General features: G+C 47.3%; 3 protein-coding genes across 7 annotated transcripts; 2 read left to right on the top strand and 1 right to left on the bottom strand.

Moving 5' to 3' along the window:
• Positions 1 to 15,925: 15,925 nt before the first annotated feature.
• On the top strand, positions 15,926 to 60,552 carry RASSF4 (Ras association domain family member 4). 5 transcript variants are annotated; one of them, XM_019710290.2, is made up of 12 exons: positions 15,938 to 16,066; positions 20,664 to 20,781; positions 26,385 to 26,475; positions 28,450 to 28,525; positions 41,710 to 41,852; positions 43,205 to 43,299; positions 44,013 to 44,167; positions 47,741 to 47,842; positions 48,120 to 48,171; positions 48,767 to 48,888; positions 49,735 to 49,832; positions 51,147 to 52,388. In XM_019710290.2, exons 3-12 carry the CDS (start codon positions 26,414 to 26,416, stop codon positions 51,289 to 51,291), a joined length of 1,050 nt encoding a protein of 349 aa, XP_019565849.2. In that variant the 5' UTR covers positions 15,938 to 16,066; positions 20,664 to 20,781; positions 26,385 to 26,413; the 3' UTR covers positions 51,292 to 52,388. The 5 variants fall into 5 exon arrangements, 4 of the variants coding, with proteins under 4 accessions (XP_019565851.2, XP_019565848.2, XP_019565850.2 ...); XR_012497951.1 differs by lacking the exon at positions 20,664 to 20,781 and having other exon boundaries at positions 15,926 to 16,066; positions 49,735 to 49,930; positions 51,147 to 51,279; XM_019710292.2 differs by lacking the exons at positions 20,664 to 20,781; positions 51,147 to 52,388 and adding an exon at positions 60,417 to 60,552 and having other exon boundaries at positions 15,926 to 16,066.
• DEPP1 (DEPP autophagy regulator 1) lies at positions 33,778 to 35,603 on the bottom strand. Its single transcript, XM_019710294.2, has 2 exons — positions 35,357 to 35,603; positions 33,778 to 34,779 (listed from the first exon to the last, which is right to left on the bottom strand). The coding sequence occupies exon 2, from the start codon at positions 34,759 to 34,761 to the stop codon at positions 34,135 to 34,137; it is 627 nt and encodes a 208-aa protein (XP_019565853.2). The 5' UTR covers positions 34,762 to 34,779; positions 35,357 to 35,603; the 3' UTR covers positions 33,778 to 34,134.
• Positions 60,504 to 69,141, top strand: ZNF22 (zinc finger protein 22). The gene has a single exon (XM_074337301.1). It carries the CDS (start codon positions 60,504 to 60,506, stop codon positions 61,179 to 61,181), a length of 678 nt encoding a protein of 225 aa, XP_074193402.1. The 3' UTR covers positions 61,182 to 69,141.
• Positions 69,142 to 70,539: the final 1,398 nt, after the last annotated feature.

The raw sequence follows: 70,539 nt of genomic DNA, 5'->3' as shown, positions 1-70,539 counted from the left end.
TTCAAAGAATCAACTTTTGGTTTCATTCATTATTTTTCTTCATTGTTTTAATATTCTCTATTTCATTTGTTTCTGTTCTAATCTTCAATTTTTCCTTCCTTCTACTCACTTTGCCTTTAGTTTACTCTTCTAGTTTCTTCAGGTGGAAGGTTAGGTTATTGATATGAGATATTTCTAATTTTTTTAAATATACATTTACACCTATAAATTTCTCTCTGAGCACTGCTCTAGCTGAATCTTATATGATTTGCTATGTTGAGGCTTTGTTTTCTTTTATCTGAAAAGTATTTTCTAGTTTCCTTTGTGATTTCTTCTTTGACCTACTGGCCGTTATGTGCTATTTTAATCACATATTCTAATTTAATTCCATTGTGGTTAGTGACTATATTTGGTATTTTTAATTTATTAAGCTTGTTCTATAGTCTATCTTCTACCATGGTCTATTGTGGAGAATGTTCCACATGATCTTAGGAAGAATGGGTAATTCTCCCATTACTGGGTAGAGTGCTCTATGGAAATCTGTTGGATCTAAGTGATTTGTAGTGTCATTCATGTCTTCTAAGTCCTTGTTTAATAATCTGATATTTGTTCTAACCATTATTCAAAGTGTGATTTTGAAGTCTCTAACTGTTACTGTTAAATTGTCCATTTCTCTCTTCAATTCTATCAGTTTTTGTTTCATGTGTTTGGGGCTCTGATGTTAAATACATATATGTTTATAATTGTATATCTTCTTGACACATTGACTATCATTTTGAAATGTCTCTTTTAACCTTTAGTAACATTTTTTGTTTTAAAGTAGATTTTGTCTAATATCACTGTACCACTCCAGCTCTCATATGATTGCATTTTGTCTGGTATATATTTTTCATCTTTTCTGTTAATCTATTTGTATTTTTGAAATTGTCGTGTTTTTCTTGTAGACAGGATATAGTTAAGTCTTCTTTTGTTATCCAATCTGTCCACCCCTACCTTTTGTTTATATTGTTGAATTCATTTACGTTTAATATTATTGATATGGTCAGATTTATATCTCCCATGTTGCTTTTTGTTTTCTATATGTCTCCTGCATTTTTTTGTTTCTGTACTCCTCCTTCACTGCCTTCTTTGGTATTAAGCACTTTCTAGTGCAAAAATTTAATTCCTTTAAAATTTTTTAAATTAAATTTTGAATTATTTTCTTAGTGGTTGACTTAGGGATTACAATATGCACTTTAAATATATCAAAATTTAGTTTACATTTATACTAACTTAATTCCATTGAAATAGAGAAACTTTACTTCTATATAGCTCCATTCTGTCCCCACTTTCTATGGTATTATTGAGATATATATATATATATAGATATATAGATATATATATCAATAATCTCTCTATATATAGATAGATAGAGATATATTTATATCTCTATCTATCTCTATCTATCTATATATATACATATATATATATATATATATATATATATATATAGAGAGAGAGAGAGAGAGAGAGAGAGAGAGAGAGATAAAAATATGTGTGCACATTTTAAGAAAGGAAAAATCTGTATTAATTTTAATACTCAATATATGCTGATAACAAAAGATGAATACAAGTCACGTTTGACTTCTGCAATTACAAGAGGTGCTCAAGTGGTTACCATCAGCATCCAGACACCTCTGATTATGGCGAACTACCCCCTGAGCATAGATAACATCTCTTAAAATGTGTATACATTTTTTGGCACCCCCGGTATATATATATATATATATATATATATATATATATATATATATATATATATTCTATAAATGTTACAAACCCAACAATATATTGTTGAGATTATTAATTTTTACAATCTTAATGTCTTTTAAAGCAGTTGAGAGAAGCAAAGATATCAAGTGTATATTTATCATTTGTTATATTAATCTTGTTTGCCATTTCTGGTTCTCTTCATTTCCTCCTTTAGGTTCAGGTTATCCTCTGGTATCATTTCCTTGCTTCAAAATAGCTTTGTTTCCATCTGCCTCCTTTGTGCCATTATTGTCATTGTCTGAAGTATTTCCTTTAGTATTTCTTGTTAGACAGATCTGCTGGCAACACATTCTCTCAGATTTTGTTTGTCTGGGAATATATTTCATTTAGTTTTAGAAAGATAGTTTTGCTGGATGTAATGTTCTTGGGTGACACGTTTATTTGTGTGTGTGTGTATGTCTGTGTGTGTGTGTTTTGGGTCAACTTTCAGCACTTTAAATACGTCTTCACACAGCCTTTTGGCCTCCATTGTTTCTGATGCAAAGTTAGCTGTTATTGAACTTCTTGTGTACAGGATGAGTCATTTTCTCTTAGAGCTTTCAAGATTTTCTCTGTTTTGTCTTTCAACATACTGACTATGATCTGCCTGAATGTCTCTTTGAATTACTCTACTTGGAATTTATTGAGCTTCTTGGGTGTGTACATTAATGTTTATCACCAAACTTATGAATTTTTCAGCCATTATTTCTTAGAATATTTATTCTTCCCCTTTTCTCTCTCCTCCCTTCCTGGTAGTCTCCTTATGCATATGTTGGTGTGCATATTGATGTCCCACATTAGTCTGAGGCTCTGTTCATTTTTCTTCATTCCTTTTCCTTCTCTGTTCTTCAGATTGCATTAATTTCTATTTATCTATCTTCAAATTTGCTTATTTTTTCCTCTGCTATGTCAAATCTCCTGTTGAATCTACTGAATTTTTCATTTTGCTTATTTTACTTTTCAACTCTAGAATTTCCATTTGGTTCTTTTTAAAACATTTTATCTCTCTTTGTTTTATTTATTTTATTTCTTCTTATTTTCTATATAATAAGACATCATCATGCTTTCCTTTAATTCTTATTTATTTTTACTTTTGTTAGCATTTATTTAATGCTGAATATATTCCCAGGCCATAACTTTTTGTTTCTTCAGTTTCTTCTGGGATATCTCTTTTTTCTGTGCAACCTCTTCTTCTGGTTTAGGAACAATTTGTTCTTTTTCAGTGAGGATCATCTCAATGTGAAAGGGAGAGCTCGTGTGTGGGTTAATCTGCCCGTGAGCTCTGTAAGTTCTGTGCTGCATCTTGGGAGCTTTGTTCATTGGCTGTGCTCGGTGACCAGAGAGTCCACATCTAAACCCTTAAGCTCAGCATTACTCTCTGCATTTTTAAGCACATAAAGCAAAAATTCTGCACTTTTTTTGGGCCACTGACTCTGCATCCAGCCCCACTGTTGGGCCTGGGCACACCTCCCAACTCCACCATTGTAACAATGGAGTGGCACACATTGCTTCTGTAATGTGACATCCTTCCGATACTTGGTGGCTTTTCACATATGCACACCCTCGATGGCCTGGGCAGTTTCACGAGTGTTCTTAAAGTGAACACAAAGATTTGAACTTCTTTATTTGCATGATTTTGTGGGGTCCTCTGGGTCAAGTGAATAGGGAACCATTTTCAGAGGTCACCTCAGGCCGCTTATGGGAAGAGCTTTCCTCTAATTCGTTAAACATGGTTTCCTTTAGGTTTTTGAACATACTTATAATAGCTGCCTTGACATTTTTGTGTCACTTCTTGGCCCCCTCAAACACCGTCTATTGCCTGCTTTTTTCCACTGTGTACCACATGTTCTTTTTTTGTACACGTCTAAACTGGACATTTTAGATGAAGTATAGTAGTTATTCTAGATAGTGGTTCTCCCCCATCCCTGCCTGAGTCTCTTGTTGCTTGTTTATTCATTTGTTTGTTTATTGACTTGGCTGGACTAATTATCTAAAGTCAATCAATCCCTGACCACCCCCATCCCCCGCAATATTCCACATTCAATATCCTTGCTCAGATTTTTTTCTTTGTGTTTAATTTTTAGCCTAGTTACCTAGGAGTGTCCCCTGTATTAGCATAAGCCACATATTTGTCAAAAGTTGTGATTAAGGCCTTTGACAAGTTATGTACTTACTCCTTCCCATTTGTGTGTGTGTGTGTGAGAGAGAGAGAGAGAGAGAAGACTTGGAGACATCTATCATGGTTCCAGGAATTTACATTTTTCCCCACATTCAGCCAGGGACTAGTAGCTTGGATGTTTCTTCTCTGATCACTCCTGAGAGGGCACAGCCTTAAGCACACAAAACCGTGTAACAGACTACTGTCAGGGATGTGTGTGCTTTTATTTTTAAGCCTGGCTTTCTGGGAGTTGCCATGAGCCAGTATTTGGTCAGAGTGTGCTTACGCCCTTTGTGCCAGTGATGTAGCTATCCTTTGCTAATGGATCTCTGCGTGGACTGGGGATGCCATCAAGGCCACCCACATCCTGCTGATTGCTCCTGAGTGGGTGCATGCACGCGACCTTCTGACCCCTGCCGTGGACTGTGACCCCAAGAAGATTCTTTTGGGGGGTCTCTTTACCCACTGCTCTAGTAAATTTCTGGTTATCCTGCCCTTTCGTTTGTTGCTACCAGTACCATGGAGCTACGAGCATCTTTTTAACTTCTCTCCACCAAGATCTGCATTGTTGTCAACATTTCCCTGATGTATGGAATTCTCCCCTTTCTGTTCTAAATAAAATCAGTCCCCTCAGGCAGAGCTGTGAGCTCTTTCTTCATCATCCTTACTGTCTTCTTTTTCCCCATGGAAGAACCTCTGCAGCACTGCACAGGAGCCAGAAATGGGCACAGATATCTGCTTCCCTGCAGTGACACTCCTGCTCTACGAGTGGATACTGGGATGGGAGGATAGGCCTTGTCATTCTCTGTGTGTCCCTTCCGGCATCCTAGGAGTGAGCAGGGGTGGGGCATTTGAGGCCCCAGTATTCTCAGCTTGCTGCACATGGAGCAGAGCTTCTGCTGTATGACTGAGGGCTCAGTGGGAAGGAGGGGTCTCAGACATCTTGGTTATGCCTGGAATAGAATTTCTTCAACACGGGGCCTCAAGAGATGAGAAACACTAACATCTTGCCACTCTTGGGTCAAAACTGTACCCTAAAATGGGAGCTGGAGGGAGAGGGAGCCCCTGTGTTATTGTCCATACCTGCCTAGTGCCAAGTGCCTGGCGTAATTTCCAAGAGATGGAGCTGAGAGGGAATAAGGGAATGGGTGGTGGTTCAAACGCCATAAATCTCACCTTCTTACCAAGATTTAGTAGATTTTCTTGAATGAATGTTTCTCCATTTGTTATATGCCCTTAGGACAATATCTACAGATTTTAATAATTGATATTTAAAATTTTCTTAAACAGCTGTTTTATGGGAAAGAGGGACCCCCAAGCTCCTCACACAGCCAGTCCAGAAGTCCTGCTCCTTTGTTGTCCTTCTTTTTGGTTTTCGTTTTCGTTTTTGTTTCTTGCCATGACCATGACGAAATGGAGTGCTTTAGTGAGAATTTTGACCATCGAGTGTGCAAATCCTAGGTTTGAGCCCTAGACCTGTTCTTCACCTGCTGAGTGGCCAGAGTTCCTGCAACCCCTCTGAGCCTTCACTTGCCCATTTGTAAAGAGAGACTAATCATAGCACTTACCTCAAATAATTGACCGAGGGTTAAATGTGATGGTATCAGTGAAGTAGAGCACCTGGTGCTGGCAGGGACTCAGTAAACATCAGCCCCTGGTCTTCCTGGTCCTGGAATGCTCCTCTCCTGGACATGGTGCCTACAGCCACTCAGAGATCTTTGGCTCCCTCCTTGGTCAGTTCTGCTGGGATGCAGCTTTCTCTGCAGGCTGCATATCACTCTCGCCAAGTCCATCCTGCTCCTTTTAGCTTGGCTTGGACCCAGTTCCTCGCCAACGGCGTGTTTGTCCCGGGAACAAACTTGAGTCTCTTATTCTGGGGTTCTACCCATCCCACATCTCACTGATCTCTCAAAGGAAACTGTCATTTGGTGTGTCTAAATGGGGAAACATCTTTCCCCATCCCAAGCCTGCACAGAATTTCTCTGGAAGCTGGTCAGTCATCCAGCCTGCATTTTCCCCTCAAAGTCCTGAGCTCAGCTGGAGTCAAGAGCTGCTGGCTAACTAGTGGACAGCCATCATGTGACCACCTGGAGAAGAGATGAAATATAATGCTCTTGGGAGAAAAGGAGAGACTGTCTCCATTGACTGGATACGGCTGTTCCCACAGGGTCTGCCTGGCTGGTTATCTTATCATTGTCCCAACAAGAAGGAGGAGCTGATATGTCAAGACCTTTGCACAGGACAGAAGAGGAATTCACAGAGGCCAAGTTTCACTTAAGTGTAACATTATATTCTGAGTTTCACATTATGACAAGGGTGAAAACAACATCACAGAAAGAAGCTTCCAGGCCAAGAATATGGTCTCACTTGGCTCTGCTGAGATTTGGGGGCTTGGGTCATTCTTCATATGCAGTTTGAGGGACAAGGTCACTTCTAAAGGACCTGCCAGCTCTGAGCCTCAGGGAGAGATGTCCAACTATGCACATTAACACATTAACAGGAAGCATTTGCCCAGACCTACAGAGCAGGCCCAAGAAAAATCCAATACTGAGTCTAAAGATATGCTATGTGATATATATGTGTGTGTGTGTGTGTGTGTGTGTGTGTGTGTGTGTGTGTATATATATATATAGCTTCTGAGAAATTTGCAGTATCTTAGGATACTGATCTGGGAAAGTTGGGAGCACTAGAACTGGAGAAATATACTGAGAATATACTGGGGCAGGTGCAAGAGCCCAACCAATGGAATGTTTATCATCTAATACTGAAAGCCTCTGAAAGTCTCAAATCAAATTTCCCTTCAAAGAGAAGATAACAAGTAAAGTGAATGGGCAATGCCTGTGGTGACTCATGTGCCCCTACATAGCTGCTTCTGTATGAGGCATCATGTAGCCCAGAGTGTGGGTACTTGTGCTACCAGCTTCAGTTTTGCTTCAGTTTTCAGTTTCCAGGAAACTCTGAGATGTTTACAGGCCGCAAGTCTCGGGTTCCTCTTTCCAGAGTGGAACACCTTCCTTTCTTTTAATCCAGGAGATCCAGTATAAACTTAGAGAATAGGTGGCCAGGAACAAGAGTCCATTTAGTTCAACAAATATTCATTGAGCACCTACTGGTGGTCCAAGCACCATGCAAGGTAATGGGCTGGAAAGGTGAGTCAGGCATGCTGTCAGATCCCATAGAGGGACCCTTAAGTGTGACTGACATGAGGACAGGTATAAGCATTACAATGAAATTACAAACCATGTGCCATGAGATGAATTCAGAGGGAAATCTAGAAAGGCAGATTTGTGTTGAGTTTCAAAAATCAGACTAGAATGTTATCAGGTATGTAATTGTCTACTCTGGGACAAGGGAAGCATGCCAAGTCCATCAGATCTAAAGCTGGCGTATATATTCTCCACACATAATAAAGAAGACTCTTGTGCCATAGAAAGAGCATAAGGCAAAGAGCCATATCCAAAACAATGACAACTGGCAGAACTGAGACTTGAGTGTTCCAGGAATTCAGTGCTTTGCAGGTTCCACCTCCTTTAGTCTTTACAGCCTATGAGGCAGAGTCTCTTATGATCACATTTATAAATAGGAAGGCACAGAATGGAGAATTTGGTAATGTGAACACTGGCACACAGATAAAAAGCAGTTGGGCCAGTATTCATTCCAGGCTCTAGAGACTCGTAACATCATCAGGAGATTAAAGTCTAAGACTGGTCACGGACCTCACCAGCCCTTGGCCATACCACATCCTCTGTGCCTCTCTCTCCTCATCTTTTGAATGAGAAGGGTGTTGACCAGATGACCCTAACTTACCCAAGATTCTAATGTTTCTCAAGAGTAAATGCAAAGGAGGCCAGGAACAAGAAGGGATAAAGGAAGAGAATGTGGAGAGCTAGCTTAGGTGGGACAAGGCAGACCAGCTCCCCATTTTGGTTGTGACTGTGTTTACTTCATTTTTCACTCTTGTGCTCACATGCCCGGGGGCAGTTTTTGTTCTGAGCACTGAGTACCCCCACCCCAATACATTCACCGCTGGAGCATTGTCTCCAGACTCTCCTGCCCACAGATCTCCTACCCCACATGGTGCCGCTCACAAAGCCATAGGCCTGTGCCTTTTGGGTTTCCCCTGGGTGGCTGATGGGCCTGAGCAAAGCTGGACCCAGCTGAGCCTGGAAGCTGTGCCAAGCCCTCCCACATGGCTGCCTTCAAGCCCAGGACAAACTCCAGCCTCAGCAAGCTCTGTCCTGCCCCAGTGCAGGTCGGAAGTGGTAAGCAAATGTCACACTGACACCTAGAAACGCAGCATATGTACTGGGGCCACATTCTGGTTTCATTCTGGGTCCCAGGTCTCCTGCTGCTCCTGCATGCTGTGCTCCAGTCCCTGGAGCTTATAAGGAAGGTTAGCAGAGAGAGACCAGCCAGAGCTCATGGCTAAGCCCCCCAGCAGCTGGCAGGGGATGTTTCTGGCCTCAGGCCCCCCGCAGCTGCTCTTCATTTCTCCATGGGCATTTTCAGTTCCTGTTTGCCTGGCGTGGGTGGCTGCGGTGACTCCCTATTCTCTTGTTCCCAGTTTTTCTATAGCCAGGGTACATTCCAATTGTACAGAGTCTCATACATGGTGCTCAACAGAGGAAACTGCTCTCCTGAACTTCTCTCCAGCCTGATGCCGTCCTTTCCCCTTCAGACCCTGCTGACCATCACAAGGCAGTGACTCTGCCCCTCTTGGAATGGGCCCACCTCATCTGCTTGGAGAGTAGGCGTTCATTGCTGCACTTCTTCCCAGAGGCACCCCTGCTCACTCGTAGAGCCTGACTTTTCATGGCTGATCTACCTTCCTCCCCTGGCCATCGTCTGCAGTACCCTCACCCAAGTTCTGGCCAATGAAAAGTGAGGTGAGATGGCCCGGTGCCTTCTGGCAAAGGGTTCCTTGCTAATAAAAGGAGTCACATGGGAGCACTCTCTTCCGCTTCTTCTATTGAATGTGGTCATGTCTGCCAAGAAGTATACGAACCATTTGCAGACACCTGGGTGAACTAAACCAATATGCTGAAGATGACAGAGTGCAGAGATGAAAAGAACCAGGGTCCTTGAAGATGTCTTTGAGACCGTGACTTATCCAACCCTGGAAGTACCCATTTCTGGGGCTTTTTATTGTGTGCGATAACAAAACTCCCTTTGTTTCGATGTTTTATTCCTCATAGCTGAAAGCAGCCCAACCTAGAGCATAGTTTACTTACTCCCTTTGCCAGGTTTGGCAGGGAGAAAAGGTCTGATATCATCCCAGACTCTCCCTTTACCCATGGACCCTCTGCTTGTTTTTGTAAATAAAGTTTTATTGGAACACAGCCATGCCATTCACTCACAGATTGCCTATGGCTGCTTTTGCTTCAGTAGTAGCCAGAGAGATGAAAATATTTACTGTCTGGCCAACCCCCAATTTAGACTTACTAAGCCAAGAGAAAAACAAAAGTTCCTCAAAAATTGCTACAGATTATATAGGTACATTCAAACATGAAACTCCTGACAAAAGAGGCACGGTAACATCCTTAAGAGTCCTGTAATGCCAAGTATCAGGCCATACTCTGTCACGGAGTCTCTCCTGACCGGGGCAAGAGGGGGTACAAGCTGTTGGTTAAACACTGGTTGTGATAGTTCGTTTTACGTGTTCACTTGGCTCAGCCACAGCACCCAGTTGTTTGATCAAAGACAAGTCTTGTTGTCTTTGACAAGAAAATATTGTTGTTATGAAGATATTTTTCAGATGTGATTAACTTTAAATCAGTAGACTTTGAGTAAAACGAGTTACCTCATCCAACCAGTTGGAGGTCTTAAGAGAATAGACTGAGACTTCCCAAGGAAGAAGCAATTCTGCCTCAAGATTCAACATTGACCCTGCCTGAGTTCCCAGCTTGCAGATTTCAGACTCAAATTGCAACAACTCTTACCTGAATCGCCAGCCAGAAGGTGAGCCCAAAAGATTCTGGACCTGTCAGCCCCACAACCACATAAGCCAATGCCTTAAAATCTCTCTCTCCGTCCCTCCCTCCCTCCCCTTCCCTCTCTCATTCTCACTCTTTTCATTTTATCAATCTATCTCAATAGGAAATATATCTATTGGTTCTGTTTAGCTGGAGAACCGTGACTAATGCACTGTCCCAGCTCTAAGATCGACATATAATTTGTTACACTGGGAGAGAATTTTCAAAGGGAATAGCCAAGATGATTCCCAAGTGGACACAAAATTTAAGAAGTTTAGCAATTATATGGCACTATCCTTCCTAATCACACAGGTCTTTAGTTCATAGTTAACAAAGGTTGGAAGGAAACTTGGGGGTGGCAGCCCCTCTCACACCAGGGGCTGAACAGAGGCGGCTTTGATGACAGTTTCAGAGGTGAGGTTAACTCAGCTGAAACATCTTTTTAAACACAGGGTTAACAGGTCAAGTCTGGCTAGCTCGCTGTTTCCCACTGGGGATGGCTTATGTTCCCTGGGAAGCTGCATGCTTGGAGGAAGAGGTAGAGCGTGCTGCTCTGCCATCCATGACACAGCAGCAGCCACATTGTCTAGCTGTCATGTCTCCCCAGAATGCCCTGAGGCTGACCTGTTTTGTAATACACAGGCCAGAGCTGGACAAATGGCCCTTGTTTGTGTAAATGCTCTGTGCACTCTCAAGTTTCCTTTCTTTTCCATCTGGAAGGTTCCAACTTCCTTTTGACTGTTTAACATCCTGGCTTGAGGGAAGGTCTTAATCGCTTATTAGTTCTCAGTCTTGACTCTCAGTATCTTGCTATTGATAGAAATTCAAGCAACACCAGACTCTTTGTGGAGGTAAATCCTTACTTAAGACATTGTCCTTTGAGAGGCTTTGTCCTATAAACCCTCCTGCCCTTGTACTGTTTCATGCCTATCTCCCTGTGTCCAGCGGACAGTCTTGCTATTTGTTCAATGAATCCAAATACTGAACAACATAATTTTCTATTATTAAAATTATAGTTACATTGAAAATACAGTTTTTTCAGGATTCTTGCATTGCCATCATTATTTTCATCTTATTTTTAAGATGTATTAACTCACAGCCATTACAATGTCCATCCACAATTATCGACTTTCTAGCAGGCCCTCATTGTCAGCATCCTTTGAGAGTACAGCCAAGTAGAGGGTGGAAGGATGCTATGAAGAATGGATGGGTGGGAGAGGCTTGGGAAAGCAGAGAAGCCCTAAGGAAGTGAAGACGTATCCCTCCCCTAGCCTTCTGATTTGTACTGTTGGATGAACACCAAAATTGTATATGTCCAGTGTCAGGATTATAGGGAGGAGAGGGTAAAAACAAAGACCTTTGACTCCTCAACAAACCAGGCCTGTTTCTGCTCTCTGCCTGTAGATGTTCATGCCATCTTATTTTCACTTATGTTTTTGGAGCAGACCTCAGGACTGTCATACCTTTTCCTCAATACCTGGTGGAGAAAGGACTTGAACTAAGCAGTTGTTTTTCTCCAAACGGAACTTTCAGCAGCAATTTTTAGCTACTTTTTAAAGCAACCTCTCTCCCTCCTAGGAAACCCTGTGCCTAAGTACTAACTAGTTCTACAGGGAGGGATGAAAGCTTTTCCAAAGCACAACCATCAAGGACAAATAATACAGAAAGCGTGTGTGTGTGTGTGTGTGTGTGTGTGTGTGTGTGTGTGTGTGTGTGATGGGAAGACACCTATGTGATAACATCATTGAAATTTATGTCTGTTTGGAGAATAAATTCTCCTGTGGTGTGGGTTAAAGAGGTCTGTGTATTAACCTGAAGTTATTGTTTATATGCTAACAAATAGAGGTAATGGAAATCATTTCACATTATTTAAGAACTCATCTAAAAACTGATGGTAAATCCTCCTGTATGTTAAATCATGCAATGGGATGACCTCACTACTCAAGGATTCCACCAAAACAAATTGTGCAAGAAGCATTCTGTAAGTGGCTTCTTCCTGCTGGGGGGTTCCATAAAACAGAGCCCATTAAAAACAAAGAAAAGCTGCTTGGTTTATACCAGATCTTACAGGTCTCAAGTGCAATCATCCAATTGTTTCCTAAAGAATTACATTTGAAATCATACAGACTTTTTTGAAAAATTGCTTTAAAAACTCACTTGTTCTGAATCTTATGTCAGAGACAGTGAAGGAAAAAAAATCATACAAAGTCATCCATAAAAGGCCTTAGTTAATTAAGTAGTAATTTTAATTTAAACTTCTCTTTACTGTTTTAAGGAAATGACCTTGAAAATGATCCTCATTATTAATATTATTTACGTTAAAATACATAAACCTATTTTTCAAGACTCAGAGAAATATAAATCACATCTCAACAACATGTGATTATACCTGGGCATTTTCATGACTTGCCCCTCGAAGCACCACAAGGATGATGGTAATTTCTCTGTCTCCTTGGATCAGTGCCCTGGTGCCAAAAAGCCTCAAGAAAAAGCTTAGCAGATGCCTTGCACCAATGGCAGCCTTTGTGTTTTATGGACTTTTAGACTCCTTTAAGTTTCCCTACTTGCACATCAAATATAAATTTACTCTCTGTGGTTCTTTCTCGACTAAAAATGTTGAATCATAAGTGTTTCCATTTGGATTTTTATGGATTTTACAAATCAGTCTGGACTGTTTGCAAAATAATGATTTTCTAAAGCTTCTGATTCAGGAATGCCATAAAAAGTGAAATTGCCCAAGATGCACAGGATAATGCCTGGTTCTTTTAATGGACTCCCAGAGGCCTCCATCAATGGGGTGATGCCCTAGGGCCGAGTCTTGTAGAAACTTCTGTGTGGCCTCAACTCCTCTCAAGCCCGATCTTCCAGTGGAGGTACATGTTGTTCTCCCTTCACTCACTGGTGGCACAAACACGACCTCCCAGGGCCACCAGGGTGCAAACTCAGATTCCATCACTTCACTCGCTGTGTCCCTCTATATGGGTTTATAAGCCCCTCTGAGTCTGTTTTCTTGCTTGAACTTGGCAAAAAGGAAAAAAAAAATCAGTTGCCAACCAAATATTGATTAAATACCATGACATTCGAGGCAGAGTCCACAACAGACACAGCCTTCCTCCCTCAAGGAGCTCATAATAAGGAAGTGAAATACACAGCATGCCACAGAGTTAGAACCTGTGGGCGGGGAGGGGCATGTTATTTAGCGAGGCTGGGAAGACCTCAAAGAGAAGGAGATTTGTGAGTAAAGACCTGAAGGAAGTGAAGGAGCAAGTTCTGTGGACATTTGGGAGAAGAGCCTTCCAGGCTGAGGGAACAGCAAGTGCAAAGGCCCTGAGGTGGGAGTGGACCTCATGTGTGGGAAGAAGAGAATGACCAGAGCAGAGAGAAGGACAGGAAGTAAGGGGAGATGAGATCAAAGAGGCAATAAAGGGAGCAAAATCATCTAGGGAAAGTTTTAGCGAACTGTAGCCCATGGGTCACATGTGGCCTGCCACCTGTTTTGTAGTTTTATTGGAACCACAGCCATGCCCTTTGCTTTACACGTTGTCTATGGATGCTTTCAAACTACAACAGCAGAGCTAAGTAGTTGCAACACAGATAATTCAGCCCACAAACCCTAAAATATTTACTATCTGGCCCTTTACAGAAAAGATTTACCAACCTCTGGCTTAAACAAATAAGGTTTTGATTTTCTCCATGGCAAAAAGTCTAGGGTAAGCAGACATGGTGCTGCAGCCCCATAATGCTAACGAAGACCCAGACTCCTCTTATTTTATGTTTCACCAGCATTAGCATGTGGACATTTTGTGTTATGATCACAAAATGACTGCCAATGCTTCAGACATTACACATTATATCCACATTTGAGACAGAAAAGCAGGGGGCGGGGGTATTCTGTTCCTTCTACCAGAAAAGCAAAATTGTCTTCTCCCTTCCTTAAATCTCTCCTCTCCCACATATTTTGCCTATCTCTTTGCACAGAGGTGGGTCATATGGCCACTTCTAGCTTCAAAGGAAGGTGGGAAAAGCCATGAAAAGGATTGTCAAGATTGACTTAGACAATGACTTTGAAACATTTCTGACGGTGTCCCAGTGAGAAACACATTTAATATCACTGCCTAATACACACAACTGAAACACGAAGAGTGCAAAGAAAAGTTTCATAACACACAACTTACATTTACTCTGTGTACTGTACACTGCTATTTTCTGCTCTGTTTTACACAGCAGTCACATCATGCACTAACTTAGTCCGGTTGCGACTGTAGTATGAAGAATACTGGTGCTCATGGTCCGTCACTAGGGGCTCCCCGTTGATGCTGCACACAAGTTGTTCACTCACACATGCATGCACTCTCTGTCCTTTCTTTTCATTTTCTGTCCTTCCTTCCTCTCTTTCTTTTTTCCAAAGAAGGAAATGGATACTGGGTTGACAACTGACAGTATCCACAACACCCACCATAAGTGAGCTGGAGGCCAAGTACAGTTCCATTGAACACTGAAGGAAAGGGGTTTCCTCCCTGATGATGGACACTTGTGTGCCATGAAAATGTAGGTAATTTGCACCCACTCCCCAGGAGTACTGAGGAGATTCCACGGGACCCCTGATGTAAAGCACCTCACACAGTGCTGATGCACAGTGTGGGTGCAGGACACATCAGATTGCTTCCTCAAATCCAATCCTCACTCTAGACTTATCCTGGCCCTGGGGATGGCACAGTGATTCACTCTCAAAAGCTGGAAAGTCCCAGGGAAATTGTATGTCACCCTATGTACTATGTTTACTTACACTACTGGGCATGAGTGAATGCTCACAGGTTGAGCGCTATGTTGCATTTTACCCACTGTTTTTAAAAACCTTTTAGAAGCACCCAATTATTGGCTTCAGCTATGATGACCAGACCTTTGGACTGTGCATGAGAGGAGGTCCCCAACCACGGTGAGCCCGGGCCTGGCAGAGGATGGGCCATTCTCCAAGAATTAAAGGAAAAATAGAGCTGAAGGATCCCTGGACTGGTCTTTAGCCCCCTCATTTCTGCAGGGGGGTGGGGGGACAGGCCCAGAGGTGTTGCAACATGGCAAGGTCACGCAAAAGTAGATAGCAGAGCCCAATTTCTTTACCCCAATTCCAGCAGTCCTAACAATGATTAGCACAGCCCCTCTTAAGTGGGGCCCAGGGCCCATATACTTAACTCAGCTGATATTTGCTTATGTGGGCACCTGCATTTGTCTAGAAGGTCCATATCAGATTCTAAAATGGCCGTGTGACTAAAAAGATTAAGAACCACAGACTGAATGAAGCTAAAATGATTCATATTGGGGATAGGGGAGAGGAGGTCCATCCAGAAGTCAGAACTGGGAATTATGGGATAAAACAGAAATTGCAAACGTTTCCATTAACCTCTTCCCCTGCGCTGCCACGCCCACACCCCAGAAACACTGAATTGTTCTGAATTCCTCTAACAGGTCTTCTGACCCTGTTACTCCGCGCAGACAAATCCTCCGGGAGCAGGCTGTGACTGGGAGAGAAGTTTATCTTTTCCTCTGTATCGTCGGATCTGATTTCTTAAAGGCGGTGGAGCTCTGAAAGGCCACGTCAACCAAACAGCCGGACTACATACGAGGGCTGCTCCGTGAGCAAAATAATAACAATGGTTGGGGCTTTACTGATAACCTCCCCTCAGGCGACCTTCAATCTAGTAATTGCAGCGGCCACGCAGCGGCCTTCGTTGGAAACCCAAGGGTCCCCGATTACCCCAAGGTTATAGGACCCTCCCAGCCGAGCCCGGGCAGCTTCCTCTGAGAGTTTCCGAGCGCCCTGGTGGTGGTCCGAGGACACTCCGCAGACCTCGCGGCCCGATCCTTCCCCGCAGCCCCTCGGGCACCGCCTGGAGCGGACCCTTCTCTGTGTGCCCGGGACACGGCGGGCCGGACGAGGTGGCGCCATTGGCGGGCGCAAGGCGAGAGGCGGGCGGGGCGGGGCGGGGCGGAGAGGGACAGACGGGCGTCACCATTGGCCGCAGCGGGGCGAGGGGCGGGAGGGGCGGTCCGGACGCCCAGAACACAGCAGGCGGTGGGCAATAGGCGCTACGGATGCAGCGTGAGTGCCGTGAGTGCCGGCGAGGGTACAGCACTGACAGCGACCTCTGGACTGCGCGATGAGTGGACGGTGAGTTATACGTGGGACGGAGAGTTCGGGGGCGTCGAGGGAGCACTGACGCCTCCGCCTCCGAGACCGCCCCCTGCCACCGGCGCTGGAGCCTGGACAAGGTGCCCCTTGGCTGCGGCGCGCAGGGTCCCCTCCCTGCCAGCCTTGGGCCCAATGTTGAGTTGGGCACGGCGCCAACCACCTCCTCCAAAGGGAGGGCACTTTAGGGGCTAAAACCTGAGCACCGCAGGTGACGAGGCCGCAGGCTACACCTTTGCCTAGTATCTTAGCTAGTATCCTGGAAGCATTGATCTTAGAGTTGCGGGGTCAGTCTCGGAGCGCCTCTGGCACAATTCTAAGGTTTCATAGGTGGAAAACCAACGCCAAGATAATAGCAGGAGGGACTCGCCTCACAATCGCTGTTTATAGAGGATTTGCCTTGTTCCCAGACCCGCGCTAAGGGCTTTAGCACAGTGTGCCTCACAGCCCCGAGAGTTTCATTATCCCCATTTTCAGATGAAAAAAAAAAAACAAAAACTGAGGCTTAAAGAGTTATGGAATTGTCTAGTTTTACCCAGATGAGTCAGTGGTGGAGTCAGGATTTGAATCAACGCTTATTGTGCGAAGTCTCATTCACATCACCCACGGAGAGCTCACCCCGCTCTCCCTCCTGCTCCTGAGCCTCAGTCCTGCACTTCGAGAGACTGATGTCTCAGTGTTTTCGTTAACCTGGCACAGACCTATGGGTAGGAGGACCTCTTCTCACACCAAAATGCGTGCCAGGCCAGGGCCAGTGCTATCCTAAAACACTGTAGGCAAGCTTAACAAACGAATTAAATAATGTCACAGCAAAGAAAGGCTGGATTCTGTCATTTGAACCCAAGCAGATTAGACTCCAAAGCCATGCCCTTCTCTTGCACTTGCAGAGGAGACCCTCACTGGTTGCTCTGTAGTTTAACTGGCCACAACACAATAAAGATTTGTTGCCAGAAGCCATGATTTGAAAAACAAACAAAAGAACTATGAATTGGTAGAACTAACACGTACATGCGTGTCTGCCTGCCTCCTGCTCCCCTGTATAATTCCTAAGCTGCTGCCACCAGGATGGGAGGTGCAAGGGAGAGGGAGGGAAGAAGGAGGGGGCTGAGGGAGAGGAAAGGGAAGGAGAAGGAAGAGAGGGAAGGGGAAGGGAGAGAAGAGACGATGGAACATGTTAAACTTAGGTCAAAAATTGCTGACGGGAAGTAGTAATGGGGTTTGTCTCAGCACTTTGTCAGTGTTTGTTAAGTCTGTTTTCATTAGTTCTTGTCATAATTCTCTCTGTGTGCTGGTGGTTCAATACTTGACAGTGAAAGTGCATTTGAAGCCACAGATTACAGTGTCAGTGTGAAAGCTGCTGGGTGGGGTCATATTTCCACCCTGATATTCCAATGGGTGGCCTGGAGGTCATGAACAGAGTGAAGGTCCAGGGTCCTCCTGGGTAGGGGTCAGCTAGACAATGACTCATGAACAGAACTCAGGCATGTCGCAGTAAATGCAAAGCCTCAAAGGGGAGACCGTGACTATGGGGTCGACCAGAAAGCCCTCTGGACTGGGCCTCTGGAGGCCTGGATCATGGTTTTGAGAGTAAATTCAGTCATATGTACTCACTCACAGCTGTTCCTGCTAGAAGGACTGGCATCCTCTTTGAGTCCCACATTCCCATCTCCAGAGCCCCACCGTTTCTCAGAGTCCCTGACTCCCACTACTCCCACTATGACCTGTAACTGGAGCTTCTATATTAAGTGTGAGCTGCGTATGCGGCCCATCTTACATGTCTCTTCATTCACCTTCACAGCAGTCAGTGATTCAACTACTGAGGAACATGAGGTTCAGAAAGGGAAAGGGACTTGCCTAAGGTCACACAGCTAAAGAATCACAGAACAGACCTTTAAACCCAGATCCTTATAAATGCTGGTTGGTTATCCTGTCACACAGTTCACTGAAGAAAATACTTTTAAAGTTAATTAAAATCAAATAGTAAGTTGCTGCACTTCCCAAAGCTTCTGCAGGTTTTTTTCACTCTTGTTAAAGGGGAACTTGCAGTGTGCTCAGTCTCCTCTTCTGGCTGTCAGACTTCCTTTCCCAGGATGCACTGCTGAGGGAGAGATTTGGAACCCCCTCCCTTTGCACTGCCTGACCTTGGTGGGTGGAGCCGGGGTGTCATATGCCCCATAGCCGCAGAACTTGAAAGAGCCCTGAAGACTCTCTAAACCAGCTGCCAGTACAATCCTGCCTAAAGCAACATGGCACAGCATGCTGAAGTCGCCTGCTAAGTTGATGCTTCAATAAAACTCACACCCAGACTTCTCTCCTTGGTGCCCCTTGCTTATCTTTTGCTGTGACACATTTCAGCATTCTTAACCTGGGGTCTGAGGATCCAGGGGCACATGAACAAGAGCTTCCTGACCCTCTGCCATGGTGTGCAGATTCAGTGTGTGCACGTGTGTGTGCATACACACATATACATGTACACATGTGCGTTTTTGTGGGGAGAGTGTGTTAAGCTTTCAAGAGATTCTCAAGGGCTCCATAACCCAAAAGATTCTGAGGCATACCATGTCTCACAGGAAACCACCCCAGCAGGGTTGCATGGGCACACAGGCCTAGCGCAGTGGTGGCACAGGTGGAGGTCACCATAGGGAACACCCTGCAGGGGCACCGAGCGCCCTGAGGAACTGCACCGCTGGCCCAGGCCTCAGTGGCCATCTGAGCACCTATTTGGCCCAAAAAGCATAGATGAGAGGATTCCTGTTTCCATAAATACCTCTTCTATAGGAAAGGTGAGCCCAGTTTGGGGAGGTGGGGCCCCACAGGGCCTGGGAGTGTGCATGTGAGGGGAGCAGAAGGATTGGAAACAGCTTTCTTGCCCCAGGCTGCTGTGCCGTGAAAGAGAGAGCAAGGGCAGACACCAGAAATGTGGCACTGCCTCTGGGCTGGGGCCATGAGGAAGCCGTGAGGGAGGCTGGCCTGTGTGGGTGCAGAGAGCCGGGCTTTCCAGAGGAAGGGCAGCGGTATCAGGGAGGCCTGGGTGCCAGAATCAGCTCAGGGACACCTGTCAGTGGGAGCCCAGAACTGCAGGGGTGGGGAGGATACAGTAAAAGTGAGCTCGGGTCTGTGGGGTCAGCCCAGGTACAGGCAGGGAGTGGAGGTAGCCGGTGGCTCTGTGGACACCTCTCCTGCTGTACATTGTCATCCCAGGACTTCCTAGCCATCAGTCCTGGGGCAGGGAGGTGTGTAGCTGAGCCAGAGACAGTGATGGAGCATTAGGACGAAGGGTGAGGACAGCCGTTCAGAAGGGTGTGGGACTGCAGCTGCTGAGTTGCTGCCTGCCATCCACAATCCCAACAGCTGGCTTTCTTGGCAAAAATGTGTTGCTGAGAAGCGGCCTGTGTCCAGCCAGACCCCTCTCAGAGGCAGCTGGTACCAGCACTGCAGCTTTCCCAGCCAAGCTCCTGCCATTTGCTAGCTAACAGGTGCCAGGGAGAGTCCTTTAAAGGTGGTGCTTTATTTTCCACGCCTTCCTGCAGGCCCTGGCTGGCATTGGAAAGCTGTGACCTCTGGCTGTGGAGCAGGGAGCTCAGGCTTCCCAGGAATGCCTGGCAGTGTCACCAGCACCTGCCTGCTCCCTGGGAACCTTCTACCTCCTTCTATATAATAGTAGGAGCAGACTGGATGGAAAGGCTCCCAGCTGTGCACCACATGCTCTGTCCTCCTTTCTTTTGCTTCTCATTTCAGTTTCTTTATATATTTGATTTTAGTCATGCCTAAATAAGAAAGTAAGAATCATAATTTTATAAAATGTTAGCACAGAGGTTCCCAAACTCTCAGATTTCTCAGATATCCTCAGAACATTTTAGTTTGGATACCGACACATTGTCCATTTTGCCAAGTAAGGACAATAATAACCATCTCTTTTTGCCCTTATTTTATGAAAGAAAGGGCATTGTAAGACTGAAAAGCAAGCAGTACATAGCTTTGAAATAAAAGGCTTTCAAATGCACTCAGTTTGGCTTCTTGAAAACTCCACTTCGTAAGCCTTCTTTTTCTCCTGTCATGGGCCGGTAGGAATCGGACTGTCGCAGTGACCTGAAATGCCACAGAGCTACCTTCTTCTGTGATAGCCGGCTCCATGACCACAAAAGAGGAAAGATGGCCCAAGCCTAGCAGTTGTAAAGGCTTCATTGCCCTTTGTCCCAAACCAAAGTCCAGGGACAATAGTGAGGGCGAGCTGTGATGCTGGCTGTCTTCAGCTGCCCCTCCCCAGAGCTGGCAGGGCAGCCACTGACGTGGAAAGCGAAAACAATTCACTGCCTGTTCACTGGGGACAGGTAACCATGGCTGACACACAGCCCTGGGGCCCCTCCTCTGGGAGACAGGGAGCCCTGGCTACAGCTGAGCCCTCTGGTTGGGGACAGAGCCTCCTCTAACTGGGAGACAAGCCTGGAGGCCTGAGCTGTGTGCTCTGGGGCTGGTGAGGGGAGAAAGGTGGGGGTGAGCAAGCCAGGACAAAGAAGGTTGGACTCCCAGAGCTGCAGGGCTTGGCTTGCCCAGCTGAATGTGTCACTCTGGTTTTCAGATCGTGCCTGGGTGGCAGGCTGGCCCCAGGTCATCCTTTCTCCCATCCTGCTTCAACCATGGCAGCTTCACTGTAATCCATCTGTGTACTGGGCTTCTGCCTAGCGTTTAACTTAGAGGTAAGATTGTGCTTTATGTAAAAGATTGAAAACCATTCCATTAGAGATTCTCTAAGGCCTGCCAAATGTGCAAAGAGAGTGAGTGTTTAAGGGGCAGTTTCAGGAACATGCCCCCAACTGAGCGAAATCCCCATCCGCTCTCTTGCTGGGGTGTGTGTCTTCTCTCTCTCCCTTGAATCTCTCTCATTCATGTGATCTCTAGGACACCCCTTAGGTACACATGCAACTCAATTTTGAGCTCAACAAGACACTGGGATTATCAAAATGATAATCCCAACCTGCATTCTGGTAAAGGAGGCACAAATACACAGTGTTCAGGTTTGGAGTGCAATTCTGTGCGTGAGACCCAGAGCTCAGGATGGGGCTCGAGGAGATAGAGTGTTGCCTACTTGGGGTGGAGGGATGGGACATGTGAGACCCGGAGAGACCACGTGACTTGCTTAGGGCCACACAGATGATGAGTGCCAGAGATCACAGAAATATGTGTTTCTCTCAAAGGAGAGGCCGAGGTCCCCACCTCCTAAGGCTGGAGACCCATCAAGGCAAGTTGGAAAAGTCCTCCTTTGCTGAAGTGGGGCCTTCATTGCCTACCCCCAGCCTTGCTCACCTCCCACCCTTACCTTAGGTGGTATACCCCATTCTCTGTCCCTCCAAGCTAAGCTGTTCACCCTTTGCCTCACCTTCCCCTTTCCCTTTCCCTTTGCCATCTGCACTCTAGGAAGGACCCTCCTTCTCTTTCCTCCTGATTCCTACTCTGTGCAGCCTCCCCCACTGATGCCACTCAACTCAAGCTGGAGACGCTCAGCACCTTGACTACATCCTTTGAATGAGCAGGCTCTCAGGGGTAACACACTCCTGAATGCCAGCGTGGGGAAGACCTCAGCTATTACTCAGCACAGGGCTTTGCCAACGGTATCATCTGGAGCCCTGGGCAAGACCCTGGGTGGGGCTCCCCACTACTCACCTCACTGTCAACCAAAGCAGCCCCCTTTCATCTGATTGGTATAAATGTTCCATTTGAATAGAGTTCTACAGTTGAGAAAATTTCTAACCCATCAAAGGTCAATATTCCTATTGTACAGATGGGAAAATTAAGGCTCAGAGAGGAAAAGGCATGCAACTGACGTCACATGAGCCTTTAGCAGCTCCTAGTCCAGAGCTCTGTAGGAAGCATCTTCTGTTAATTATTAATCGCTGCTTGACTTATAGAGAAGTCCACTTATAAATGCTCCTATTACATAGAGCAAAATGGGCATATTCCCCACATGCTATGGGAGAATGAAAGTATTGTAAACTGAGTCATGTCATTAATCAGAAGTCACAAACTGGAGCCCCACTAAGGGCATCTGTCTTGCAAGTGTGTTTTGCCTGACTATATTTTATTTTTACCTATGTGTGTGTATGTGTGTGTATATACATTCTACCTATATGTATGTATATATGTATGATGTGTGTGTGCATGTGTGTGTGTGTGTGTGTGAATTATTTACTGCATTAGTCAGGATAGTGTAAGTTATGCTGCAATAACAAATCCCTGAAACACCAGGGACTTATCACAGCAGAAGTTGATTTCTCTTTCCTAGTCCATATTCACTGTGGGTTGACAGAGGATTCTGGTCCACAGAGACACTCAGGGACCCAGGCTGACCATCAAGAAGCTGCACCAATTGGGACATGTGACTTTCAGGGTCACCATGGCAGGGGACAGGAGAGCTGCAAGGTTGCAGTGGCTCAAATGAGCTGGCCTGGGAGTGACACACAATACCAATTTGCAGAGTTAGTCACATGGCCCCAGAGCTGCAGTGGGCTGGAGAAAGTGAGCCATCATATGAATAGTGAAATACAGCCCATAAAAATCCACGTTCTGGCTTCTCATGAAACAGCAGAAGAGCTGCCCCTCTAGAGAAGGCAAGTGTCCCCCAGCTCCCCATGGACTCCACTGACCAGTGTCTCTCAGTTGAGGCACCTCCCTGGGCCCTGGAGACTTTTACGGGATTTATTCCAGCTGTATATGCTCAACTCTGGGAAAGTTGATTTTTGGGGACCTGAGGCTTCTTGTATTTATCCAATAATTGAACAGCCATTGATGGACCTCCTGCAACATGCCAGGCTTGTGTTCGCTGCTGGAAATAAGTGGGGAGGCAGAAAAGCAGTGTCTCTGGTCCCTGCCACACCACACTCCTCCCAAGGAGACCAAACGAGACGCCGGCAGAGCCCAGCACAGAGGGGAGCTGGGAACAGGAGCAGGGCAGGAGGGCGCTGCTCTGCCAAGGAACTGCTGGAAGAGCTAACACCAGAGGATAAGACAAGGAGGGGGCTGTGTACTGAGCACAGAATAACACCTTAAAAACCCAAAGAGAGGAAAAGGCCAAGAGCCCATTAGGGGAGCTATGAGCAGCTCAGGAAGGCTGGAGCTCAGAGCAGGAAGTGGGGAGGAGTGAGAGAGAAACTGGGTACAGAGGCAGGCAAGAGAAAAACCACCTCCTGTTAGTCTGGGTACATGCAGCTCTTCCTATAATGAGGCTGCTAAAGCAAGACATCCTTGTGCCACGCGCCCACAAAATCAGTGCTGAGTGGGAATCCCAGACATAAGACTTACCCTGGGCTGGAACTAGCTTCTATGTCAGAAATGTTTGAGGAACTACCCTGAGGGGGAGCCTGGCAGATCACTTTTTCCACAGGAGAGGTGAGGTGCTAAGGAACTGAAACCCTATTTTGAAATAGTTCCAAGAAGAATGCAGCAGGAGGTCCTCACACCAGGCCCCATGGTGGCCCGCCATCTACCCCACAGAGGCAGGCCTTGTGGTTGCTACAGCTGGGGGCTTGCCCTGCAAGGGGTGGGTGGGGAGGCTGAGCCCTCTCCAGGCCGAGATTTGCCTCACTCTAGACCAAGGCAGAGGGGAGGTGTTTATAGGATGATTCTGAGGTCACTGGCAAGCCCACCTCATTCAGTTCCCCTTCTCCAAACCAGCCATGCCTTCCCTGCATCCAGAATCAAGCACTCATGCCAACACACAGACAGGCTCATCTTGTCTTTGTAGAGTCGAGCAAGCAGGGAAAGGACTGGACTGGTCAGAGCCCATGCCCAAGGGGACAGCACTCTGTAGTGAGAGGCTCCACTCCAAGGATATTAATAGGACAGCAGTTGGGCCCACACAGGTCGGGAAGATGTGACTGAGCCTGGTTTGTATGAACCGATGTTGGGGTTTTGTGAAGAAACCGACCTTGGTGGTATAAAGGACAGGCTCTGTACCCTGTCTGTGCCACCTTCTAGTGTAACTTCACCCCTCAGATTCCTGGCTGCAACTTAGGAGAAGGGAGGTAGAGGCAAGGTCAAGATTGTGTGGGAAGTTATGGCTCACTGTCTGATGCACAAAGGGCCTTGATAAGAAAGAGTCCTCTGTGGGAGTAATGTGGAGAGAGTCAGAAGTAGGAATCTGTGCGAAAGATGCCACAAGATAGAGAAAGCTCTAGTGGATTTAATCTCCATGAAAGAAACCCAGGGAGTACTCCACAAACCTCTCCAGGTTAGAAAGAGATATAGACAATTTCCTGTGTGAATCCACTAACAATCCCATAGGGCAGAGATGACCCCATTCCATAGATGAGAAAAGGAAGGTTGGGGTGTCCAATGAACGCAAAAAGAGTCTGGAGGTTTTGCTAGAATAAAAAGGATAAAGAATTATTCAAAGGTCTTGGATTTTGCAAACTAGACACACAGCTAGGCAAAAACCCAGAAGTGTTCCAAAGAAGAAAGAAAAGTTAAAAGTTCTTATAGCAAAAAGTACATTCTTGAGAATTATTATTCCTGTATTCTTAGCCCCAGGATTGCTCCAGGATGGTTATCAGTCAGGTGACAGAAAGGCAACATGATGGGTGCCAGGTGGTCCGGGAAATGGGTGCCAAGGAAGTCTGCTAACTCCCCAGTGGTTTGAAAAATGGATGTCAGATGGATGTATACCTGAGTCCTTCATGGGGAGTCAGAGGGTGACCTGGAAGTCCAGATGTAGATCCAGGCACTGACACAGAACTGGAAAGTTCAAAAAAGTTTAAGTTCCCAGGCCAGTAAGAACAAGAATGGAGTCTTTCCTCATGCCTCAACCTTCATAATGTCAATCATTTTACCAGTTCTGTTAAAGTGACTCTATGTTTTATGTTCCCAGTCTTCACTCTTTCCTCAGGCGGTTTAAGTCACTGTCCAAGGTCAATATAGAGAAAGGCTTAAGAGGACAGAATCTGAAGCCTAAGAGCTTGTGTTCAAACAGTGACTTTGCTACTTATTCGCTGGGAATCTTGGGCAAAGTGCTTAACTTCTGTCCCTGTTTTCTCAGTCATAAAATGGGAATAGGATGGTACTTACTTCATAATGTTGTTGTAAGAAGTAAAGGAAATACAGTAAGTCCTCACTGTCAATAGGTTCTGACTTGAAGTGAAACGACATATAATGAAACCAATGTTACAGCAGGCTAATCCAATAAGCAAGAGTTAAGTTCCTACAGCCTCGCATCAACATTGTAACAAAACAACATTGAACATTGAACGAAAGGCCATATCGGAAGACCTGCTGTAATTCACAGAAAATGCTTGTCGTGCGGGAGACCCTGCTCGCTGCACCATTTGTCGTGCGGGGCAGCCTGCGGGGTCTCTGGTCCCGTTCCCCACATAAGAACGCAGGATATGGTGAGGCCAAAAAGGAACACCCACGGAGCCATAGGTAGGGGAGTCATACCGCTATGGTCTCACTGGAGGCTGGGCCCACCGGACGCCGACCTGCCGTCTGCCTTTCCGCCAACCGACTGACCGACGACTCTCCTCCACTCTCCTCGACTCTGTTCCGCTCTGCTCGGCTCTGCTCGGCTCTTCGGCAATCCTCGGCAATCCTTCGTAGCCACAGCAGTTATACCAGCGGCCAATCAGCTAACCGGCCACAGCCGACGGCCATCCCCCACCCAAGCCAGCACCCTTCCACGTGAGGCTGAGAGCCTGTAAACTACTTTCTGGGGCTCTGTCCCCACAATGCTCAACACAGTCTGTGGCACATAGTGAACATAGTACAATTAACCCATCACTAGGAGAGCTGGCCCTGGTGAGCTGACTCCAGGGGCAGAGATGGGGCCACACAGCCTGGGCTCAATAGGAATGAAGGAGATAGGCCCAGGCTGCTTTGGAATTTTGGAGGAGTAATCGAGGCAGAAACCATTATTCAGGGTGTCTGAGTAGAGGGGAAATAGCACGTGTTCTGAAACATTTAGGAGATTAATCCTGATTACTAGGGATTATAAGAGAGGTTTGTGGAGGAAGGCTGATAGGGTTGGAAATGGCTAACAACTCAGCAGTTCTGACCTTGTGCCTCCAGGGGGCGCTTGGCAGACAAGTGTGGGTGTGGATTCCCATTAAGTCCTCTGGGCCTGACCGGTCAGCTGTGGCGGCCCTGTGCCCGGAAGTAGGAGTGGGGTTGGGGGCTGGGGACTGGAGGGTTGACAGGGTCAGGAGGTGGGAGGTGAGGCCAGGCTGCCCGCCTCCACACCGGGTCTCTGGGCACTGCATTGGGCAGTGCTCCTCCTGCTCACCTGTCTGTGTGCCCTTCCTGGTCTTTCCCACAGGTAACTTCAGAGCCTGCAGACAAGAGAAAATGAAGGAAGACTGTCCACCCAGTTCTCACGTGCCCATCAGTGACAGCAAGTCCATTCTGAAGTAAGCCTTTGTGTGCAGGGAGGGGCTTCATGCCTGCCCTCTCCTTGTGACCACTCCCCCTCCTCCATGGGCAGCCTTTGGGTAGAGGGATTGTCGGCACTTGTAATAGATATGAGGTGTGCCTGCCCCGTGGATAGTGATGGGGGCCTTTTTTTTTTAAGCCTATCTCTGAAGATCAAGGATCTTTTCAGGTTGTGGGTTTCACCTCTGCCTTCTCCCACCCACAAAAGCATGACAGTGCCCTCTGTGACTCTGAAGAGATGGAATTTGATTGATTTCAAAACTAGAGCAATACTAACACTCTTATTGTGTTAAACAGTTGGGGAAAACCCTCAAAACTGGTTTTGAGTTTTTACTGAAAAAGTTTATTTTATTGACACGATTTTCAACTTTTGCTTATTTTTATTTTGATTATTCTCTCTCATCACTAAAAAATGTTTAAGATACTTTTGCTAACTTATTTCTGAACTAAAGAAAAGTATAGTTGTCATTTTATCTTGCTTTCTAAGTCCTGAGTCTAAATATTTTCTAAATTTGGGCAACTGCTGTCATGCTGAAGACACTCCAGCCTCCTTGAGAGGGACTAGCTTTTGCTGAGGACCTGCCCCGTGGGGTCCTCCTCTTAGAGACTCTGAGAAAACAGGCAGCATTCCATGGTATCATTTCACAATACTATCCGTACCATCATTTCTTATTTAAATTTTAGAATAAGAACAATGTTAAATATCATTTGGGGAAAAGTCATAATCACCATAACATGATTCATTTCATGTATATATAGCCTAATAATTTTGTGTTCAGCATTTACATGCTTAGAAGCACAGTGAGTGTGCAACATTGAATCCTGCTTTGTTAATGCCACGAAGGTGTAGATCACTTCCCTGTCAGGTGCCCGCATCCCGACGTCACACATGGCGTCACACCAGAGCACCAGAGCTGGTTTTGCTCATCCAGTTTGGGGTTATTCCAGTGCGGGCAAAGGTACTGCCTGAAGAATTTCCAGAGCCCCAGCTATCCAGTAGGGAAGCCACCAGCAAGTGTGACTACCGAGCACATGACCTGTGGCTGGAGAGGTGCAGTTAATGTCAAAGGGCTCCAAGTGGCAAACACTTCTTACAAAATAAAATGAGCCAGATCTCATTAATATTTTTACCTAGATCACATGTTGACATGACAGTATTTTAGATATACTGGGTTCAATAAAATGTTTTATTAAAACTAATTTCACCTGTTTTATTTTCCCTTGTATTGTGGCTACTAAAGGATTTTAAATGACTTTTGTGGCTCCCATTTCATGTCTGTTAGACATGCAGCCCTGCAGAGCCCAGCTTGGGTGCAGGGAGCTGTCCTCGTCTTCTCTCTGCCACACACCAGCCAAGGCACAAGTGTGGCTTTCCCTGTGTTCCAGGTAGAAAACAGGGCAGAGTGGCCTTCCTAGGGCCTTCAGGATCTCATTCTCACTGCTGTCATCTTCATCCCTTGATCATACCTCCAGGAAGTCAGGATGGGGAAGAGGCACCCTCATGGTGTCTCCACAGCAGCCACATCAGGTCTTTGTAGGAAGTAAAATGGGGGAAAAGCAGGAGTCTTTAAGATGCCAGTAATCCAAGCCCAGGGGATTTATCTGAGGAAGTGACTTATATGTACAGCACAGGGAGACTGTCAGGAATTCCTATCTGCAATAGTGAAAGTGTGAAGATACCCTAGAGGTACAATGATGTGGCCCATCTGTGAGTTTTGCTTCCCTTTCAGCCCCACCCCTACGTCTTCCAGGAGGGCTGATATGTGAAATCCTCAAAAAGATTGAAGGACGTGTGCCCTGTGTGGGCTGGTCTCTTAACCGATTCTGTGTGGCCGGCAAGAAGTGTACTATTACACCCATTCTATAAACGAGGAAACTGAGGCCAGTGAAGATAAATGCCTTGTCCAAGGCCTGGCCACACTCCAAGAGTATGTATGCATCTCTCCCCATAGGTCGGAGCTGATAAGCCTGCTGAAAATCTACAACTGCTACCATGAGGGCAGAAGCTTTCAGTTGAGACACCGAGAGGTAAGGCCTGTTTCTCTCCTTTATTCATAGAGTCACCATTTATCCTGGTTTGCAGAAGACAGTCCTGGTTGATATCTTTTAATTCCAGGATAATTAAGACCATCCCCTTCACTCTCAGAAGTGTCCCCATTTGGATAATGAATTGTAAGGTCACCCGTCTTCTGAGTTGGGGACCAGGTGACCAGCAGCCAGGATCTCTCCTTTGATGTCCCTATAAGAGGTACAGAGACTCAGAACATCCCTGTGAGAGTTCAGAGCAGGTGGAAATCACCTTGCAGCATTCTCCTTCCAGCTGGGACTTAGTCTAGGTGGGACACTGGGGGACACTGGAGTTTGAAATCTTGAGAGCACCCATCCCACAGCACAGATAAGAAGCTCAGCACAGGTTCTGGCTTGCCCAAGTTCACAGGCCAATCAAGGAGTGAAAGGAGAGTCTCTGTGCTCGTCAATCAGAATAAACATCAGAGGAAAGCCTTGAAATGGAGGAGTGCTCCCCAAAAGATGCTCACAGGGCCCAGTGGCCCCAGTGGGAGAGGCAGGGCTGGCGTGGGGGTGGGGGGACACGGGCGAGCGCGATCCCGTCTGCAGGGCAGTCAGATCAACCTCACTGCTGCTATGCAGGACTGTGGGCTGGGCTGGCACAGTCAAACGCTTCCTGATATCTCAAAGGAAGCTACATACCTGCAATTTCATGTGGAATTTCCCAAACCTCCAAACCCTAGTTGGGCTAAACAAAACACATCTATAGGCAAAACATACCCTGTGACACCAGGTGGACTTCAGGGAGTGACCAGCGGGCCCAGGCTAGGGGAGCTGCTCACTGGGAAGGTCAAGTAGAGGTTTGGTCTTCCACCATCCAGAACCTTCAGACCTTTCACATGGGAACCCAGCTCAGACCACTGGCCCCCACCTCGGTCTGACTCAATTTATTTGTAAAGCCTGCTGGGGAGTCTGATTGTGGTAAGGTTTTATTCGGGGGGTTTTTGAGGTTGAGGTCAGGTTGGCTCCTGGACTTTCTCTGGCTGGTCAGTGTCCGACGAGAGCCAGCAGCCTCTGGGTTTCCCTTCTTTTGTTGAACACGAGAACGGGCAGTTCAAGTCCCCATTGACCCACAGACCCCTCATCCAGGTGGAGGCCACACTGTTCACTCATCCTTGCTTCCTTTAGTTATGCAGCCACACATCCTTCTGTAGTTTCCAGACCAGACAATGAACCTCAGTGTCTGGGAAGCCCTGGGCACCTGGGGGTCACCTACCAGTGGCACAAAGGAGGGCCAGCTGGGACCCACCTGCCAGACTGCACTGGTCAGCCACCTGAGACACACGTTTAGCCAGGCCAAGCCACTGTCATGGTTCAGGAGCCTGGACAGAGGGAAACTGCTGGCTTCTGGTCCAGGCAGTGCTGTGCTGCCTGTCATGACCTGAGTAACAGGAACCTCACGCACCCCCTCCCCTCCACCTGCCCACCCTGCACAGGGCCCAGGGCCACCCCTAACCACTGTCCCCACCTCCTCTGTGCGTCCATGTGCTTCTGGGCTCACAGTCTTCCCTCCTCAGAGCAGCCTCTGTGACACCCAGCCCCACCTGACCTGCCTCCTTACTGCTGCGGCAGGACTCTGATCCCAGCACCCTGCTCCCTCTGGTCTCACTGTCTCTCTTCTTACTTTAATGGAAGCCTCCAGAGCTGGGCCCAAGTGCCCGCCTGGTTCTGCGTGCCCCGCCCCAGGCAGTGTAGTCCTGGGCATAAGAGATGGATGAGAAGCCGGCAGGCCTGGAGTGAGTCGGGCTGAATCCTGAACTCCAGGGTGCTAATGTGCTGCAGGCATAGAGTGGGGTCCTCTGGCTGCGCCCCGTTCCTCCGCTCTGGGCCATTCAGGAATTGCTCTGAGACCATGGTGGCTCTTGACATGCAGTCCCCACACCCACAGCTTCAGTCACCTGGGAACTGGTTAGAGCTGCAGGTCTCATCACCCTCCTTCCCCCAGGCCTGCCCAATCAGATTCTCCTCACCCTCCATCTGCGTTTGAGCCAGGCCTCCAGGGGATCCTCAGGAAGGCCGACTTTGAGAACCACTGGCCTAAGAGCTTGGCCTTGGCACTTGGGATTCCCCACAACAACCCCCTCTGCAGGAGCAGCTGCAAGGGAAGCCCCGAGCCTGTGCCCTGTGTTTGTGTGTGATGGGACAGTCCACATGGAGAAGTAGGGGACCCCACCATGGGGAAGAGGTGTTCCTGACAGCCTCCAGCAATAGGAAGTTAATCCCACAGGCAGGGATTTTCATGTTCCCAACCCTGAAAAAGGTGTGATGTCTGACGATCTCCCTGGAGCCAGAAAGTACCTTTCAGGAACCTTCTGCAGCCTTAACAGCCAAGGGGTGCCAGCCTGAGGGAGTGTGTGTATTTGGGAGGTGACAGGCACCAAAAAGTTAGGCTGCAGGAATGGGAGGCATGGAGTTCTGACACTGAAATGCATGACTGGTTCCTGGGACAAGTCCCTCCAACCCCACCCACCACCCAGCATCCCGGCCTCTGCAGTTTCTCAGAATGCAGACCTGAGGCCTCCTGGACTTTGGGGAACCCTCTGTTCCAGGTCCTTGCTGCAGGGCCGCCCCAGGCAGGCCTCTCCTTGGGCACCGCAGGCCCGGAGGGCAGGGCAGATGGGCTCTAGGCACTTTGCCTCTGCTTTACTTGTAGTACTGTACAAGAGTTTTGCAACACAGGACCCACCATTTTCCCAACAAAGAGACTGAGGCTGTCAGAGTTTAAGCCTCTCAAGCAAGGTGTCACTACATTAAGTGAAAGGTGCTGGTGTGGCTTCGAGGCCTGAGCACAGACATTTATAATACAACAACAGCATCACTAGTGTTCGGCAGGCACACAAGCTACGGTGCCCTCAGGCTGCTGAGCACCAGGTGTGCCCTCAGCCATGTGGGGCCCTGGAAGAGACCCTCCATGTTGTCACTGGGCCTCCCCTGGAGCAACTGCGGCCTGACTACTACAGTCTGGGGCACCTTCTCCTCCACTGTCTCATCCAGGGTCCATAGAAATTGGAGAGATGGAGTGTGTCAGTGGGCACGGGCCACGCCTGGGGCAAGTGCTTCCCTGTGAACTTTCCCTCAGCTTCCAAAGAGCTAGATGCAAGGGAGTCCCCACTCAGGAGGCCAAGGCATAGCTTCCTCTATTGTTAGCCTTGCCTTTGGGATAATTTTTCTTGTATTACAATGAAAAGTAAGCAACTGGGAGCAATCTGTACCTTTTAAGATCGCAAAGTGTTTTAACCAGACTGGTAGGTGTCTTGAGAAAAAAATGGACCACTTGGAAACATCACTGGATAAATACATCACTAATTACTAATTGTGTGAGCAAGAGGCAGTAGGACCCTGTGTCCTCCTGTGTGCGTTGTGGCTTCTCCAGCAGCCGGCCTCCCACCCACCCAGCCTTGTGCTCAGCTCCCAGTGGGCTCGAAGCTCCTCCTGGTGGCCCTTACTAGGCACTGCACCAAGTCTCCATCCTCAGTCCCAGGCCACCTGCTCAAGAAAGGTAATGATGGGCAGTTGACAGAGCCCTGGCCCCTGGGTGAGTGCTCATCCAGTGGACATGTTCCCTGGGAGCCCCAAGTCTTCTCAGCCTGCCCCACCTCTTGGTGGGGCATTGTGTCCTTCCCTACTCCAGCGGTGGGTAGGAGGAGAGTGAGACTGCTGTATAGACCTTCCCCTGACCATGAGGATTTTCTTCCCAGAGGCTGTTCTGTCCTGAAGGAGCTTGTGACACTGCCAGAAGCCCCTCCCCCAGTGCTTCATTCAATCTTTTTGGCACCTTCTAAAGGTACCATTTACTTCTTTCACACTGAGAGATATTAGTAGAGGAGCTCTGAGCCCTGGGGCCTCACTCCTGTCTGACCTCCCCAAATACAGCAGTGTGGTTCCTGAGCTTGTGGGGTTTTTGGCCAAGTCATCCTAGTTCCCTCTGTCTGACCCAGTTTCACGCTGCTTCACAGAAGGGGCTGCAGTGAGGCTGGGCCCAGTGAACCTGCCCGTCTGCTGACCAGCCAGGCACCCACTAAGGTAGGTCAGCCCTCCCCTCCTCCTAAGGATGCTCTGGCTGAAGGCTGCACGTTTTTGCTGGAGAAGGTCAGGGGCCTGCAGGTTTGAGACACCTCCCAGGTTGTAACCGATGATGCAGTGCTTATAACTCCATCTTCATTTGTCCAGTTTCCCCAACTCCTGTGAGGTATGAAGGATGGATGTTGGTGGCCCCATTTCACAAACAAGGAAACTGAGTAAATTTCTTGTCTGCAACCTTTTCTCCTAAATGTGTGGTTTACATTCTGCCTCCCTACAAAACACATATAAAAGAATACAGTTAACATTTTTAAAGTCCAAAGCAATTTAAAAATAGTTTTAAAAAAGAAAGGAAGGAAAGGGGAAAAAATTAAAAGGAAAAGAAAGGAAAAAAACAAACATAGTTGGTAGTCTGCAGAGCAAGGAAATGGAGGAAGCTGAGAGCTTGGCTGCGGTCCCAGCTCTGTCCTCCTCTCTGTCCCCCTCTCTGTCCCCTCCACCCTGACCAGGGTCAGCCAGCTCTGGCCCAGCCCCAGGGAACAGGGTGACAGGTTCTCAGGCCTGATGCTTTTGAGTTCTCTCACGCTTCGCCTGCCTCTCTGAGGAGGGAAATCCTCCCTCTCCCCTAACCCTCACCCTCACCTCCTTGCTTGCCTCCAGGAACTGAGGTTTGCCAGTCTCTGGGGGACCTAGGACTGGCCTGGGCCTTAGGATATATGGAGTGAGGCCTTGGCCCCTGGACTTGCCTGAGAACAGGGTGGCTAGAAAACACCCTGCACTTCACCCCACAGTTGAGGTCCCCTGGGTGGAGGCAGGTCAGGATGGATACAGGTGGGGACAGGGCCATCTGGTCCAGTCATTTGGCACCCTGCAGACTGAGCTGGTACAGGTTCTTTCTTGGCCCTTAGCCTAGGGGAAACTCACCTAATGGCACAACAGGACTTGCGAGCTAGAGCCACTGAGGTATCCCCCAGTGACTCAGTGACAGGTCCCCCCTGAAACACAGTGGGGGTGCTTGCTGAGATCCCATGTTTTCCCTTGGGCCTCATGAAACATGGGCTCTGAAGGTGAGGGCCAAGGAGCTGACTTGGGAGTGTCCAGGGCCTCGCTCTGAAGCTATTGGAGGGCTGAGACATCGCTTCTCCTCTCCCTCCAACCTTGTTTCCCTACATAGAAAATAGCTACTCCACATATGGGCTTGTAACATGTGCCCCATCGTGGGTGGGGAACATTTATTTGTCCCAACAGCTTAGGAGGCAGGTCCCATTAATAATCCCCGTTTTGCCCATGAAAACCGAGAAACAGAGACATGAAATAACTTGCCCAAGGCGGCCAGTAAGAAGCAATACAAATGGGATCAGTAACACCGCATCGTGTAAGACAGGTTGTTCTCACTATTAGAGCTGGGGTCTCACTCAGAATTTTCAAAGCAGGCAGCCCCTGCGGAAAGACATTTTCCTCCCAGAGACCTGCCAGAGGCAGTGCCATCTCAGGGGAGGGAGGGTGGGGAAAGCAGCGTGCTCCATACAGAAGCCATGGTTAGGGCGGGGTCAGAGCTCATGGATCACTGGGAGGTGCGTGTAGAGAGCTCTGAGGGTGCTGCTCGGGCGTGACCTTGGTGGGGAGGCTGTGGCCTGGTTGTGTTGCCCGGAAGCCCAGGAACCCTGGTGCCAGTCCCTTGATGGTCTCTCCAGAGAGTGCCCTGGTACCCTGGCATCACAGAGCCTCCTTCTGGGGCCACCCTGGGCCTTGCTGCTGTCCATCTGTCCGTGTGGACCCCAGGGGTCAGCAGAGGAGCCAGTCCTCCTTGGCGGGTCCCTCCAACTTAGCTGCTTTTCCTGGAACTGCCCAAAGAGCCAGTCCAGGGGATCAGCATTGCCAGCCCCAGGCAGTGTGGGCTGCTGGCTGCGGAAGCAGGTGCTGATGTCCTGTAGGGACCCGGTGGGGCAGCTCTTCTCCTTGGCCTGGAATAGCCAGTGGGGTCTGCTGAGTCGGGCCCTGGCTGCAGACTGGTCCAGCACTGAAGTGGGCTGTGCCAGCTGACGAATGGACCTCATGTAGTCATCCAGGCTGAGGGAGGCCAGGGGTTCCTGCCCAGGCCCCCCAGGCAGTATCTCCTCCAAGCTCTCCCAGATTGTGGGCAGGTGGGCCACAGAAAGCAGAAGCCGGGACCTCATGGACAGGGAGGCAGCAACCTGTTGGTTGACAGAGAATTGGGGGTGAGGGTCTGCCATGCCTCCCTGACATCCCCCCTGTGCCCCCCACCCCGCTTCAGCTGAGGCTGCCTGTGTGAATAGTGTGCCTGATAACAGTTTGAAGTCTGCAGATCCAAGGCTAGGCACCAACTGCTGGGCCCCTCCTTCCTGCTGACATTACGTAACACTATCATTCTGTTGTTTAAGAACCTGTACAAATACGGGAACCCAGCCTAATGGACTGAAGTCAGAGGAAACCTGGGTCTAAAACCAGGCCTGCCACTGCCTTACCTGGGAAACTTTGTCAAGGTCATCTCTCCAAGTCTCCACTTACCCATAAAACAGGGGTGTAAATACCTGCCTCACGGGGATGTTGTGAGAATCACATGGAATGACACCTCGTGAGAAATCCCTTTATGATATAAAGCCCTCAACAGGTATTATCACTGCTGTTAACTGTACTCGGTGCCTAGTAACCAGCAGTGAGGCTGTGCACGTCCCAGGCTGAGAACTGCCCTGCCGATACACAAAGCCTTTTTATTTTATCTCAAACCAGATAGCAGTTGCTTCCTCTTACCTGTAGCTGAGGGGACCTGGGAGTAGCAGGGATGCTGGATGAGCAAGCACAGCCACGGGAAGCACCAGGAAGCTTGGGACAAAGGAATAGGGGTCCAGCAGCTGGGAGGAGGACAGTGAGGACAGTGCCACTGCCCGGAGCAGGATGCTCCGTGAACCGTCTGGTGAACCTGAGGCCCGGGAGCTGCTTTTATACTTTTCCACCAGCCATCAATTACTGTCATGAGGGCCCAAAATAGCAACACTCAGGAAGGCTCCCAGAGGAAAACAGCTTGGCAGGCGGGGCCTGGCATAGCTACCAGCCGCAGCAAATGTTTGTGCCTGTGGGAAGCACTGGAAATGTTTACTCTGCAGGGTGGGGTGGGGACAGCTCAACTGCTGGTCACCTCAGGCCCAGGCCACTGGGGGGGAGGGGCAGGGGTCTCCACGGGGCTCTCCCTGGCAGCCTAGGTCTGCTACCACCGCCTAGAGGCATTCCCCACTGCACATGCACCAGCCCTGCAAGCCCAAGACACTGCGGCCTCATGCTGGATCCAGCAGAGCCCTGGGCCTGCACTCCGAGGAGGCCTTGCCAGAGGTGGCAGTGCAGGGCTCAGCTGGAGGCTTTTGAAGTAGGGCTCCTTGGGCTGCCCCAGGGTGAGACCTGCCCATCTTGGTCTGGGACCAAGGACAGTGCGCATGGTTTTGCTACTTCCCAGATGTGATGCTTTCAAATGAGATCGTTTGCTTCCTTGTTCCCAGATATCTAATTAGTGTTTCCATACACCAGTAACTAGAGAGCCCAGCAGTGAACAAAATACTGCATCCTACAGCTCTCCTTCTGGTGATGGGGACAATCAGTGCTCAGAGGATAGGTGCTGTCATTTCACACACTGCTAATAGCTGCAAAGGACAGTGCTGCTGTGTCATGCAGGGTCTCTGGTCCCGCTCCCGCTCTCAGCAGGTGGACAGAGAACACAGCGAGGCCAAAAAGGAACACCAACAGAGCCTCGATAGGTGGTTCATACCACTATATTCTCGCTGGCGGCTGGGTTGGAGGCACAGGAAGCAGGAGCCACCCGATCCGCAATCCGCCGTCTGCTTCTCTGCCAACCAACCAACTTGCTAGCGTAGCCACGGCAGTTATATTAGTGGCTAATGGCTAACCGGTAACAGCTGATGGCCACCCAACCACAGCTGATGGCCATCTAATAACAGCCAGCATCTTTCCATGTGAGGCCGAGAGCCTGGAAACTGCTCTCTGGGACTCTGTCCCCACAAGCTGCCCCTGTGAGAGTGGTCAGCAGTGTCCTCTCTAAGCAGGAACATTGAGTAGAGATCTGAACAGATGGGAGCTGTGCAATCATGGTGGACAGGGCAGCAAAGCCCCTATGAAGGAAGTGCTCGGGGGACAGCAAGGGGCCCTGTGGGGACAGAGCCCCAGAGAGTAGTTTACAGGCTCTCGGCCTCACGTGGAAAGGTGCTGGCTCGGCTGTGGCTGATTGGCTGTCGGCTGTGGCCGGTTAGCCGATTGGCCGCTGGTATAACTGCTGCGGCTACGGAGGAGAGCCGAGGACTCCTGAGGATTGCCGAGGAGCCGAGCAGAACCGAGGAGAGTGGAAGAGGAGAGCCGAAGAGAGCGGAAGAGAGGGGAGGAACAGAGTCGAGAGAGTGGAGGAGGAGTCGTCGGTCGGTCGGCGGAAAGGCGGACAGCAGGTCGCGTGTCCGGTGAACCCAGCCTCCAGTGAGACCATAGTGGTATGACTCCCCTACCTATGGCTCCGTGGGTGTTCCTTTTTGGCCTCACCATATCCTGCGTTCTTGTGTGGGGAGCGGGAGCAGAGACCCCGCAGGCCGCCCCGCCTGAAAAATGGCGCGGCGAGCAAGCCTCCGCGCACGACAGGCCCACATGACTGGCACACGTGGGAAGAAGTCTGGGTTTCCTTATGAGTGGGAGGGAAGGAAACTGCAGGGTTTGAGCAAGGGTGCAACAGTCGTGGCTTCTGCTTCGAAGGACTGACTTAGCCGCTGTACATGGGGTGAAGGGGCAGTTACCAGGGAGACCAGAGGGCACCTGGGCAGCGTTAGAAGCCACACTCTACAGGGGTGAGCATGCCAGCTGTGGGAACAGAGCCCCAGAAAGCAGTTTCCAGGCTCTCGGCCTCACATAAACAGGTGCTGGCTCAGGTAGTACATGGCCATCAACTGTGATTGGATGGCCGTCAGCTGTAACCAGTGAGCCATTGGCCACTAATATAACTGCTATGGCTAGGCTAGCAAAAAATGGGGGCTAGCAAGAAGATGGTGGCTGAGTCTGCAAGCGGCACAGTGAGGGTTGAGAATTGTGTGGCTCCTGTTTCCTGTGTCTCCAACCCAGCTGCCAGCGAGAGTATAGTGATATGACTCCCCTACCTATGGCTCCATGGGTGTTCCTTTTTGGCCTCACCATGTCCTGCGTTCTCTTGTGGGGAGCAGGAGCAGAGACCTCGCCGGACACCCCGCATGACACCAGCACAAGAGGCAGCTGAGGACCAGGTGGGCAAACCTGGGAAAGCTTTTGGTAAAAAGCAGGCACCATGCACTTCTCAGACAGACCTCAGATCTGTGTCAGACAGGGGCCCACCTGGAACACACCTGCCTTGTACCTCCAGAGGGAAGAAAACAGTCACTGAGTGTGGGGACAGAGCCAGGAGTGCATTTTCCAGGCTCTCGCCCTCACATGGAAAGGTGCTGGCTCAGGTAGTAAATGGCCATCAACTGTGATTGGATGGCCATCAGCTGTGGCTAGTTGGCCCGTCAGCTGTAACCAGTGAGCCATTGGCCATTAATATAACTGCTGTGGCTACGTGTCGTGCGGGGGACCCTGCTCACTGCGCCATTTGTCGTGCGGGGCGCCCAGCGGGGTCTCTGTTCCCGCTCCCCACATAAGAACGCAGGATATGGTGAGGCCAAAAAGGAACACCCACGGAGCCATAAGTAGGGGAGTCATATCACTATATTCTCTCTGGCGGCATCCGCCTCTCTGCAATCTGCTCTTCTTAGCTCAGCCACCATCTTCTTGCTAGCCCCCATTTTCTGTTAGCGTAGCCACAGCAGTTATATTAGTGGCCAATAGCTCACTGGTTACAGCTGACGGCCAACTAGCCACAGCTGATGGCCATGCAATCACAGTTGATGGCCATTTACTACCTGAGCCAGCACCTGCCTATGTGAGGCTGAGAGCCTGGAAACTACTTTCTGGGGCTCTGCCCCCACACTACGTTAGCAGAAAATGGGGGCTAGCAAGAAGATGGTGGCTTAGCCTGCAAGTGGCACAGTGAGCATTGCGAACAGTGTGGCTCCTTGTCATGTGGGGCGTCATGAGGGGTCTCTGGTCCTGCTCCCCACATAAGAACGCAGGATATGGCTAGGCCAAAAAGGAACACCCACGGAGCCATAGGTAGGGGAGTCATACCACTATAGTCTCACTGGAGGCTGGATTCACACGACATGCGACCTGCTGTCCACTTTTCTGCCAACCGACCGACTCCCCACTTGCTAGCTACAATCCGCCTCTCTGCAATCTGCAATCCACACTCCGCTGTTTGCTAGCTCAGCCACCATCTTCTTGCTAGCCCCCATTTGCTGCTAGCCTAGCCACAGTAGTTATATTAGTGGCCAATGGCTCACTGGTTACAGCTGACGACCAACTAGCCACAACTGGTGGCCATCCAATCACAGTTGATGGCCGTTTACTACCTGAGCCAGCACATTTCCACGTGAGGCCGAGAGCCTGGAAACTGCACTCCTGGCTCTGTCCCCACATTCCTGCTTCCTGTGTCTCTTCTAACCCAGCCACCAGCGAGACTATAGTGGTATGACTCCCCTATGGCTCCATGGGTGTTCCTTTTTGGCCTCACCATGTCCTGCGTTCTTATGTGGGGAGCTGGACCAGAGACCCCGCATGCCACCCTGCAAGACACTGAGACAGCAGCCTGTCCTGAGGTCTGGTTGTTGAACAGTCCCCAGACTCCCAAGGCAAGCAGGAGGGGCTGGCAGTCAAGTTCTTGCATTTTGAATGGCGTATTCCTGATGGGCAAAGGCATGGCAGGGCGTCAGAAAAGGGGATCAGGATTTCAGTTACACATGACAGTTCCCACCTTGATGGCTCTGCTAAGTGGATGCTCCTGTAGTGTTTCTCAGGTTCTGTTTGAAATGGTTAGCAATTAGCAGATCAGCCAATAGGCTGAACTGAAGAGGGAAGTGTTGATTGGGACACAGAATTGAAGGGCCCAGAATGACTTCCAACTTGTAGAAATTCGAGGCCCCGGGACCGGGTTCTGGTCCTGCCTCCCCCAGCATGCACTTCCCCAACTGTGTGGTGAGGGCTGCCCAAGAGCCGGAAGGTCCCTCTGCTCTGACCTCAGGCTTCCTCTGAGCTGATCAGAGACAGTTGCAGGCTGACAGGGCCCCTCCTCCATCCTGATGGGGCCAGTTGAGGGGTGCTGGGGCAGTGGGAGGGCACACACACTGACCTTTACCTCCTGTGGATCAATCTAGCCTTTCTTTTACAGGGAGGGCTAGTTACATATCTGTGCCTGTATAACATCAGTGGTTATCAAAAACAGCTCTGTTTTTCTTTTGTTGTTTGTCTTCTTTTTTAGCAAATTAGGCAAGGCAATTCCAAAAGCTGTGTGTAGTTTTGATAAACTTAAACAGAGCAGAACTGTTTTCCCTATGGATGGCAGGGTGTTCTAAACTATCACTAGCCATGAAGTCGACACTGCAGCACACCTCTGTAAACCCTGCTTGGGAAATGAATTCCCCTTAAGTTGCCTGTTCTCACAGAGCTTTCAATGCCAATGAGCAGAAAGAAATGGAATTTGTGACTCTAACACAGTGCTTGAGATTGCAATGGGAGAATTATGTTTAGAGTTCGTTGCCAAAAGACTAGTACTAAAGCAGATTAGGAGCGGGTCGCTGGGAGGACCACACCCTGGGGAAGGGTGAGGTTGAGAAAGTTTCTGGTAGGTGCTCTGAGGGTGCAGAGCATCCTGGCCAGGCACACATGTGGGGGGCGATTGACCTGGGCACAGAGAGCCAGGTGGTGGGCAAACACAGACAGGAACCTGAAATAGGTCAGAGAAACAGAATCAAGGACCTGAGTAGTAGGATGGGAGCTGACTGAGGGAAGTTGCCTCTGCAGGAATCAGTCTTTAGGACCTCAGGATTTGGTGGCAGGGGAATAGCCATGCCATCCGCAGACGTAAGGAAATCAAGGCTGGCTGGGGACATGGGTGAGAGCTGCTGTAGATATTCTGAGTGTGTGTGCCTCTGTAGGACATAGGCTGGCCATGACCCAAGTGGTGAGAAATATAAGACTAGCCTTAGAAAAGACCCAGCTTGGAAATCTGGGGGTGGGTTCTGCCCCCTATTGGGAACAGTGTGGGGAGAAGGGTGAGGCTGACACCCAGGTCTGCTCTGGTGGGCATGGAATCCAGCACCCTTGGCATGTTCCCAGTAGGAACTGGTGACCATGGGACCCCAACCCAGGAATGGTGTGGGGACAGAGCCAGGAGTGCAGTTTCCAGGCTCTCGGCCTCACGTGGAAAGGTGCTGGCTCAGGTAGTAAATAGCCAACTGTGATTGGATGGCCATCAACTGTGACTAGTTGGCCATCAGATGTAACCAGTGAGCCATTGGCCACTAATATAACTGCTGTGGCTACGCTAGCAGTAAACGGGCTAGCAAGAAGATGGTGGCTGAGCTAGCAAGAGCGGATTGTAGTTAGGACGGCGGATTGCGGACAGTGTGGGTCCTGCTTCCTGTGTCTCCAACCCAGCCACCAGTGACACTATAGTGGTATGACTCCCTTACCTATGGCTCCATGGGTGTTCCTTTTTGGCCTCACCATGTCCTGTGTTCTTATGTGGGGAGCAGGACCAGAGATCCCCGCATGTCACCCTGCATGACAAATGGTGGTAAGCAGAGAAGTGCTCTGCATTGCCCTGGTGTTGGCACAGCCATGCTTCCCTATACTATTTCCTCATCGCTGTGTGGATGTACCTGCTGGGAAGCAGCTGGGTCCCTGTGGAACATAGGACTCAGTTACTCTGTCCCCAGCCGTGCCCCTGGCCAGGCATGGGCCGAGCAGTGGAAGGACATGCCTTAGGCTTCTCCTGGCTGGGCCCATGGCCTTGTGCCTTGGAGAAGGTAGAAATGGATTTCCCCTCAGGGGAGGACAGGACCCCAAAGAAGGGGGGGGTGTTTGGGGCTCAAGTGTCCAGGGCATTTTGTGTTCAAGGAGCTGGGTCCTGAGGGGATTGGGGAGGGTTGGCAGTAACCCTGAGGGTGGCTTCTCTGGGGAAAGAGGCTGACCTATGTGGATCCCCACAGGAAGAAGGGGCTCTGATCATCGAAGGGCTCCTCAACATTGCCTGGGGACTGAGACGGCCCATCCGGCTCCAGATACAGGATGACAGGGAGCAAATGCACCTCTCCTCAAACTCCTGGATGCCTGGCTGGCCCAGCTGCCACCAGTGAGTGCTGGGCTGGGTGGAGGATGGGAGGGGAGGCCAGGTGGCCTCCATGACACCTGTTCATCCTGAGCTTATTGTTTGGGGTGTTGGGGGGTGTCCTCAGCCTCAGGGCAAATGCCCCTCTCCTGTATGGGGCACAAGCATGGGAGCACAGCCCAGCCTCATCCCTGTCACCTTATGACTGCCTCAGCCTACAGCCTACCTGCAGACATGCAGGCTCACCCCAGGGTGGTCGTTCTAGATGACAACCAAGTCACTTCCCTCCTGGAGGATTTCCCAGGTTCCCATCACCTCCAGTTGTGTTTCTCAAACATTCGCATAAGCCACTTTATATAAGGAGAGAGGGCTGTAGACGAGAGGTCCCTCTGCAAGGTGAACATTTCTCAGCATCTCCTGTTCTGTCTTAAAAATGCACATAGATTTAGCCTCCTACTGCTTTTATTTTAATATCAGAATTTATTTTTATAAATTTATCAGGATTTAATATCAGATTTATTTTAATTTCAGGAGATTGTTTCAATCAGCATGAAATGATTTTCTGTCTTGTCGTTTAATGTTTACCTCTTCCCGACCCCCCCCCACCCCAATAAAGGGCAGTGAGCACTGAATTGTGCTTGCTTCTACATTAATAAATCCTTTTAAGCAGCACAAGTTCAAAACTCTTTCTCCTTCAAATAATCAAGTACAGTTGCTGCTCGGAGGACCCTTAGCACGTTGACACCCCTGGTGCATCCCCAGGTGTCCCTGGTCACTCATAGCAAATTTTGAGCCCCACAGACTTAAAGCATAAAGTTCGTTCAGACGGGCTTCTTAGAAAGGCCACAGGTGAGCTGTTTCCACTGCCAGGGGTTAACACAGTCACACCAGCAGGCACAGACAGTGGGATACTCAGAGGCCTCTCGGCCTGGCCTCGGCTACTCTGTCGGCCCCTCCCCAGCTCCCTCATACCCACCATTCCTTCTCCAGCTGAAAGGCCCACAGGTCTACCCCCTCAAGGTTGTTGCCCCTGTCCGGCTCCCTTCCAGGCCTGAGCAATGCCAGAGCCCACTAGACATGGGGCCACAGACGCTGGCCTGCCCCAGCCTGGTCCCAGGCACATGCAGGCACTGTTGTGTCCATGTATGCATGCAACTTGACCAAGCACAGGCCATTCAGGTCTGTAGGGCAGACTCCATCTCCTTCCAGCAGAAACTGTGGCACATTGACTCTCTTGGTGTGAAATCCCAGCCTCAACCCAGCATGCCCTGCTTTTCATTTGCATCCTGTCCACAGAGGTAGCTGGCCTCTTCTCTTTAGCCTGGACTCCTTTTCTCTGCCAGCAGCCTCTGAGCATTTCGATTGTCTCTTTTCAGAAAGGAGCCACCTCTTCAGGATGACAGGGTCACTGCTCAGGAGCCAAGTGTTCAGCCCGCCGAGCACAGTGCTGAGAGCTCCAGAGACAGCTCAGGTGAGCAGGCTGTGACCTGCCCAGGACCCAGTCTTACTGACAGTGGTAGGGGAGGAGCAGCGAGGGGCTTGGCTCAAGACCACCATCTCTGAAGAGCAGCTCTGTGGGGTATCAAGTTGTGGCTTCACTTGTGTGCAGGAGCAGTACGAGGCATTGTCATTGACTGCTCACTTGCAGGAAAGGAAGCCGAGGCTTACAGATGTAACGGAGTGTGTCAGTAACTGAGTGCCGTGCACCTTGCTGGGTTATAGAAGGGGAGGTGTCAGCAGAGGGCGTGGAGTGCTCCTGCCTCACAGGCTGCTAGGACCTCTTTCTCATACTCGGGATTCATAACTACTTGTCCGTCCTCTTTGCACACCCCGTGCACTCAGTGAGGGGCCTGTCCTCGAGCACATGCTCAGAGGACAGAATGAGATGCCAGAGACCTGCCCTGGGTGCCTGGAGATGGAGGCCCAGAGGCTTATGGCAGTGTGATATGGTAACACAGATTATCCTATCTGTGGGCCGCCTTCCCTATCTGCAAACTGAGCGTCGCCCAAGCTGGACCCAGCCTCTGTTACAGGAACAGCAGTCACCTGACTGTCTGCTGTGGATGGTGCTACCATGGGGCCCCAGGTAGCCAAGCCCTAAATACAGCAAGACCGCTCGAACATGGCAGTTCTGTCACCGTTACTCCCCCTGGACCTGACCCTCTCATGCATTTCTCACTGCAGAGCCCCTGGAGGAGGATGAGGAGACCCCTCAGCTGATGCGGACCAAGAGCGATGCAGCCTGTGTGATCCAGAGGCCCAGGTGCCGGACACCTGGCGAGGCCCAGAGGCTCCGGAGACACCGCTTCTCCATCAATGGGCACTTTTACAACCACAAGGTGACGTCCCAGTCTTGCCTGTTTCCTAGGCCCCAAAGCTGAGGCCACAGGGCACCAACCCCAAGAACGGGCATAACAGGTGGGCCTTTTGTAGGCAAATCCCATGATGGCTGAGTCAGAGTTCACCTCTCACCACGACCCTGTGTGCAGGTGCAGTCGTGCGCATGTCCTCATGGACAAACGGAACTTGGGGGGACATATCTGGTCCAAAGTTACATCACATCAAAATAATATTCCAGTTCATGACCCAAAAGCCTGTATTTTTTCTACCACAGACTCACTGTTAATACATTCTCACAAGATGTGTGGATTTTGGGTAAGTCTGTCTTTAGTCTATGCCATGTTTATCTTTAGTCAGACAGTTTTCTATGAAGTTTCCCCTGAGCTCAGTGGATAGTTTCAGGAGAAGATCATGTACCCTGCTGGCATGCTTGCTGGGTAGAATGAGCCCCCTTGACTGAGGGATGCCCAGGGACTCGTGTCTGTGTCCAGAGAACCTGCACAGCTCCGGATTCCCAGCACTTAGCCCTTTTCTGAGAATGTATTGTACTAACCTCAGGAAGAGACCTCCTTCCCCAGATGACATCATTCCATAAACAAACCAAACTATAAAAGGAAAAGTTGATTGTCACTATAAATGGCACAAGTGGCAGTTTGGGTGAGGCCCTGGATGGAGTGTCCTGTAACAGCCACATCCTCCAGCACTGGGAAATGGAAGCAGAGGCTTCCAGTTTAAGCTGCAGCCCTTCTTGACAAGCCATGACTAATAGGAGGGGGAGGGAGGCCTTGGGGTCAGATCTGAAGAGCAGCAGCACAGATTGGGCCTGCCAGGGAGGCCATTCAAACCGCTCTTGGGGTGCCCTGGGCTTCAGGATGAGGATTAAGCCAGGCAAGCTGACAGGACCCTGCTTTTTTATCAGGACCTCCCAGCTAGGTTTGCAGTGAGTGTTAATGAGTGACCACAGGTTATCTTTGCTCAGTCCAGGAAAACCCAGGAGTATCTGAGAGTAGCATTTCCTGCAAGAGTAAAGGGGCAGCCAGAGATTAAGCGTGGTTCAGTTAGCAAAAGGACTACATGCAGTAAATCCTTGTAAGGATTGGGTTTTCTTTAAATCTTATTCCAAAGGGGTTTAGTCTGTAAAGCATTAAGTAAGCACCAGTCGCTAGCATTTGAATACATAGTGATATGTTATTTTAAGGGATTATTCTGAAATTTAAAAATATATATGTGTATAGTTTTAGGATCTTCCTGGTTCTACATTCCAAAAAAAAAAAGATTAAAAAATAAAATAAAACAGGAGTCTTTTGCTCTATGACTTAAGGTACCGAATAGTGAGGTTTATCTTTGGTACATTTATCCCTCCTCTAAGGGAGTCATTCATCTCTTAGAGGTGTGTCTGGAATATTGAACCTTATTAAAGCCATTGCAGGGATCATGCAGATATCTGAGCACCCTGTAGCCTTTGAAACGAACAAAAATGAGCAGCGAGGGCTCTCATTACAGCCCTCCATGTCATCTGGAGCCACTATGCCAGGAACGGTTCCTTAGCCAGCCAGCCCAGCACTGGACACACTACCTGTGACCCAGTCAGGGCGGCTTTCCCTCCCAGTAACAGATTTACCCACAGAATGTGGACCCGTTATTCTAGGAAATTGACTACCTTCCAGTGTCTTGACTATGAACCAGTATCTTACTCTTGTTAGACAGTTGATTCACACATATCGGGGTGAGTAAGGGGCTTCCAAAAAGAAAGCCCGCTTTCTCACCTTGCTCTACATCCATTCAGAATCAGTGTTCTTAAAAATTAGGTGACAGAGTATTTGAGTCACAGGCAACTTTTTTTTTTTTTAATTCCTAGAATTGACTTCCTAGAGTTGTTATTCTAGCTTTTATTTCTTAGAATTGTACACTGTTACTTCACTCAATCATTTTCCAAAGCTGTTCTGATTCAGTTATGTTGGTTTGATTTCCAGTCTGAATATGTGGTATCCTTCCCCCTGCTTTGCCCTGGGCTGTCAGATTCAAATGTGTTTGGTCAGAGAGAAAGCACTGTGGATAGAGATGGGGAGACAGCCTGCGACCTTTGTTCCCACTTGGAACTCGTTGGTATCATCTTGAGAAAAGGCGTCAGGCAGAAGAAACACTAGCAATGTCTTGTTGACAAGAGCTTTCTTCTCCTTGAAATAGCCTGGCTCCACTTTTTATGCCACATTTATTGGGAATTGAAAGCCTAGTCTGGCTTTGCAAGTAACCCAGATGTTTTCTGCATCTCAATTGTGTGGAAGGCAGGTCCAGAGCTGAGTCTGGCTCCGGTACTTGGCGACCAGCTGGGGACACTGAACAAGTCCCTCATGCACCCCAAGTCCCAGTTTCCTCCTGGGGAAAGCTGAGCTAGGGCCATACAGGAGGATGTGCAGATTTAAATCTAGTTTTGGAAAGCGAGGAGGAGCTCACCCACAGGGGGTTGGACGCACAGGGAGGCACCAGTGCCACTGTGGTACAGCACGGGGCTTTGGGTGGCTCTGTCCTTTAGAAGTGGGTGACCTTGACAAGCTACTTAACCTCGCCTCCATGTCCTCTCTAAGGGGACAAGTGACACATACTTCAAAGGACTGTTGTAAGGATTAAATAAGAATTATATGTAAAGTGCTTAGCAGGTTTGCTCCCTGGCTAATGTTCACTGAGGACTTACTAAGCCTCAGGCAGTGCCCTTGTTGGCTTCTCATATGGTGTCTCATAGGCAAAGAATATAATGGGTCCCCAAACTGTGAAGTAGCCATGCAGCGGGTACACAGGCTGTGTGGGAAGGAACCACCGTATCACCTGTGTGTGCAGTGAGAGGGGCTGCGGGTGGCATTGTGCAGGCAGTGGGAGGGAAGGCTTCCGTACTTTTACCTAGAACTGGGCTTTATGACTGCTTTCAGATTGTACTGTGCAGATAGCATCGCCTGGCTTTCTCCTCAAAACACAGATTTCCAGAGGGCCTGAGGCTGGATGCGGCTGGTGTAGCTGGTCCAGAACATACTCTGAGTTGCAGGGTTTTCAAAAGGTTGTTCCTTTGGGCAGCAGCGTTGAAGATAGATTGAAAGGGCTGAGCTTGGAGGGGGGAAAGTTGGGAGGCTGATGCATTGTGAATTGAGGGCCTCCACTCAGGCACCGCTGGGAGAAAGGAGAGAAATGGACAGGTTTGAGAACTTTTAGTCTTAGAATCAACAGACACGTGGTGATTTGTTGGATAGAAAGAGTGAGGGAGGAACTGGTCCCCCCACCACCCCTTGGGAATTACTTCCGCAGCACTGGTTCCTGGGGTCTGAGAGCCGGCCCTTAGAGCCTTGCAGACATCTTTTTTGCAGTCAGTTCTCAGCAAGATGTGAGCTATTACAGCTTTCTCAAGGGCACCCAGATCTGGGCATGGCTTGTGTGTGGATCTGTGTGAATGGGCAGGCACAGGTGTTCCCAGAGCTCAGGTTCCCCGGCTGCTCCAGTTTCCTCAGCATCATCTAGCTGACAGTGTGCCCAGACCCCGCGTATCCCCTCTGGCCCTGCCTTGAACTGCCCCTCTACCTGTACAGACCTCCGTGTTTACGCCTGCATACGGGTCCGTGACCAACGTGAGGGTCAACAGCACCATGACGACCCTGCAGGTGCTCACCCTGCTGCTGAACAAGTTTCGAGTAAGTCCGGCTATGACAGCATGTCCCTGTCGTATCGGGTCAGGCGGTTGCTGAAGGCTGGGGGAAGCCGCCATGGCCCCTGGGCAGAAGCTCTAGCAAGGTTTCCTCCACTGAGCTGGAATCGCTGGGATTTGAAGCAGAAAGTTCCAGTGGGGGAGGAGGCTTGGGGACTTGTCTGTGTGGTACTGGGTGTGTGGTTACTGCTGGGGCTCCCCTTCTTTCTTTTCTCCCTTGTCTTGAAAAGCCGTGGTCTGACTTCCTGTGTCTGCATGTGCAGGTGGAAAATGGCCCCAGTGAGTTTGCACTCTACATCGCTCATGAGTCTGGGGGTAAGAGTCTGCCTTTTCTTTTAGCTCATAAGAACAAAAGCCTCTGTCTGTTTGGCGGGCTCACCGATCATGCTCCTTCTCTGAGGCCACGCTGGCTTGTGAGACGGGCACAGGGCAGCTGACTCTCTACCATGAACGCCTCTCCCCTGCCCAAACCCAGGCGTGTTTGTTATCCCTTTACAGAATCCCACCATAACCACAGGGGAAGCCACCACCTCCAGCCTCACTCATTTGGGAGGGGTGTGGGTGTCGGAGTCTGCGAGGTGGAGCTGGAGCCCTTCAGCCACTGAGAAGTGCTGTCGCAGAAGTTGCACATTCTTCTGCAGCACTCATGTGGCACAGTCTGCTGACTGAGCAGGCCCAGCCTCCCCATGGCCACTCTCCCCTCTCCCCGCTTCCTCGGTGACTGTTCCTCTCCGAGCTGGGCCTTCACTGAATGTCATGATCACACATCATTCAGGGCAGTGTTCTCAGGGAGGTCTGGAGAAAATTCACTGGGGCCCCTGGACATCCATCTTTTATCATGTTACTGTCCTGGAACAAAGAAAGGCAACCCTAATGCCCCAGAAATTTTGTAAACCACCTGTTTTTTCAGAGCGGACAAAATTGAAAGACTGTGAGTACCCACTGATTTCCAGAATCCTCCACGGACCCTGTGAGAAGATCACCAGGATATTCCTGATGGAAGCTGACTTGGGCGAAGAAGTGCCCCATGATGTGAGTGGGGGCTGAGGCTTGGGGGCCTGCTCCTGAGGTGGGGATGGGCTGACAGCAGGGGGATGCCCAGGGCCTCTGACGGTGACCTTGGCCAGAGCTCTCTCAGGTGCTGTCGCCAGGGACCTCACAGCTGTCCTAAAGGGCCCCAAGCCCAGCACAGAGGTAGCTTCGGCCCTCCCTCTGCCTGCCAGCCACCACCTCCATCAGCTGGCTTCAGGGAAAAGAAGCTGAGTTCTAGTCAACCACGGCTGTGCTTTTCCCCTCCAGTGGGTAGAACCTTTTCCTTCATTGTGGTGTGTTTTGTTGTCATTACATTAAAGACTCACACAAGCACTTCTTAACTGAGGCCTAACTAGGTCCTACGGAAGGGAACCAGGCATCTCGGTCTTACCACAGCCTGAGTCCTAGCCAGGCAATGAGCACATTTCCAAACTCCCCTGACAATAAAAAGCCTACAGGGTTTGGACTTCCAAGGAGAAGGCCCAGTGACCCTGTGTCCCACGGCCAGCGTACTTTCATTCTATTGTTGGAAACAATGGAGTTCCCACCACTCCCGACTACTGCCCCTGAGAACACCCAGTGTGACTCTGCTCACTATTGAATGCTTTTCCTAATATTTCGCTTAATCTTTCCTCCCAGGGATAATAGTTGCTTTAAGGTAAGCAGGGGCTCCATCCTCCCGTGCTGGCACACACAGAGCAGTGTTGGGGGTGGGTAGAAAGAGGGACAGCCACTTCCATGGATACAAGACATTGCTGAATTGGCCACTATGGAAGCCATGAGGAAAAGAAAACATTTTTTTGGCTTCTAATTTAAAGCACGTTAAAATGTTCTTGGATTTTCTAGGTCGCTCAGTACATTAAGTTTGAAATGCCGGTGCTGGACAGTTTTGTTGAAAAATTAAAAGAAGAGGAGGAAAGAGAAATAATCAAACTGACCATGAAGTAAGCAGCACTTAAAGGGCCAGTCGTGCGTCCTGACCGCCAGGGCAAGTCTGCAGGCAGAGCACCCAGGGCCAGGCTGGACAAGGTCTCTGCTCCAGGTGTGCCCGGTGCCCTTGCACGGCTCGGGGAGGCTTGCCAACCCTGGCTTCCCAGCACAGCCCTCTGGTCCACTGCTTGGTATTGACACCAATCTGGGTGACAGCCCGCCAAAATGGCGGGACGCAGCCCAGACTGTCCATCTAGCCTCAGCACCTCACCAGCATGGGAGGGACACAGCTGCTGAAACCGCAGGAGAGTCAGGCAGGAGTGTGGGTGGGCACTGGACCAGAGTTGTGAGTTCTGCTGGTAACACAGTTCTGGAGGAGCAGCCATGGACAGGAACTGCTGGGTGCTCATAAAGCCTGACCTGGGCCTTGCATGCTAGCAGGAATCTGAGCCTGCTGAAAAGGAGTGATTGTTGGAACACCTTGCATCAGCTGATGTTTTCAGGTGCCAGGGACCGTTCGATGGAAAGGTGAGCTGGTGTTACCTGCCAGCTCCTGGGAAGCTCCATCAGGGCCCAGCTATGTGAGGTTAGCCAGGCTGCACGTCCCGATGACTTGTCTCTCCCTCTGTAGGGTGGAGCATGGGAAGGACTATGGACGGTGCTCAGCCAGGGCTGGGGTCAGCGTCCCTCTTAGGAAGGGAAGGAGGGAAGCTGCTCACTGCTGCGGCCTGCAGCTGGGGACTGGCTCAGAGCCTTGCTTCTGGCTAAATGATCCTTGGAAAGCCACAGCCCCCCCAAGCCTGTGCCCACAGGCTTCCATCAGTGCAGTCAGGCCCCTTGCAGGCAGTCAGCAGAGACCTGTCAGAGGGAACAATTTGTCGTGCAGTCAGCATGTCACTGTAGGATTTTGGAGCTGGAAGGGACCTGGGTGCCACCTGGTCAGTCTGTTCAGGGTATAGAGAGGAAACAGAGGCCCAAGTTGAGGAAACTTGCAGCACAGGTTATTACAGACTCAGGGCTTGAACACAGGCTTCCTATCCCTGCTCTGCACCCCCTCCACTCCAGCCTGCTCCTGTCCTTACTGGTCTTTAGAATAGAAATGGCAGCATCCGGCTTTGAAACTTGGCAGGGTCTACAGCCCTATTTGACTATTCCTGTAAACCAGTGGTGCCAGAGGGATGGGCCTGGCTCTTCGCTGTCTTTGGCAGAAGACAGGTGGTGGTGCTAATCAGCCAGTCAGGAGCCCAGGCATCTGTGGCTCCCTTGCTCTGCGCCCCCTCCCCTTCCCTGCAGTGTCAGTGAGACCCCTTGGCTGTGTCTCCCTCCAGGTTCCAAGCCCTGCGTCTGACAATGCTGCAGCGCCTGGAGCAGCTGGTGCAGGCCAAGCAGCCACCCAGTGCCCGCCTCTTCCAATGCCAGCAGCAGCCAGTGCACACTGAATGCCAGTGGCCAGGCCCTGATCAGTCACACTAATGACTAGCTGCCTGAGGAATCCAGCACCTGTGCTGTCACATGTCCACCTGCCAGGGTATCGCAAGTCCCCAGCCCCTGGCTCTTCGCTCCAAGGCGAGCACTCACAGGACCCAGACGCAGGAATGAGTAGCAGGAACTTGTTGGGTGGGGTCTGCACGAAAGGCTGGTCTGGGCAGTGAGCAGCCCTGAAGATGGCACCGGCCACATTATGTGGCTACATGGCATGGTCTGTGCCATTCACGCCACACCTCTCCTGCTTAGGAGAACAGTACCTGACCCAGCCCCTGGGCATGGACTCCATCTGCCTTCCCAGTGCCTGGCTCAGAGCTCCTGCAGGGCCACAGACCCTGTCCCCATCATCCACATGAACCACAAGACCCTGTCTGCCTTCACCTCATGCTGCCAGTTGGGACCTCTGCTGGGAAAATGGGGGCCGCCAGCAGGTATGGGATGTGCCCTGCTCCCAGCCATCACTTCACCATGGCGTCCCTGGTCACTGGCCTCCAAGCCTCTGATGTCACCCCGTGAGCCTCACACATCCCAGTGCCCCAGGGCCAGAGGTCAGACCACGAATAAGACCACGATCATCTCATCTTTTCTCTGCAGCACTAATTCTGAACTTCCTCAGCAAGATCTGAAAGAACTCTCACAAAGAGCTCGCTGCAAAAAAACGCCAATTTGCTCATGTGGAGGAGGTGGCTCACATGGCATTGGAAGGATGACACACCATGTACACAAGAGTCCAGGGTCGAGAAGATGCAGGGCAATAGCTCAGGAAGGCAGTGCTCAGCCCCCATCTTCACTGTCCCTTTCTGGGCTTCCATCCCTCTGCCGTCAACGGGGTGGGATGAAGATAAATGTCAGTTTGAGGAGAAAGGGCTTTGAATTTCCTGGAGCCAGAGACTGAACAATTTGGGTTTGTCAGCTGGTGGGGAATTTCTGGAATGAACAAGAAGACCTTTACAAAACTATGAAACAGTTTACATCAGTCATATGAAATGTTTGACAGCAAGCTGAACACTCAATTCCTTTCTCACTAGGGCCTGTGGATGGCATACTGAAAGGGAAGAATCATAAAGTCTTCCAAATACGGATGAGATTTTATCTCTGCTTCATGCAGCCGCTCATCACCAGTGCTCATAAAGAACAGAGCTTAGGAGCAGCCGTGCTATGTGGACCCCCTGTCAGGGTGGGCTTCATGCTAGGATGTCCCCTCCTGACTTTGTCATCACAGAGGCACACAGAGAGGTGCCTGGGCTGGCCCACCACACTTCCTGTTGTCTGCTCTCCTTCAGCAGCACAGTTTCCTAGGTGCTCGATAAAGGTGTGCTTACGGGAGTCAGGACCAAGCTTCCTTTCACATCGGTGTTTCCACCCAGACCCCCAGCTCTAACTTCCGAAACTCCTCCTACAGTGCCTGGGGCCAGGTTTGGCAGAGCAGCTAGAGCTGAACCCCAGCTCTGCTCTCAATGCCAACGTGACTCCTTCATCTCCGTGCATATCCTGGGGGTTAATGTGGAGGCTGAGGACAGAGGCGGCTACAAGTCACAGAGGAGGAGTCATTGGTGGGCTCTGTGGGCAGCCTGGACAATAGAATCGCCCCAAATCACAGACTCTCACCATCAGGAGGACCTCAGGAATCTTCCATGCGGGGGCTCAGATGGTATGTCTGGTGGCAAGACCTGGGAGAGGGTGGACAACAAATATGCCTCTCCAGGTCATTTTAGACCCAGGCCATATTTACATAGTTGTCTAGGACAACTGCCATCCATTATTCAACAAGAATTGAGTGACTACCTTGTCCCAGGCCTCTGCTCAGCTCTGGAGGGACAAAGACAGAGCCACAGTCCACCCCATGTTCAGGGATCTCCTCATTGGAAGAAGCAGGCGAGATGCCCAGAGGGTCAGGGAACCAGCACAGCGGAGAGCCAGTGAAGGTCCTGGAGGGAGGCCCAAGGCTAGTCCCAGTGGTTAAGACAGTGTGTGTGGCATTCCAGCCCGAGAGACACCTACCAGTCCAGGAGCCATGGATCAGGAGCCCTCTATAAGCACGCACTTGTTTGGTTGGGTTTCGTTTTGTGAGAAGGGGGAGTTTGAGGTGCCATTGCAGTTGTTACAATATTATTTAAGACCTGTCTAGATAAGTGTCACTTTTAAAATAGACATAATCAAAACTTATGAATATCAAAGCTAAGAAAAATCATTAACAGGAAAAAGGGAATTACACAGGAAAAGTATTAAATGTACATTTCTACAATCATCTGAGGGGTTAACAAATCTTTATCAACACTATACTTGCTTTTCAGAGGAAATTTGAAAAGCTGCTTAATTCAGCTCACTGTAATACCACAATTTTAGACTTTCTCTGTGAGGCTCTGTGGTTTCCTGCTGGTTTGTCAGAGCTCTATGTTCTCTCCACAGACCTTACAGTATTTTTGAGATGCTCCTTTACTAACTAGTATCTCAAGTAACAAATGTATCCAAAGATAAAATGAAGATTCCTGTAAGAGATCGTCCTCTCCTAAAACAGGACTGCCCTCCCAGGCCAGGGCTCAGGAACCAGAGAAAATACCAAACACAAGATGAAATCAACATGATTGCAAAAGAACGATTGGACTCAGGAAAAACAGGAAGATTCGGCCAGAACAAATTACCAGAAGGAATGAAAAAACAGCTTGTTTTTCCTGTGGCCACAACCATGTGCTACCTGTTGGGGATGTTTACCAGAAAATGAATAAAGACTTCGCTATTCTCAAAACAAAGCTGGTGGGTTCACCCAGGATACATCTGGCCCTTTAGTCCCAGTGAAACAAAGCTCGAGACTCGGCCTATCTGAGCAGGTGATTTGTGGAGGAGCCTACAGTGCACATCATACCCCTGTGGGCGGGAGGGCAGTGGCCTGCAGCTGCCACGGGAGTGGGGGATATATCCTTGTCAGGTGCTCTGGTGGGCTGCTGGGCAGCAGGGCCCCTGCCCCTTAGCCCTGATCAGGCAAGAAACACAGTCAAAGCCAAGTTATTACAAGTATAAAAACAGCTAAATGCATACACTATATTTAGACCCCCAGAAGTTGTAATTGTCTGGGAGAAAGCCAGCTGCTGACCTGCTCCTGGACTCAGCTTTCCAGGCGGGGCTCTGCTCCCTCATGGCTAGGCTTTTAACACAGATGTTTTCTGCAAACCCAGAAATGGACATTCCCAGAGTTTCCTTTCCCGGAAAACTCAGAGGAAACAGATAGCAAAGCCTCAGGAACCCCCATTGTTCGGGGTCCCTTCATGGGAGGCAGACCAGTCTCGTTACTGAAACTTGGGCCACACAGCATCCCTCACATTGTTGCCAAACGTGGACCCAAGGCAGCAGCACGCCCAGTTGTGATAGTGCTGTGTGCGTGTGTGTATGTGTGTGTGTGTTCATGCGTGTACATGCAAGTTAATAGGGATGCAGGGAGAACAAAGCCATAGTAAAAGGAAGCTGTCTTGCCAGGGCTTTCTCAGCCCAGAAGCCTCTTCTTCCTAGAATGAGCCCTTCAAATACCAGAGGACTCAGAGGCATACTGCTGGGTGTCTTTTCCATAGAAGCCCCAGGCATTAAGGGGTCTGGTCTCTCGGCCCAGTTCCCTAGAAAGACGTGCTGTTAGGAGTAAGTGGTGGCATATCCTAACTTTGCTGCCCTGACTGTCCATACCTCCCACTCTCTCCCCCATTCTCCTTTGTGTTTTACATCATGCATGCCCGTTTTTTTCAATAATTTAATTTGTTTAAAAATAACTTGGAATTCCATTTGAGACATACTGTTACGCAGAGGTTGAAAGAGCAGGCTCTGGAGCCAAAGCCTCGCTCTCACTTTGTGAATGTGTGATCTTAGGCAAGTTACTTGCCTCCATTTTCTCGTTTATAAAATGAGGATAATATCAGTTCCTATCTGTTAAAGTTGTAGGAGGTATATTAGTCATGTTTGCTGCAGTAGCAAATAACACCAGAAACCTCAGTGGCTAAAACCAGAACAATTTATTTCTCTCCCATGTTACGTAGGAGGGTGTGGGTGGGCATATGTGTCTGCTCCATGTGTCATCTCTCCTGGCCCCAGATTGAAGGAGCAGCCCCTACTTGGGATACAGTATTCTCGCAGCAGAGGGAAAGAACAGATTGGTGGCAGAAACAGTGATTCAGAGCCCCTTCTGGGACATGATATACTGCATGTCCACTCATATGCAGTTGGCCAACACTAGTCACATGTAAAGTCAACATCATTAGGATGGGATGTCATTCACTAGAAGGCACTGAAAGTCACACAGCAATGGGCAGGGAGGTAAAACACGAGCAAGACAGAGGAGATGTTCAAGAACGATCCTATCACAGGAATATTGAATGAGGTACTACAAGCGCCCCACACAGTGCCTGGCACATAATAAACACTCAGTAAGTGGTGACTATTATTAGTCTAATAAATAGAGGGCATAAAACCCAGCCTGTTTTCTCTCCCTCTCTTTCTCCTTTTCCCCTTTATTCTTCCTCCTCCTCCCCACCCAATATCCTTTTCTGTCTCATCTTTACCTCCTACTCTATCAACTCTTGGCCACCCACACTTCCTTGTTCCCATCTCCTTTTTAAGATTCATCTTTCTTTACCCAGTTCTCTTCCTCTCTAATCTACATATCTCTGGGCCTTCTGTAGTTGACCCAACTGTTTTCAGGTACAGGAAAAAAGGGGTAATCCACCTTTATGTGGGACATGGAAAGAGTTAGTTTTAATTAATGACTGTCTCACTAATAAAATGTTTCTGAATAAACTTTATCTTATTATTTTAATGTACATAGAGCAAACAGTCCCAGCAGGTCATTTTCGCTTTTGAAACTTTTCCTAAACTATCTCTGGCTATTGCCCCCTACCCCCATCTCCTCCAACTACCAGCATCAACAACTTGTAATAATAATTTAATAATAAAAGTAATAGCAATGCCTTATATTTCTTATGCATTGTGCTAAGTGCCTTACAGTATGTCATTTAATCCTTACAACAGTCTGGCTATTATCCAGATTACTGAGTTGACATTCCTTGCCCAGGCCTTAGTCATTTTCATGCTTTGCCACCTGCAGAGCAGAAAGCTCCAGCTTGAGCTAGTCTGGTCTCTGCCATTAACTCACTGTGTTATTCAAGCAAGTCTCCCTCCCTCAGCCTCATTTTACTGATCTGCAAGACAGATGTAATGACCCCTGCATCATGAGACTACAGTAAAGATAAATGACCAAAGAATAGATATAAAAGCACTTTGTAAACAATGAGGTACCTTACAAATTTATTATTTCAACAAATACTTGCTGACTGCCTGCTACCTGCTGAGCACTGTTCTTAGCACTGCAGACACACCAAAGAACAAGAAATAGATCGTAACAGTTTTGTGTGCCACTGTGAGGCCATGGGCTTTTGTTTTAATAGCATGGTAAACCTATGGAGGTTTTGAACGAAATGATAGAATTGGCTTTCAAGAGGATCACTCTGGGGCTAGAGGTAGACTGTGGAGATACCAGCAATAATGCATTAATCCAGACAGGAGACAACAGCTTGCTGGAGGTTATAGTAATGGAGGTGTTGGAAGTGGTTCGATTCTGGATATATTTTGAAGATAGAGCCAACAGAATTGCTATGGATTGGATTTGGATTTTGGGTGAAAAGAGTCGATAATGACATCAAGATTTTTGGCCTGAGCAACTGGCAAGATAGAGTTGCCATCAGTTGCTGAGATGAAGACTTTTGAAGGAACAGGTTAGGTGAATATCAGAAGTTCATTTGGGGAAATGTTAAGTTTGTCATGTCAATCATAGATGCAAATGGTGCTGAGTTATCAGCTAGATATAAAGCCTGGAGTTCAATAATATTTGTATCTCAGGGTGGGACTGGAGTTACCACTTCAGGAGTCTTTAGCACGTACAGATGATATTTGAAGCCATCAGACTGGAGAAGTTACACAGGGGAATGAGGGCACATAGAAAGAGCAGAGGTCAGATGACCCAGCACCCACCAGCTTGGCTGAGGAGGAGGATCCCACAAAAAAGCAGCAGCAGGAGACATCATTACTAAAGGGAAATGAAAGGTGTATTGAAAATCACGAGACTTCTATTGGAAAAGACCAATTCCAATCCTTGGTTGTCCACTTACGCATTGTGTGACCTTAAACTTCTTCTCTGAGTGTGGTTTCCTTATATGTAAAATGAGTGTCATGCAGGGTGTCATGCAGGGTCTCTAGTCCCACTTCCCACATAAGAACGCAGGATATGGTGAGGCCAAAAAGGAACACCAAGGGAGTGATAGCACTATAGTGTTGCTGGCGGCTGGGTTGGAGACACAGGAAACAGGATCCACACAATCTGCAACCCGCCGTCCGCTTCTCTGCCAACCAAGCAACCCCACTTGTTAGCTACAATCCGCCATGCTAACTGCAATCTGCTCTTGTTAGCTCAGCCACCATCTTCTTGCTAGCCCCCATTTTCTGCTAGCATAGCCACAGCAGTTATATTAGTGGTCAATGGCTCACTGGTTACATCTGACGGCCAACTAGCCACAGCTGATGGCCATCCAATCACAGTTGATGACCATTTACTACCTGAGCCAGCACCTTTCCATGTGAGGCCAAGGGCCTGGAAACTGCACTCCTGGCTCTGTCCCCACAATGAATATGATCATTCCCGTCTTGTACGGGCATTTTGGTGATAATGAAATAAGGTGACTCATAAAAAAGATCAGGAACAGTTTAGGTTCTTTGAAAGTACCTCTTTAGAGTTACTAAGTGATCGGTATTTGTAGAAACAATGAAGTCTTGGATTGGGTAGGCCGCTCTTCCACCACAAAGGGAGGGAGCCACACGAAACCTTCCGAGAGGTGGCAGCAGAAAACAACAGAGTTTCTTCTTTCCGGTGGGCCAGCGACCATAGAGGGTCGCTCCGCCATGTTCCTAGAGCGACTGCTGCGGCGCGGAAGACCAGCGTGGCCCCTACTTCCGGCGACGCGAGGGGCGCCGAGCGGGGGAGCGAGGGCGGTGGCCGGCTCGGCGTGGTGAGTGGATGGGGCGTCCGGGCTGGTGCTCGGGAGCAGGACTGAACAAGCTGGCCGCAGCGGGGACCGGGGCGTCGGGGTGGCAGGCGTGGTCGCAGCCTCCGCTCCCCGCGCCGCCGGAGGGCGCCGGGCCGGGGACAATGGCGGAGGGCCGGGTGGGCCCGGCCTGTGAAGAGCAGCCGTCTGAGGCCTCAGGAGGGCAGAGACTGTAGGGGAGTCGCAACCGTTGGGCCCAGTGGCGGACTGGCCCGTGCCAGTGCACTGCTTCCTTACGTCTTGGGTCGCGGCCCGAGTTTCGAGACAAAATATATTAAACAAACGCTTCGGTTGCACCGGGCTCTTCTGAGGGATTTACGGATGTTGACTCATTTAAATTTCTAACCCCTGATGATGTAGTAGCCTTATTGTCATCCCAATTTTGTGTATGAAAAACAGGCACATTCCGGTTAGGCATGTTCGCATGACTAGCGGCTCCTATCACACAAGATTGCCGTAATAGCTGCACCTGCGTGGAATGATGCTGAGGGTCGGTCCCAGCGCTGGACTTGGCTTTGGCAGTTGTGGCTGCACAGTTAGTTCTGCCCCTAAGGATACAGGTTCTGGGGTCAGGCTGCTAGGGGTCGGGAACCTGGCCGAAGGATGCCTGCCTTTCCTTGGGTGTAAAATGGACATAATGCCATAAAGCCAGTGTGAGAAATAAAATAGCACGGTGTCAGGCATGCAAGCTATTGGTAGTATGATTTCCTCATCTGTAGTGTTCTAGGTGGATTTGATAGCCTCTGAGTTTTTTCCCAGTTCTGGTTATTATACTATTAAAAAAATAAATGTGTTTTTTTTTTCAATGTATAATTACTATAGTGGTTATTTTTTGAACACCGGCACCATGGACCTAACAAATGTCTCCTTGTAATAGATGTCCTATAAATATTTACTAAAATTAAGGAATGAGTAGTGATCTCTCTGCAATATTGTGGTGTATGCGGTTTGCTGGTTCTGATACTTACCCTAATTACAGCAGACACAAGTATTAAATATCCAGACAAATTCCTCAGCACTATCAGGCCTGAAGTCTCAGTTATACAATAAAACGGCAGAACAATGATGTAATTTGTGTTTTCAGTTACTTGTTTTACAAGCTTGTGTGATGCAGACTCAGTGTAATCCCATTTTTAAAGTCTACTTTCTGACGTGGAAAATAGTTCCAATAATTGTATTGTTTTTGCAGCCTAGTTTCCCCTACATTTTCACATATTTGGAGTTTGTGGCTTGTTTGTTTATGGCCATTATTTTAAATAACTTTGCAAATAAATGAAATTAATTTATTTGAAATTTTTAATTTTTGCAGCATTTGGGTATTTTTTAAATTTCATCATATTTTTACATGTAAACTTCCTTTCTCCTCCTCCTCCTTTACTTGTGTTCTACTTGGCACCTTTTTTTCTATTCAGTTTCATTTCACTATCCTGTAAAAGTTCTTTTGAAATTTTTCTTTCTCCAAAAACAATCCTCTTGTTTCAAGTTTTCAAAGAATTGTCCTTTTTCTTGGATCATTTAAATCTAGAAAAAATAAAGCATCTCTTCATTGACGTTTTTCTTATCCAGTATTTATTGAATTGATTCACAGAAACTCACTTCATAGAAACTCACTTCTTGTAGAGTAATTCCTACTTTCAAAACAGTTTATGCTACAAAGTTAGAGCTGTTATCTATAGCTGTGAAAGTAGAATGGCGAAACAAATAAGGATAAACAAAAATATTTAATAAAGTAGTATGATTTGTCACTTCTTTCTGATTTGGACTCCTTAATTAGATAGTCACCAGTAAGTTAGTAGAAGTTAACATAGAAGTAAATAGTAAAACAATGATATTTATTTGATGATATTTATTAAGTTTAAACTCTGGAATTATTAGAATTATTTTGCAAATATTTTTTCTTCATAATTGCCTGTTTTCATATGTATTCAGTACATTTTTAATTAAAACATGGATGCAATTTTGATGGGTCTTAAGAGGCACGAAGTTGAGTAATTAACAAATCATCTGTAATTTGTTTCTATTTTTTTCTTCTGTGCCCAGAAAATTCTGAGCTGTATAGCTCTAAGAAGAGAAACATTAATTCAGAAGAAGACAGTAGACTCTCAAGAATATATTTGACTCTTCACCATGCGGTTAGGCAAACCTAAGGGAGGTATTTCTCGGCGCTCAAGCCAAGGAAAAAGCTCTGAGAACCAGCGCAAAACAGGCCGGCAGCGGCAGAAATGGGGCATGACCATTCGGTTTGATTCAAGCTTGAGTAGACTGAGAAGAAGCTTGGATAAGAAGCCATATAAATGTACTGAATGTGAAAAGAGTTTCAGTCAGAGCTCTACTCTTTTTCAACACCAGAAGATCCATACTGGAAAGAAATCCCATAAATGTGTTGATTGTGGGAAAAGTTTCTTTCAGAGTTCTAATCTCATTCAGCATCGACGGATCCATACGGGGGAAAAGCCCTATAAGTGTGATGAGTGTGGAGAAAGGTTTAAACAGAGCTCAAATCTCATTCAGCACCAGAGAATTCATACCGGAGAAAAGCCCTATCAGTGTGATGAATGTGGCCGATGTTTCAGCCAGAGTTCCCACCTTATTCAGCATCAGAGAACCCACACAGGGGAGAAGCCCTACCAGTGCAGTGAATGTGGCAAATGCTTCAGCCAGAGCTCTCATCTTCGGCAGCACATGAAGGTGCACAAAGAAGAGAAGCCTCGCAAAACCCGAGGCAAAAATATGAGGGCCAAAACTCACGTAGTATCATCTTGGAAAGCTGGTATAGGAAGAAAGTCAGTGGCTGGTCTCCGCTAAGTAAAGGGCACTGCTTCAGCTCTCTTTAAAAAATAGTAATAATAATAAAAGCTGTCTCTTTTAGAACTGGAGATAACTTTATAATAGAGCACTTAAATATTTTATCCTTTCCTAGCATGGAGATGTCGGGAGTTTAATGCTATTGGACTGAAAGAAATTACGTGAGTCCAGCTGTCCTCATTTGTTTTTTATGTAACCTAGAGTATAAAGAACTAAAAATATGTTTTGAGAGCATATAAGATCCTTGACCTCATTTGAAATTGTTTCCTGCGTCATTTTGACAAAAACAATCATGTTTAATGACACGTGTGTAAAAGTGCAGGAATTCTGATGACTACTTGGTTTTAGGACTTTCTGTTGAAGGAGTAATTAAAAGGAAAAAGAAATTAATTCCATTGGTTTTGGAGTTCTGCAACAGATGAGAAGATTTTATGTTTGTAAAGTTGTAGCGTATTAATCATTGGTTTGTAAGTATAACTCAAGATTCAACATACTAAAATGTATTCATGTTCACAGATTTTTTAGTCAACAGGGCACATCACTTTATATTAGCTTTCTTTTATTTCTTCTGCTTATGGACAGTTAATTAAAGGAGTAGAATTTCCCTGTTTTTCACCAAATTCTTAGTAAGAGATACTTTAGAAGTCAAAGTGAAAACTGAATTAGATCACAAGTCTCATCCTACTAGTACTGTTCTTTGTGATGGTTACACTGTGTCACTTGTTTTCCAGAAGTTGGGATGGATTTATGTTGATCCGTTCTGGGCCTTTGACTTCTTTTAGCATTCTCATGTGCTCTGATAAACTGAGCTAGCATTTTAGATCTACATGAATAAATAATTAAACCATGTTTTACCAAAACAATCTCAACTTGCTAATTAAAAGTCTATAATTTACATACCTCCCTGCCTTCCCCTTCGAGAACTGGTAACCCTGATTATCTTAAATGTTTTTCCAATAGCAAAAGTCATTTAATTTAAATGTCAGTGCATTGTAGCTCAGTGTGTAGATTTTGAAATCTAAATTAACCTTTTGTGAGTTATATGAATTATTTACAAAGTCTAGCAAACATATTACTTAGCTTCCTTCGGAACAGTGCTAAGTGTCAGACATCCTGATCAGCCTTCAGCTCAGGTTTTAATTTCTATTGAATGCTAACATTCTTCGATTTTTTTTTTGTGGGTCTTTTATAATGCCAGTTTTTATTGTATTAATGACAGTTACTCATAAAAAAAAATTTTTTTAATGGAATATTCTGTTTATTTTTCTCCTGGGAAATTGTTTTAATGATTTAGACCATCTGAAATCACAGCTTTTGGAAGAAGCACTTGTTTTGCCTGTTTTTGATTTCCTCAAACTTGAACTTTGCCTCCCACCTGGCCTTGCACTGAGTGCAGGGTCATAGAAGATGGCCTTGTTGACAACAATTTCATCCAGCAGGATGTCCACAGAGAGTTTTGTGAGTATGAGGTGATTGCAGTTACCTTTTACAACACACTTGATCTTTGACCGCTTAGCAAGTGTCCTGTTCATTGCAGCCAAGTTACTTTGTAGCAGGTGTGTGGCTATGGGGCCATTTTGAGCATCTACCATCAGTGTTATTTATAGCAGTTTTGTGTCTGGAGTAACTTCTGACTGGGACCAACACCACTGTGGGGACAGAGCCCCAGAGAGCAGTTTCCAGGCTCTCGGCCTCACATGGAAAGGTGCTGGCTCGGGTAGTAGATGGCTGTCAGCTGTGGCTAATTGACCGTCAGCTGTTACCAGTTAGCCCCTGATATAACTTGCGGCTGCGTTGGTTGATCAGTCAGTCGGTTGGCAGGCAGAGAAGCAGACAGCAGGTTGCAGGTCGTGTGGCTCCAGCCGCCAGTGAGACTATAGTGGTGTGACTCCCCTACCTATGGCTCCATAGGTGTTCCTTTTTGGCCTAGCCATATCCTGCGTTCTTATGTGGGGAGCGGGACTAGAGACCCCGCTGGCCACCTTGCACAACAAATAGCGCAGCGAGCAGGGTCTCCCGCACAACAACCACTTTCTTAAATTTGATGAGTTTTCCAACTTTACAGCAACCACAGGGCCCTGCAACAGAAAGACCTCTAAAAATTGTTAGATTTCATAGTTTAAATTTTTATCCTAAGTAGACTTCTATATTTGCCATAAAAAAGAAAGCCAATACTGTTCAGATTTTCATGTATTCCCAGTTTGGCTATGGTTTGCATTTCTTCTTAGAACCCTAAAACTGGGAGCAAATAGGTCATAACATTTATGGTAGCCTTCTGTAATAACTAACATGGCACTGCAGCCTTCTGCTCCTTTTATGAGCATCTTAGGAGGAAGAGAAATCACAGCTGCTTTAAATTAATGAACTAATGACGATGTTCCACTACTAGAAACTGCGTAACAGTAGAATGTGAGTCTGGTAGGCACTGCCTCTTTGAAAATATGCTGCCCCTCAATACCCTGCTGAATTTCCACCATAATAGGTTTACCAACTGAGTTATGGCCCAGTCCTTATACAAGCTCTGGATGTTTTATTGGTGAGAGCGGGGAGTACAGGAGGGAAGCTCCAAAATAATTTATTTTAAATACTGATAAAATTTCTTCCACCCTACACCAATGAATAAGATGTGTTGTTAAACATCCTTGGCTTCTGGTGGCTCATTAGTCCAGTGGGATAGAGCACAGTGCTCTTAACAACAAGGATGCTGGTTTGATCCCCACATGGGCCACTGTGAGCTGCGCCCTCCTCAACTAGACTGAAACAACTACTTGACTTGGAGCAAACACACTTAAAAGTTTAAAAAAAAAAATGCTTGGCTTCTACATTCTTTTATTTATTTACTCAATCATTTAATAAGAGTAGTCAAAATAAAACTGATCAAGGTAGCCTTAGCTTAAAGGAACTTAGGATAAGTAAGTCATCAAGTAGAGAAGTTGGAAAACTAGAAACAAGTAAAGCAAACAGGATGCTGTAAGAGCACTGAGGAGGGACCTCTGACCCAGAGTGCCAATTTCAGAGTGCATCAAAATCACCTGGAGGGCTTATCAAATTATGGGCCTCCTCCCATAATTGCTTATTCAATAGGTTTGGGCTGTAGCTGGATATTTACATTTCTAATAAGCTCCCAGGTAATGGCGACATGCTGGTCCAGGATGCACTTTGAGAACCACTGCTATGATGTGCTCACGTAAAATGGTGTCTTAAGTCAGTTAGATACGTAATACTAATCTTTGATAAGGGTAGGCAGGATTTAATGATGAAGACTTTGGGCCCAGGGTTTTACCTACTTAGGTTTACATCATGGTTACCTAGTAATTGGGCAACTTGAATTTTTGTTCTTGATTAAATTGGAGAAGATTCCTGTGGTTGAGTTGTGGAGGGTATTAAATGAAGTAATGCAGGTAGAGAGCTTAGCATAAAGCCTGGGACATTGCTGAGAATTTACTGATTAACTTAGGTCTCCAAAGGCAGAGTAGCTATTGAATCAAATCTGAAATTGTCAGTGACAAAAGTATAACTCCCATAAATTTAAACATGAGTTTTTGTTTGTTTTTTGGCTGACTTGGGACTCTTGGAGAGAAAGGATACTTCCTTTTTTTTTTTTTTTTTTTTTTTTAGAAAGGATACTTCTAAAGGGAAGAACCATCTAATAAATTTCTAAGGGAAATTTTAGAACCTGTATGAATTTTATGACAGGTAGTAGGAGTACCTCTTCAAAATAGAAGTAACATAACTACAAACTATTCCCCATGTTAGGGAGGCAAGTAATTTCATTTTGTTGAAGTAAATATCTGTCGAGCACTGGCCATGTATAAAAGACTGGTAGGAAAGTGAATTACATTTTTTAAAAAGGTAATTACAGTGTGATTGCCTTTCAAAATGGAAGAATTTACATCTGGTACAGGAAAGAAGGAAGGGTCCTTGAAAGGGATGGCATTTATACTAGGGAATAGAAACCCAAAGGGCTGTAGAGGCCAGCAGCCTATGAGATGAGTGAGTGAGAAGTGAGGAGTACTGAAAACCGCAGTGCACCTGCCCATTGAAAGGACAACCCTGACTGTCAAACCAACCACTGCCATGCAGAGATTCAGACCCAGATAATGCCAGTTCTTGTGATTTTTCAAGAGAAATGAGAAATCTAGATTTTAAAAGACAACCCTCCTACTAACTTGCCACACCTGAACTAGATTTTTAGGGATGTAAAGGCTCTGTGTGTTATCTGCATGGGAGTGGGAGGAAGAAAGGAGGAGAAAGGCAGAGGTACATGATGGAGTGGAAGCTGCAAAGCACAGAAGAATCTCAGCACAGCAGCAAGTAGATGCCTTATTGACATTCCAGTTTCATCCAAGAGTTGCGGAAGGTGAGGCTGGAATGGGCCTCAGGAGAGCCTTAAATAGCAACCTTAACACTTTGTATGCAGGCATTTTCCCGCCAAATTGCGTCGTAACGCGGGGCTTTTTTAACATTTTCTCGCCAAAATTAGACTTTCCGTAAAATATTCATATCTTTCGATCTATTTGATATTTTTCTATGAAACTTTCAGTGTTTTAGTTTAAAAAGAGGTCTCTATTTACTTTGCAAAATTTTTGCCAGTTCCAACTAGAGGTGATATGACGAGTTTACTCATTTCCCACAATTAAGAAACAGCAACCTTTGATAAGATGAAAGTTTTTAGAGCATAGGTTAAAAGACAATGAGTCAGTGAAAAATAACCATGTTGCTAGAAGAAAAACTACCCCAGAACAGACCCAGTTGGCTAATTGGACCTCCTGCCCCAGGCTTCAAGTCTTACCTCCTTCCATTCCCTGCCCCACACTGAAAGACTGCAACTCCGCACTGCTCTGGAACTTTGCTTATTCTGCTTTGACCAATATCTATTCTGAGAGTTAGGCCTCCAAGACGTTGACCTTGAAATTGATAAATGTTGCGGCTGAAAGATGAGAAAATATAACTTAACTATAAAACACAGTTCTTAGTTGGCATTCCTTGTGGTAAAACCAAATACAAGTAGAATCATTACAAATTTTGTTTAAAGGAATAGCATCTAATGAAGTGACGTGTTGGGATTGTCTTCCAGAGGAAACAGTATGTTGGGTAAGCAAAGACCCAAGTGCTCCCCCACATTTCCCAGCACCCTTATAGTCAGGTGAGAAAACAGTTCTGGCCATTTGTAAGCAAAAGTAACACTTAAAAACCATTGGGTGATTCTCCATGCTCCCACTTCCCATAATGGAAGGATCATTCCAGATAGTTCCTGAGCCCCTTGCCAACCTGCACAAAATCGATATTAAAAATATATATGTGTGTGTTATAAAGCTTGTAAAGTCCTTAATGCTCCAGATCTGGTTTGAAGGGGGTAAACACAAAGTATTGGGTCATTGAAAAGTTGGAAATGACATTAAGTTTTCTAAAACTGTACACTCTATCTGTATTTTAGAATTCAAAGAACATAAAAGAATAAGGTCATTAAAAAGTAATCATCCAGTTTAGAGGACAGTGAGGTGAATGGCCTTCCAGGTCCCTTCACACCATGAGACTCTGATTCCTTAAAGTTTGATGTCATTTTATACATTTGTTCTTTCATTAATTACTTAATTCATTCAACAAATATGTGTGTACCATGTGCAGGCTAAAGACTGAATTATGCCATGAGCAAGGACCTCTGAGAGAATAGGAAAGATTGAATGTGCTACTCTGCCTCCTAATTTGTCAAGAGACCTCTAAAGCACATATTTTTAAAAATTTGGAATAAGGGACAGGCATGCTGATTTAAACGAAGCTTTTGAGATCAATGTCTTTCTCAGATTCGAGAAAGCCTCTGGTAATATACTTATGTTCAAGGCAATCTGTGGGTTCCCTAGGATATATATATAATAAGAAGCCTCTCCATTCCGTGGGGTTAAAAGGCTCAATGTCAATTCAAGCAGGTGAGTCAAAAGGGCAATATGATGATTTGGGGCAAACAGTCATGGACAGAAGTTAGGGTTCAGTTAGGAAACCAAAATTACTCTATTCCAAAATATGAAGAGTTTTAATATAGCTGATTAGACTTACTATCTCTGTATTACCCTGTTTGTTTGTGTGGATTTTTTTTTCCACTTGAGTCCACCAGTTTGTGTTTTACCTGTATTTAGTTTATTAAAATAATTGGTCTGGTTTTATTTCTGGCTGGACCGTGACTGAAATAATAATAATGAACAGCAAACTTAAAGTATGAAGATCTACAGCTTCTTACCTATCAGATTGGTATCATCCAAAAGTGTAAACCCTATTCAGTTGGCGAGGCTGTGGAGAACCAGTCATGCTCACACGTTGCTGATGGGAATACAAAATGTTGGAACCCCTAATTTGGCAATCTCTAGTAGATTTATGTATGCATTTCCTCTTCGACCTAGAAATTATGCTAGGAATTGGTCCCAAAGACACAATACCAAAAATATAAAGTAATGTACACACATGGCAGCACATTTTTACAGAAAAAACTTGTTTTTCACTGGAAGACTTCTGCCTGCAATGTAAACATATCATGTATATGTTCAATGGTGGGTTTATTTTTCATGATGTCCTCACGACTTTTCAAACTGTAGTTGGACCACACTTGTTTTCAGAGGTCAGCTTCCCTCGCTGTATACAGGACCCAGAAACGTGTTTAATAAGTGTTCTTGAGGAGGTTAAGTGTCACCACTGATGTGGATCAGCGATTCAATTCCTAGGCTCAGTTGGAAACACTGCAACGCAATGATGGCACTGTGTGGACAAAGGAAATAGGAAAGTATTAGTCAAATTTTCAATGTTCTGGGACACAGCTTCTTATACTTCTTTACATTACTTAGAACTGTCACTAGATGGCAGCAAAGGAGATATAATGTAAACCCACAGGTCATTTTCCTACATTTAACCTATATTTTTAAAAATCCCATCCTCAAAATGTTGAAAATTTAAGACCACTCTTTATAGTCAAATGGGATTCAGTAAAATGTCTTTGAAGACACAAGCATAATTTTTTTAATTGGGCACATTTTAGTCAAATTGCATGAATGTCATTTCCACGGCACCTTAGATATTAAAAAACATAAGCATGGGGGATAAATACATCCTTTTCTTATCCTGTAGAAAAAGAAAAATCTAGAGTGTTCGCTAAACAAATCATAGGTATTTTCTCTGTTCCCCTCACCTTTGCTCTCTGTAGCCAACTCCTTGAAAGATTTGTCTATATTTCCCCCTTTCCTTACCGGCTATGCTCCTCTCCGTCCATTTCCATCAAGCCTTCATCCACCACTCCTCAGAAACACTCTTTCCAAGCATTCTCCATGAACATTGCGCAGAAGAGTGGCACAGGCCATTGAGAGGAAGGCTCGAAGGTAAGGCTAGAACCCTATGGAAGCAGAAAGCAGTAGTAGAGACTAATGCCAGAGCTTTAGTTGGGAGAACCGTTGGCGTTCCATAGTTTGAACTTTTTATCATGTGCATGTATTATATTTAAAATACAAATGTAAAGCCAGTTACACTTTTTAGCAAAACAGAGACTGGGAACAGTCTGGGAAACGAGATGGGGTCCCAGAGCAATGTTGAATACAGGTGCTCTCTCACCTTAGCTTGGTGGTGAGAAGTACTAAGCAGCATTGCATTTCATAAACTTGCTTTCTCATCTGGTATTCCCTAATTCTTTCCTGGTGTGTTTCTCCCACTTCCAAAAGGCTGATCCACATCTGAGAGCCTATGTATGGGAACATGTTTGTGTTCAGCAGTTGGGTGCATCTGGGTTGTCTGGGGGAAAAGGGGAGATTATTGCATGTAAGAGGCAGTGTGATACAGAGAAAGCTCACTCAATTGGAATGATTAGTTCTGAGTTCTGGATCCCGTTCTGCTGGGAATAGCCATGTGCCTTTAGGCAAACCAGTTTTCCTTTCTGGCCCTAAGTCTTCTGATCTATCAAATAAAGTCAAATTTGGCAGTTAAATCTGTTGTTTCAGTTGTTATTGTATGGTGGCAAACTGCTAAGGACTTTTCGCTAATGTCAGCTTTGACTAACTAGAGCAAAATACAGAGAGGTAAAGATGTTTAAAGAGTTGAACCAGTAGTCCTTAGAATGGATGGGAGCCAAGGCAGCCAAGGGATCCCAGGGTCATGGGCAAATCTTTAAGGGGCTGCCATTGGAAGTTCACAGCTCTAGCTACTAAATGCCAAGTAGCTGTGATGACAGCTGTGAAGATTTCATGAGTTTACTGTGTATATTTTGCAAGGGGAAGTAGTAATACCATTTCCAACAACTGAGGAAGAAAGAGAAGAAGGAGGATGAGGGAGGGAGGGAGGAGAAAAGAGGAGATGAGATGAGGTAAGACAAGACACAGGAAAAGAATAAAGAAATAGGACTTACATCTTAGACAATTTCCAATTTTCCAAATTAGTGATCTAATAATATTTTAAGTAATGGTAACATTACACTGAACATATAACTTTCTGATGTGACTACTTTGAAAGAAACTATCTGTATATATCTTTGTATTATATTTGTATCCATTCTTACAAAAATACTGTTAAATTTTTTTATTTTTTTCAATTACAATTGACATTCAATATTTACATTAGTTTCAGGTGTACAGCATAGTGATTAGACATTTATAAAATTTACGAAGTGATCCCATAAGTCTATTACCCTCCTGCCATCATACATAGTTACTCAAAATTATTGACTATATTCCCTATGCTGTACCTGGAAAATAATAGGGAGGTTTCTCGAAAAATTAAATATAGAACTACCGTATGATGGAGCAATTCCACTTCTGGGTATTTATCTGAAGAAATCCAAAACACTAATTTGAAAAGATATTAAATTTTCATGTTTATTGAATAAGGTCTTCTAAAGACTTCTAGTAAGCAAATAAATTATATCTGCTCAGAAGTAATAAAATTAAATGTATTTAAATTCACACTTAATTGAGAAAAGTTACTCACAGACAATTTTCTCTTAAAACATCTTAAGCTAACTCTACTGGTTTTTAAACATTCCTTGTGGGAGAATTTTTAAAACACAGTTTTCTAACTTTGCCTTTCAGATTGCCTATTTCCACTGTGAATACATTATTTTGTTCTTTTCTCTTTATTCAGAAAAAAAAGTACATGTATATATAGATACAGATTTTTTTTTTACTAACAAATAATTAGGAGAAAATATTCCTTTATATTAATATTCTGGTTCTTATTGAAATAAATTTGTTGTAATCCTATTACACTCAACCTTTTTTGCTGAACTGCTGTTTATCATCTAGTAACTCTTAAATATTTTGTGAACAGATTGTGGGCTTTCACTGGTTTAATTTGTTCTAATTAAACATAATTATTATTCTGTTTTTCGATC

The sequence above is a fragment of the Rhinolophus sinicus genome, linkage group LG07 (genome assembly GCF_036562045.2).
Source record: "Rhinolophus sinicus isolate RSC01 linkage group LG07, ASM3656204v1, whole genome shotgun sequence".
Taxonomy (NCBI): domain Eukaryota; kingdom Metazoa; phylum Chordata; class Mammalia; order Chiroptera; family Rhinolophidae; genus Rhinolophus; species Rhinolophus sinicus.
The sequence above is the reverse complement of the archived record's forward strand: the minus strand, read 5'-3'. Positions and strand labels throughout refer to the sequence as shown.

What these genes read in the sequence shown, in the direction of transcription:
- RASSF4 (XM_019710289.2), top strand. Translation starts at nt 26,414, where the DNA reads ATGAAGGAAGACTGTCCACCCAGTTCTCACGTGCCCATCAGTGACAGC. An exon ending in GGCACTTTTACAACCACAAG is followed by an intron (nt 44,168 to 47,740) that starts GTGACGTCCCAG and finishes CTACCTGTACAG; the next exon opens with ACCTCCGTGTTTACGCCTGC. An exon ending in TGCTGCTGAACAAGTTTCGA is followed by an intron (nt 47,843 to 48,119) that starts GTAAGTCCGGCT and finishes CTGCATGTGCAG; the next exon opens with GTGGAAAATGGCCCCAGTGA.
- DEPP1 (XM_019710294.2), bottom strand. Translation starts at nt 34,761, where the DNA reads ATGAGGTCCCGGCTTCTGCTTTCTGTGGCCCACCTGCCCACAATCTGG.
- ZNF22 (XM_074337301.1), top strand. Translation starts at nt 60,504, where the DNA reads ATGCGGTTAGGCAAACCTAAGGGAGGTATTTCTCGGCGCTCAAGCCAA.